Below are 71,360 nucleotides of genomic sequence, written 5' to 3'. Positions count from 1 at the left end.
AGAACGAGGGTCAGTGAAAGGCGTTAAGAATTCACCGATTTCCACGCTTTCAGTCTCACTTTTCTCTGAAAAGATTGACCAAAACTGATGAGTGAGAGAGAAGCTTTCAGACAATATTTAGTTCAGTAATTGCCAAATGGCTGTTATTTTCTTTTGGCTTTGGTGGTCATTCTTTTGGCTCTGCGTTACATAATGTATAAGCCTTCACTAAATGCCGTGCACCTTTGCCCATCCATTACCCTTTTTATGGTTATTACTGAAAATACCTTTTTGCCCGCTCGTTTTTGCCAAAGTGACATCATCTTTCTAGGTTGGAAGTTTATGTAATTAAAGTGACAATTATAGCCTTCCTTTTTATTTTCTTGTCCTCACTTAAGACTTTTGGATGTGGACTTATCGCTGGGACGCCAAAAAGGGGAATATTTGTCGTGGGACTCTTCAAGTAAAAGTTTTGCCTTGAATTTTCTGTTGGCCAAAGGATTATTTCCCATCAAATTTAGTCGCTTTCTTAAACGCACGCGAGATTTAAAAATTTTGAAATTTTATTAAAAAAGATAAAAATAAAATTATTATTTTATTAATAATATTTAAAAAATATAAAATTAATTATATTTTTCTCTATAAATTTTAAAAACTAATAATTTTACTTCTATATAAAAATTTTTAATTTTAAAAAGTCATATTTTCTCTCATCAAACTTAAAGTTTTTCTCTTTCATTCATTCGGCCATCATCTCTGGCATCGACAACCTTCTCTCTTCCTCTTAAAACATAGATTGGTTCACAATAGGACACGACAATCTCCCTTTTCCAGATCTCTTTATAGAGATGAAGAGATCGATCTTTTCGCTTCGACAAAATAATCTAGAGAGAGGAGGTATTGATCAACATTTTAAAGTAAACAAGGGAGATTGTAGATGTTGAAAATGGTCATTTGAGGCAAAAAAACCTTAGATTTGGGGGAAGGGAAATATAATTTTTTAAAATTAAAAAACTTTAAATAGAGAAAAAAAGTTATTAATTTTTTAAAACTTAAAAAGAAAAATATAATAAATTTTATATTTTTTTAATATTATTAATAAAATAATAATTTTATTTCTATTTTTAATAAAAAAATTAAATACCAATTAATTAATTAGTAGGACTTTAGATTTTTTTAATTTTGTAAATATATATTTGTGAACACAACTAAATCTAGGTGGGAAATGGTGTTTTGGCCTTATCTGTTTGCTGATTTTATTTTCAGAAATAATTAATTAAATTTGTTTACCATTTGACTGAATATTAATATGTTTTGCATTTATTCAATTCTTGGAGTACACTAATCAACCGCTCTTAAATAGGTATGCAATCAGGACTTTTAAGTAATTTGTAATGAATTATTTTAAAATATTTTATGATTTTTTTCTAATTAGAGAAATATCCTTTTATAAAAACGTTTTCAAATTTTAACGAATTTAATTTTGAATTATTCGTTAGTGTTCCATCTTTACTAGGTTAGATAACATTTTTCTCACCCAAAGTTTATCTTTTAACATTTTCCCACCCGTGAAAGTTTTTAGATAAAAAAATTTACATTCATTGCAAAATTTCGAATGCTACTTTTAGTAGTAAAAGGTATTTGTGTGAATACATATTATAGAGTTAATATCGCTTCCTCCCGTCAAATATTAACAAATGACCTAATTTGAGATATAATTATTTAAATTTTTATATTCAATAAAAAAAAGAAAATACCCAATGCTCATAACAACGATAGCTAAGTGTGAACTCGGTTATATTGCACATGAGATTATATGATCCAATTGAATTTTATAATTACAAGTGAAATTTTAGTTAAATCATATTATATTTTACGAGTGGGGAGATTTCCACTCCTAAATATATTTATGATATGAGATTTCTTATGCCATATGTTGGAAAATTGCGTCCGAATTTAACCATAATTGTGATTCGAATCTGATTGGATTAATAAATGGATCCAATAAATTTGAGTATGGCCTATTAATAGCAGTGGTTGATTATGGTTTTGCCCTTTGAAAGCAAAAAAACAAAAATCATTGGAATTATTATATAATTAGTGATAACAAATTAACCAATCTAAAAATTTAATAATGAAAGTTATAAAAATATCAAAACTCAAATTAATTAATGCGGATAAGACGTAGCATTTAATTCCTAGACATGCAAAGAAGCAACACCCACCATGTGATATGTAATATTTAATTGGCCAAAAGACATATTCCCACCTACATGTCATTGCAAACTTTGCTTGTATTCATTAAGTAATGAAAAGGCCAAACGACTATTTCCCACCCAAGGTATGCTGTAATAATAAGTTTTCATTATTTAATTATAGAAACATCAAATATCCATCCATGATCAGTTAAAAATAACAATGATAAGGGTAAAATCGTTATTTTCTCTATAATATTAAAAAATAAACTAAAATATAATCTATTTTTACCCCTTTAAACTTTGAAAACTAAAATTTTCCCTCAGCCTAAGTTTTAAAAAATAACAGTTTCACCTTAAGGTTTGGTTTTGAAATCTCCAGCGACATCTCCGGCTCCATTGCCGACTCTCCCTCCCTCCCGAGACATCCTCTCCTTCCAGCGATCTCTTTTCTCCTATTTGGAGGGTCGATCGGTGTCGGAGACGCCTTGAGAGACGAAGAACTTCATCGGGGTTCTTCGTCTTCCTAGACGAAGACGAAGCCATCGTCTTTGTCTGGGAAGATGATCATCTTCCCAGAAGAAGACCTCTTGGAAGACGAAGAACTTCGTCTTCCCCGACGAAGTTCTTCGTCTCCTAAGGCATCTTCGACGTCGATCAGCCCTCCAAATGGGAGAAAATAGATCGCTAGAAGGAAAGGATGCTTCGGGAGGGAGAGGTCATCAGCAATGGAGCCGGAGAGGTCGTCGGAGATTTCAAAACTAAACCCTAGGGTGAAACTGTCATTTTTTAAAACTTAGACTGAGGGAAAATTTTGGTTTTTAAAGTTTAGGGGGGCAAAAAGAGATAAAATTTTTAGGCGTTAGGGTTCTGTTAAATTTAACTGATCATGGGTGGGTATTTTGTGTTTCTATAATTAAAGGGTGGAAACTTGTCATTACAACATACCTTAGGTGGGAAATAGTCATTTGGCCTAATGAAAATTCAAACTCTTATTTATAGAGTTTAAAATTAACAAAACAGTTAATTTTCAAAATAAAATTATCATTTAATCAGTAAAATATTAAAAAATAATAAAATATTATTCATTTTCCTCCTATATTTAAAATGCTAACAATTCTCTTTAAAAAAAATTTTAAAAAATAATATTTTCTCCTTATAGTTATTTATTTTCTCCTTCCCTTTCTCTGCTGTTATCACTAGTCGAATTCTCTCTCTCTCCCCTTTTTTCCTTTTTTCAGCTTTTCTCTCCCTTTTCTTCCCCTTTATGACACTGAAAATCAAAGATCTTCAGATGAAGACAATGCTTCGTCTCTTGCTTCATCTAGAGATGAAGTATCGTCTTCATCTGAAGATCTTCAACTTTCAACCAAGGTTGATCCAAAGATCTCCCACCCAAGGTTTGTTTTTGTCTAGAGATCTCCCACCTAAGGTTTGTCTAGAGATCTCCAAATTTCGACATTGGAAAAGGGAAGAAGCCAAAAAAAAAGGAAGAAAAGAGAAGGAGAGAGAATCTAGCCAATGATGACATTGGAGGATAAGAGGGAGAAAAAAAACTATTGAAAAATTGTGATTTTTAAAGGTTTAATTTTAAGAAAAAAATTATTAGTTTTTTAAATTTAAGAAGAATTATATAATGTTTTATTATTTTTAATATATTACTAGTTAATAACTATTTTACTCTTAAAACTAATTATCTCTATTAATTTTAATACTCAATAGATGAGACTTTGAATTTTCAATACTTAACGGATACTAATTTACGATTGCAACAAACCTTGGGTGGGTATATGTTTTTTAGCTTATTTAATTATTTTTTTCAAGTAAAATATTATTTTTATCTACTCAGATTGATTTTATATTGAGTCCATTATTAATTATAAACATAATAATTATAATTTAAATTTAAATGTCCATAAAATTTCATTCTCCCATATTCAGTTGCACTTTCATGTTAAAAAATGAAAAGGGTAATTATGTAATTTGGTGAGTCGTCCTGCGGAGTCAAGGGATGACGTGTGATCACTAGAATTAAACCAAGAAGTCCACTAAACCAGCCCAACCATGGGTTTTTCTTGTACAGAAATATTAAAGTTAAGTACCGTTTCCAACCTAAAGTTTGATACACTACCTTTTCGCCTTTTAAGTTTGAAAAGATCATTTTCCATCCATCAGTCAAGGGATGTTTATTTTAGGCCAAACGACTATTTCCCACCCAAGGTTTAGCGTTTTCTCAAATGTCCCCCCTTTAACTATAGAAACACCAAACACCCACCCATGACCGGTTAGATTTAACAAAACTCTAATTGTGATAACGGTAAAATCGTCATTTTCTCTAGAATATTAAAAATAAACTAAAATAGAATATATTTTGCCCCCCTAAACTTTAAAAACTAAAATTCTCCCCCAGCCTAAGTTTTAAAAAATCACAGTTTCACCCTCCCGAAGCATTGCCGACGGTCTCCGGCTCTATTGTCGACGGTCTCCGGCTCCATTGCCGACGGTCTCCGGCTTCATTGCCGACGGTCTCTCCCTCCCGAAGCATCCTCACCTTCCGGAGATCTCTTTCCTCCCATTTGGACTTCCAATCGGAGTCGGAGAAGCTGTGGAAGATGAAGAACTTCGTCGGGTTTTCGTCTTCCCAGACGAAGACAAGACGACGAGACGACTCGTCATCCTCTGGAAAGACGAGTCGTCTTCATTTGGGAAGACAATCGTCTTCCCAGACGACGAAGACAAGATCGATCAATCTCGTCTTCATCATCTGGGAAGACGATTTTGTTGACTTGAGGAGTCATTATGCTCTTATTTTGATGATAACAAACTAATATGTCCCTAAACATATTGACTAATGATTTTACTTGAGTGTGAGCTTAGATTGCAAGAATTTATCTAATGCATTTGAAGGAGTTTCAAGATAGAAATGAAAGAGAAGAGTCAATTGAAGAATTATTGAAGATTTGAAGAAAAACTCAAGTGTTAGGTAGATATATTTGTAGTTTAGAGCATTCGTTTTGATTAGAATATTTATTTGCATGAGATAGCTCACTTGAAAACTTATTTTCATATCTTTCACATTTTAGGTTAAAATGTCGTTTTTCAAACTTATTGGTTTAAGCCAATTCTTTCACCAAAGTTTATTAATTCTTTTAAAATGATGAAGTTTTGTGAACTACATTTTCATATCTTAAAGTTGGTTTTGGAAGAATTTTCAAAAATGGGTTAAATTGTCACTTTTCAAAGTTTTAGGGGTCAAATGCGATTTTTGAAAATTCAGGGGTAAAATATAATAAAATTCGGTCGACCAAATTTGACCGACCGAATCAGCTTCCGAATTGTCCAGAAGCCATGATTTTTGGCTTCAGAAATTCGGTCAACCGAATTTTGGTTTAAATTTTTCCAACGGCTAGTGCCACGTAAGCTCCACGGAAGTGCCACGTCACATTCGGTTGACCGAATTCCATCCGGTCGATCGAATTGTGCGTTTTCTGGAAAATTAAAACGGCTATCTTTGTACACAACGGTAACTTTCCTTATTTTCCCCTATATAAACCTAATGAATTTCGTTCGAAAAGAACTTTTTGCCACCAAAAACTTTCATATATTTGAGAGCAAATTAGTTTTGAGCTATTGACTTGCAAATTCTTCTCTCTAATCAAAACCCTTGCTCATACACTTTGTAATTTCATTTGCTTTGGATTGTACTAAGCTTTAACTTTCATATACACTGTTGAGAGAGGTCATATTTCAATTTCATACTAAAATTCGTGCTATAAAAGAGTGAGGTTCACTCTTGGAGAGATTAGAAAATTTTTTGTGAGAGAAATTGGGTATTAACATTTGTGAAGGTTAATAGCACCTTGGAAGCTATTTTGATTGTGAAGAAAAGCTTGGTTGAGGTTTTGGTCAACCAATAATTAGTGGAATACTCCAAGGGAGAAAGCTTGGAGGAGTGGATGTAGGCCGGGTTTAGCCGAACCACTATACATCGCGTGTTTGATTTTCTTTTCCCTTAAACTCATACTTTATGTTATGTTATTTTGATTGTGTTGGTTATTTGAAATATTTTTAGTTATTCTCATACATTGGATTAAAAATAGGTAACATTATTTGATTTAAATAAATTGCTTTAATTCTCAAATTTGGTAAAGATAGTTTTAAAGTTGTCTAATTCACCCCCCTCTTAGGCCATTCGATCCTACAGATTTCTCTTCCCAGACGGCTTCTCTCTATATCGGATGCGTTGAGGTCGAGTTGAGAGGGGTCGTCGGTGGAAGAGAAACCGTTGGGAGGGGAAGACGGCCGGTGATGGCGTCGGAGAAAGCGACGGAGAAGGGTTTGGAAATTGGAAGGGTTTGGAAATAAACCCTAGGGGGGAAAATGCAATCTTTTTAAACTTAGCTTAGGGAAAAAATATTAGTTTTTAAACTTTTAGGGGGGAAAATGAGATTAAATTTTTAGGCGTTAGGGTTCTGTTAAATCTAACCGATCATGGGTGGGTGTTTGGTGTTTCCATAGTTAAAGGGGGGACATTTGAGAAAACGCTAAACCTTGGGTGGGAAATAGTCGTTTGGCCTTTATTTTATTTTATCCAGATATTATAGGATATAAATTCATTTTTAATACTTACTATAGGCAAATGAATATTTTTTCTTTACCCTGTTTCATAACACTTTATATTTATAGTTTTAATAGTTTGTAATGCGTATTTACAAATTTAATTTATTACATTTTATTTAGTTTTTGTGATGTAATTATCATTTTTTAAACTAAAAAAAAAAACAAATTAAAAATATGAATTTTTTAAAAACACCTTGAATTTTTTTAAAACTCCAAAGAACCTTTAAAAAAATACCTAACACTTTAACGGTTTCAATAATTATAATTCATCACAAATATATGTTTATACATTATTGACATTTTTATCTATACTTATTCTAATAAACAGTACAAATAAACCATTAAGCTAAATGACAATTTGCCCACAAAATTTATTTAATAATTTTTGTGCCTTTATTTTATATTAATTTTGTAAAAAAGAAATTAAGTGATTTTTTAACAAAATCATCAAACAAGTGGGAAAATGACATTTTCAAGTTTAAAGAACAAGAATTAGTCATTTTCTGAAACATTGGGGGGGTTGCGATCAGTGAGATAATTGTACTTAAAAATTTGTTATGAAAGTGATTTGTGATAATTTAAAGTTAATTTGGTTTTTAACAAATATTTAAGCCCAAATGAAGAATTAGCGGTTTTAATCATGACTTATACAATTATCTCAGGAGAGCATGACTTAAAGGGTGATACATGTGTATATATGAGCTCAAACCCGTAACGCGTGACAAATATTTGCTCCAATTTCATCTCAAATATTTGTTAAGGCATTAAACATCCGTGTTTGAAATTTATGTTTAAATCATGTAATTAGTGCTTGCACGAAGATGAATTTAAATCGAACTAGATCAAATAGTGTTTAAGTTGAGCTCAATTAATTATTTTAAGAAAAAACTCGTTGATAAATAAGATCTCTCCTCAAATTTCGGGTATAAATGACTAATTTGAGATTGTTTCAAAAAAATGTTTTAAACCTTTTATTTTTTAAAATATTATTATAAATTTTATATCTTTTATATATATATATATATATATATATATATATATATATGATTATTTATATATTTTAAGTAAATAATAAAATTTTAGATGCGCAAGATATAAGTAATTTGACTTAGATAGTGAACATTATTTTATTAATAATAATTTGACCAAAAATTGAAGATACTCAACGGAAAGGCCACGTAGGTCATTAATACTTTCTTTCATGTATTTTTTTTTCGGGAAATTGAAATTTTTAGCACTATTTTATTCCGTATATATAAAATTGCCACTTATCCTAAAGCTTTCACAAATATACCACAATAGTACTCACCTTTCCCAAAATACCCCTCTTTAATTTTTTATACACAAATTCTCTCTCTTCTTCTCTGCAACTTTTTTCTCTCTTCTTCCTCTTCTTTCAAAGTGATCAAAGAACCACTCTCTCTTCTTCCTCATCTTCAAAAACAAAAGCAGTAAATCACTTTGAAGAATTCTTCAGATTAAGAATTCTTCAAAGTAAGGATTTAAAAAAAAAAAGATTAACCCACAAAAAAATCAGCTACATCAATTTTATATCTTGGAAGAAATGACCATAAAAAAAATCATTTAGTAGAATTTAACTGGAAAAAAAATTAACATTTAAGGATTAAAACTGAAAAAAAAAATTTGAGATAAACCGAAAAAAAAAACAAACATAGGCGTGAAATTCTGGAAATTATTCCTGTGCTGTACATATAAGGAATATATTATAATATTATATAATATAATATTATAATAATATATATTATATTATATTATTATATATAATAATATATATAATATAATATTTTATTATAATATTATAATAATATTAAAATATATTATATTATTAATAATTATATCTTTTATATATATATAAAATGGTTGGCGAAATCGCCAACCCTTGGCGTCGCCAAGGGTTGGCGATTCTGCCAACCATTTATACTAATATATTATATATATTATTATATTAATATATTAATTTTTTATATTATTATATAATATATTATAATATTATTATATTATAATATATATAAAGGGTTGTGACCCCAACCCTTTATATTAATATATATAATATATTATATAAATAATATATTATATATATATTATATTAATTTTATATATTATTATAATATATTATATAATATTATAATATAATTATAATTTATATTAATATATAATATTATAATATAATTATAATATTCTAATTAAAAATATAATATAAATAGTATATTAATATAATAATATATATTATATATAATATTAATATTAAAATTAATATTATAATATTAAAAATAAAAAAAAGGTAGTACGCCAACCCTTGGCGCCAAAAGGGTTGGTGTCCTTTTTTTAATTTATTTTAATAATAATATAATATAATATAAAAAAAATATTTATATTATAATATATAAAATATATTATATTATAATAATATAATAATATATTATATATTATATATTAATATTATAATATATTATAATATATAAAATATATTATAATATTATAATAATATAATATATAATATAATTATATTATATTATTATAGTATAAAGGGTTGGCGTGGTCACCATGCCAACCCTTTGCCTTTTAATATCTGTGAGGGTTGGCGTCGCCAACCCTCTACTTGCTTTATTTTTTTTTTAAGTTAAAAAAACAATTGGCCAAACAATTATATTAAAATATATTATATATTATATTATTATAACAATATATTATATTATTAATAATTATATAATAAAATATATATAATATTATAATTTAATAAAATAATTATATAATATTAAAATAATAGATTATATTATTAATAATATAATATTATTATAAATATTATATATTATGTAATATATTATAATTATATAATTATATATTACATTTAATATATTATAATATATAATTATATTATATTATATTTTATATAATATATATTAATATAATATATATTAATATAATATATAATTTTGTTACCAAGGGTTGGCGATACCGCCAACCCTTGGTTTATATATTATAGCACCCTTGGTTTATATATTATATATATATTATATTATAATATAATACTGTAGTCTTTTCATTGATATGGGTCTCATCTCTTTATAAAATACAAAATACAAGCATTGAAATACGCACCCTTTTATGAAATAAAATAAAATATATTATATATTATATAAAATGACAAATAATATATACATATATTATATTATATAATATTTTTCTGGGAAATTCTGAGAATTATTACGCCAACCTTATATGTATATATATTGTTAGATTATATTATTATATTAATATTATTAAATAATATTATATATAATATATAAAAAATGTATTATATATATTATTAAATATATTATAATATATATTTTATATATTATATATAACAGTAAAGGTTGGCGGATTCCGCAAACCCTTATTAAGTATTATAATATATATATATATATATATATATATATATATATATATATATATATATATATATATATATATATATATATATATATATATATATATATATATATATATATATATATATATATATATATATATATATATATATATATATATATATATATATTATATTATTATAATATATATTATATTATATAATATATAATTTATATAAAATTATATAATATAATATTATATATTATTTATATAATATTATATTTGTATATATATATATAATATTATAATAAATAATATATATATATTATATATTATATATTATATATTATATATAATATTAAATATATAATATATAATATATAATTACCAAAGGTTGGCGGCCAACCTTTGGTATTATATATATATAATATTTTATTATAAATATTATATATAATAAAATATATATAATTATATATTATATATATAATATATATTATTATATTATTATATATTATAATATATAATATTATAATATATTATTATTATTATTATATATTATATATAATATTTATATAATATAATATATGTATATATTATTGTCAGAAATCTACCGAATAAGGTTTGCCAATTAGTTTTTTTTTTCAGTTTTTTTTTTGACAACCTTTTTTCACTTTTTTTTCAGTTTTTTTTTTAGTAAAGAATTGTTAATCTGAAATCTATTTCCCTTTTCAGTTTTTTTCTTTCTTCTTTTATTTTTGAAACATTTATTCTATTTTCTACATGATTATTTTATCACTTGAAAGATAAGAAAGATGAGAGAAAAAAGTTGCAGAGAAAGAGAAAGAGAGAATATATGCTTGAAAGATTAAAGAGGGGTATTTTGGGAAATGTGAGTACTGTTGTGGTATATTTGTGAAAGCTTTAGGATAGGTGGCAATTTTGTATACACGGAATAAAATAGTGCTAAAAATTTCAATTTCCCTTTTTTTCCTGAGTTTTGTAATAAACCCAAACTATTATAGGGTAATTAAGATTTGAAAATTGAAATCCCGAATCCAACCTTATCGAGTTAGTTTGAGTTTGATGAGTTTCTCTCAAACCAATTTGAACTTAGTTCAATTTCAAAGAAAACTAATTTCAGTTTGGTTATAATATCAAATTAAGTTCAAATTAAACTTAGTTTAATAATGTAATTAGGCCAAAATCTATCAAAGACACCAAACTTTGTTGGACAACACTTATTGTTCAGAAATCTAGATGACAAAGTATCGTCCTTAGACAACAAAGCGTCGTCATTGGATGACGCTAGCCTTCTAGATTTGAACGACACTTGTCATCTAAAGGTTATCCTACGAAAGACAACATTTTCATCTGTTGTAGGATTGCTATTTGCTAGAGAACGTAATCAAATTTTAGGTTTGGTATTCTAGGGAAAAAATAAAATTTTCAAAACTTGAACATAATAGAAGTTGTTAGTTTTTCAAACTAAGAGAAAAAAATGAACTATAATTTTAATTATTTTAATATTATTAATAAAATAATAATTTTATATTTTAACCCAGAAAATTAGTGGGTATGTCCTAACAGATTAAAACTTGTATAACTAATTGGATTTTTCATCTGTCGCGAATATATATTTATCATGTCACCAAAACTTGGGTGGAAAATAGTGCTTTGGCCTTTCAAATATGCTTTCTAAAAAGTATTTTCTTTTATGGATTTGAAATTAAATCCTAATTTGAAGAATTTAAATGAGTTTCACCCTTCGATGTTTTAACATGATTTTTGATAAAAGAAATTGTTAGTAGGCCTTCAGGGTTTCGATAAAGATGCATGTTTGTTCAGAGCTACATGCTGATGGGCTAAACCCGGAAGAAAAAGAAATCAAGAAGACCTTTTTCAAAATAAAAATAAAATTTAGAAGGATCGCATGATGCATGGTGAGCTTTCAAATAAACCAGTGTAAGACCTTCCAATAGATTGCGAATTTTATCATTCCGTCTTAACCGTGTTTAAAGGTCCACAGTCAATACTGAAAGGTCTTCGAAGGTTATTCTGGAGATATGGGCTAAAGCGACGTCAACCAGAAGCTGAGTAATTTCAACTTTAAAGCATTCGAACCTAGTGTTGCTGGCAGTCTTAAAGAGTAAATTACACTAGCCTGAGCTGGAAAAGCCTGCATTCGACTAAAGATAAAAGAATCTACATGTTGGATTGATTGTTTATGGTGCAGCTCTGGAGGAATGGGCCGAGACACGACTACTATTAAACCAAGAAATCACCAAAGTGGGTCAATTGTAATATATGTCATTTTGGGCATCAAATTGACCAGGATTTTGGTCTAAGACAAATTTGCCCAGAAAGAAGGTTTCTTTCTAGTGTCTGGTTGAAGTTTTGTATAATGGCTAGGGAGCTCCACAGGTCCACACACAGGCAGGAAAAAAAAAAAATGCGAAACATGGCGTGCAAATGAGCATTAATCGATTTCCACTACAAATTTTGGTGTGTTCCACATTGGAAATACACTAAACATTGATATTTTCCAACCAATACCAACCTTATATTTTTCCCAAAATGCACTTCGTTCTCATGCTATCGCCCACCTAACTGCCAACTTAATTTAATTAAGCTAGCTTTCTCATTTCGGACTGACATAGACTGATTAATGACAGCTTTGCCTGAAAACAGGAAAATAAGTTCTTGTAAATTGAATTGCATTAAATTCTGGTTCATCACCAATTATCAGTCCATCTTTTTCTTAGTAAATGGTGAGGAAATCATTTTAATCTGTGTTTCAAGGATTCAGATTGCCAAATGAATGAGATATCATCAATATATAACAAGAATATGTTAAATTCAGATTAGGATTATGATCAATATATGCTAAAGCCGGAACGTAAGAATCAGCATTATTTGCGCCACTCAATTACCTGTTTCAGCCACTGTTTTTCTATTTCTTCTAAAATCCCAATACTTTACAAATTCCGCAGTCTTTCCAACCTTTAGCGCTTATCAGTCTCTTCTTCTTCAACTTCAATCCTCCTTTTCATCAAATTTCTGCCAACATTGGTGTCTCTCAACGAATTGATTGTGGAAGAAGACGAAGCTTTAGCGTGCGTTATGGAGCGCAAGTTAGATGATGCATCACAGGGATAATGAAATCTGGTGGTGAGCCTCTTTGATCCGCCGAGAGATGGCACTGCCAGTAGATGTCGCTCAATCAGATGACTAAGTGAGACCAGCTCATATGAATCATATAAAGGGCTACCACAATCCCAGATAGCCACTGAGGCTTTTTCTGCACCTTCAGTTTCTCTGCTTTCTGCTATTTCTTTCATCCGGGTTCCCGAATTCATAGTCATTTCTTCTCCGGCTTCGTCAGGATTTGGTTAATGAATAATGTGTCTTCACTGCAGACACGACAAACACCACATTTATTCTGTTTCCAATTTACCGAGATTCTCCTCATGACTATGCCACATGTTTCCGGAAGTAATAAGTTGGCCAACTTAACTGGGCAGTCCCAGATTTGCCAGGAGTTTAAAACCTGAAATTCCCAGTTTGGCCACAAGAAGAGTGTCTTTTTGACCGAGGGCAAATAATTGTGCTGCCATGTTCAGCGAAGAAAATGACAGATCCATTCATCAAGTATTACTTTACAACAATCCGCATCCGATTAATTAGGACCACCACTAAAACACCATTTGCGTTTTAAATGCGTATTTAATTAATTAATCTAGATCTTTACTGACACCTAAAAGAGGAAGCTCCATGCATTCCAAAGTTATTTTCAAATTAAAAGACACCATTTAAATATCCCAAGATTATTAAATAATTGTTCATCGGCTCCACCAACTACTACCATGACGACTAAATTGAGCAGCTTTTAATGGTGGCATTTTTTCTCTAGATAGACTGATCCTCTAGAATATCATTAGTCTTGCTTGGCTTCACATATTTTGTAGTAAAGAAATTACATTCAAGAACTTTTTTATTTTATTTTATTTTTTTTAAGAAAAGATTCCAATGAAACAAGAAAGCTTTAGCCTCCACTCACACCCAACAAGGAAGAAAGTGGTATAAATTGACTCCCTCTTCACTTACAAGAAGTGCTTGAATAGACAATGAGCACGACAGCTAGTTTCTTGAACATGTGACGTCAGACTTGTTTTCCGACACAACTCAGGCGGGTCATAAGCCCACTTGTTTAAGACAAATTGTCGTTTGTCTCCAACGAAGAGATGGAGAATCAAGGCACTTTAAGTAGCTTCAGCGACTTGCCAATAAAAAGTCTTCAAAAGCAATAAACTATAACTTTTTTCTGACTTTATATACAAGAGGTATATACTAGCAAAAGATTCCAATGAAACAAGAAAACTATGACAGATTTGCATTATTCTAGTGGAAAAAGCATAATACAATTGAAGTTTCATTTTTCATACATTCATTCACCCAAAAGCAGTACTAAAAAAGTTCTTAGCAACATTGTTAGCTAAGATTTGCAACACCACATTGTTGGCAGTTCCTACACACCTTGGGGTTTTAAACTGATTAAGAGCAGAGCCTAACGCGACGTAGTGATCGAGGATTTTGTGGAAGGTCCCCCTTTGAACAACTCGGAGCTCAAGAGGACCAATGGCATTAACCTTGCGTGAACTAACATAGCCTGCATCGATAAAAGATCGATCCAAACAATTGCAGCATTCTTGCAAGATTTCCGCACTTGCGTCACCACTAATTTCCCAGAATATCACATAGTGACCAGGATCTGTTGATACATCAACATGGCTGGTGAAGTCAACCACTTCAAGTTTTTCTTCAGCTAAAAGTTTGGCTGCCGTTTCTACAGAGAGCTGCAAGTCTGTTTCAGTGTTCTTGTCTATGTTTATGGTGAGTAACAGGTTACTCCTGCAAATAAATTTCAGTTCCGGGGTTGAATTGTGAAAGCCCATAACCTTGACCACATCTCCTAGTCGATAACGGTACAAACCTGCAGTTTATAGATACAAATAGAATTCCAGATTCAACACAATGGCATAGTACAACTTCACAAAGGGAACTACAAATAAAAGTCACCCAACAGTTCACATAAAATTATGAAACACCACTGCAGAATATATAAAGCAGACCAGGTTAACACCTAGATTTGAAAATTCTGAAATTACTGCCACCTGCAGATCCATCAGTTGCCAACAATTAAAGAAAAAATCCATTTTAGAAATCCCTATGATTTTATGATAATATTTTAGGTCTGCCCTTTTGAACACATATGACCTAAGCCGGTTCTGTTTCATATGGCCCAACTGAAACTTTCATGCTTGAAAGACAACTTTAAAAGAAACTACAAAATATTATTCAACTAGTCCTTGTTTTCTTCATAAGGAGTATTGCATTGTAAAATATACAGATCATACAAATTATTCATTTGTTTGTTCAAATCCAATCTCAAATGCTTTTCTAAGTAACCCACTAAAATGTGAAAATCAAGAAACAACTGTGTCATGAAGACTATACTACACAAGGAATTACAGAAAAACTAGTCAAACAGGTAATGTACAACCTTAAAAATGTGTGTGTGTGTGTGTATCTATAATGTAGTAGTAAGCACATTTAACAAATCAAATTTGTCTCCTTCAAAAGATTGCTTCTGTACTTACGTATAAATTGTCACAAAATACAGATAAGGCAATTTTATGTTCAAACCAATAATAGAGCGAGTTTGATGTCAGAATACACATGTATCTTCTTGAGAAGAGAAATTGTGTTTCCTATTGCAGTTATTTACATGGGGTGCATTGAGGACCTAACAAGGCATTAACACCTAGAAAAAGCTATATTTAAGTACAGATTCATCAAATAATCTAATATGTCTGTGTTTAAACTGTAGTTTATACAATAAGAGATGCATGTCTCACAGTCAGTTCAGCTATGTCAACTAGCATATATATAATCTCATTCATGGCACAGCATGATATCAAAATAGTATGCAAAAATGCAAGACAGGACGGAAATGAGTAGTAATTCATCAGATAGAAGCTCTAATATGATTCATATAATCTCTGAGCATTAATATCAAGGTTGTGTTTTCAAGATGCTTATTAAATGACTGCCAGTGAAGTCAAGCATGATATAATGCATGATGGTCCAGGGAAATAACACATAATGAACAACACCATAAACTGTTAATTGCATAAGTTTTAAGAACAATTCTATTTATAAATCACTGAATTTAAAGAAAGAAAGTATCTTTGTCAACAATTTCTTTACCTGCAAAAGTTGTGACAATTATTTCATACTCTTCCCCAACCTTAACTTCAGTCAAGCCCAGTGGCTTGCGCTCCAGGTAGAGTACCTGATCCTCCACATTCTGTTTGAGAGGGAGGAATTCAAAATATCCTATATTAGGGAGCACAGCATAAGTAGCCAACTCAGGTGGCAAACTTGGATTGACATTTGCTCCAATCCAACCTTCAGAAGAACCATAATCAGCACTGATAAGATGCAGCTCCCCCGCATAATGTCTCAACTTTTTCAGATATGGCTCCATTGACCCAGTTAATATCCCATAGACGTACTTTGCATTAGGAAATAGTGTTGGTATTAATCCATACCAATTACTCAATCCAGAGCATCTTTTATGAATCGAATCAGCCAATTCAGGATTTGGCTTCAGTATTTCGGACATAGCTGCTCGGATTGAAGGGACAGTGACTCGACTTGAGAGGACACCTTCCTGTATGTCAGCACATAGCTCTTCCCAAACTTGTTCAAATGTCCGGAAAGCGTGGACAATACTGTGGGCAAAGGTTGAGAACACAAGTTGAATTTCCTCGCAAGAGATTAGGCCACATAGGAGATGGCAATACAACGACTGTTGGTAATCAGGACCAAATATTACTTCGTCAGGGCTGCAACACTGGGAAAGCATTGCCTTCATCCCACTTTTGAACTGTGAATTGCGGTAGACATTTGTAGTAGCAGTTCCTGCATTTAGCCCCCCTTTTGTTATGAACTGCCTGCTGCCATATATAAACTGTAAGGCTTTCCCATTTCCAATAGGAAACTCTCTGCAGGTCATAAAGTATATTCATTAATCCAGGATAAAATTTCAAACTTAAAAACAAGAGACAGGCAGAGCTTTTCACGTTTAACAAACCATGGGTGACTAACCCCAAATTAATAGTAGTTCATCAAAGTACAATCCATCTCTAGCAAACAACTAAAACAATTTTGCAGCACCATGGAAAATATTAAGATAAGCAATATTTAGAAAAGTACTTGTTTCTAAAGGCAAAAGAAGTCCGATATATCTGCATGGTGGTTTGCATCAACTCATCATTGAAGGGTACAAATTTAGGCTTTCCTTGAGTCGTTCCAGAGCTGCAATAACACAAAATTCCCCAGAACATGACTCATTAGTAAAACCAAACTATAATTTAACTCATGAAACAATAACAAATTTATTGAAACTATGTACCTTAGCGACATAATTGTTATGGCCTTGCCAGTGAGGATATGTGAGGTATCACCATCAGCGATTCGCCGAATATAAGGTTCCAGGTCTGAATGAGAAACAAGTGGAACACAAGCCTTAAAACTTTCAGGGTCTGTTCTTCCATTGAGACCGAGATTTTGCAAGTACTCAGCCGATCCATTTTCTTCCAAAATCCTTTTCAAAGTCTCCCTCTGAATTTTCTCAGCATCCTTGGTGACTGTTTCAAATTCCTCTATCACTTGATCTACATCAATAGTTTCCGTCTTCTCCAACATCCTCACAATCAATTTTTCTGCAACCAAATCATAATATACACAAAAATAGAACATAAAAGTCAGTAACATATTACTAAAAAAATAAACAATTGTCACAACAACTGAACCTCAACCAATGAAAAAAAAATTAATAAATACCGAAAAGAACAAATAATGAGCTCATAATTGAAAAGGTCAAATTCATCTACTGTGCTCTTTTATATTGCTTGTAAGCATATGACCAACCATCAAAAGACGTCCGTACATAATTAAATTACAAAACTTCTTTATTTTTTGCCGAAACAAAAATTATAAAATTGAAATCAGTGAAACGGAAGGTTCAGAATAGAGAATGAAAGAGACTAAAAAATTAGAAAGCTGATGAGGTAGAGAATTACAGAAGTGAGTTGAACAGAAAATCAATCAAACCAGAGAGCTAAACACCGAGTCCAATATCCTCAAAAAACCGAAGACGATAAAGAAGCTTAGATTTGAAGTTGTAGTCTTTCTTTGAAGACAGTCAACTTGGTTGACTATCAGTAATTTCGAGGAAAAAGATTCCTTCGTATGGAAGAAAAAATAGAATTTGAGACAACTTTGAAATAAACGATTTACCGACCAGTTCTACAACAAAACAAGTACAGCTTTGAAGCTCCAATTCAAGAAATCTCATGATTTTGTAAGAATATATTTTTTAATATCAATTTAAAAATAAAGAAAGAAAGGAAGAAACTGATAGGTAACTAAAAGTCAACAGGCACATATACATATACAGAACACAACCAAACTGGTAAAACGACCGCAGCTTCGGAGATTAACCTGCAAAACGAAGCCGTTTTACAGAGGAACAAATTGTGAGTAAAAGACTGATAGAAGACAACAGTACCTGAGACGCAGTGTGTGAAGAGAAGAGGAAGAGAAACTGAAATCAGAACGAGGCTCAGTGAAAGGCGTTAAGAAGTCACCGATTTCCACGCTTTCACTCTCACTTTTCTCTGAAAAAATTGACCAAAACTGGGGAGAGAGAGAGAGAGAAGCTATCAAGCAATATTTAGTTCAGTAATTGCCGAATGGCTGTTACTTTCTTTTTGGCTTTGGTGGTGATCCTTTTGGCTCTCCCTATGATATATAAGCCTTGCTAAATGCCGTCCACCTTTTGCCATCCATTTACCATTTTTATTTTTATTATTGAAAATACCTTTTTGCCCATTCGTTTTTGCCAAAATGACATCATCTTTCTAGGTTGGAAGTTTATGTAATTAAGGTGACAATTATAGCCAACCTTTTTATTTTATTGTCCTTACTTAAGACTTTTGGATGTGGATTTATCGCTGGGATGCCAAAAGGGAAATATTTGTCGTGGGGCCGTTCAAGTAAAAGTTCTGCCTTGAATTTTCTTTTGGCCAAAGGATTATTTCCCATCAAATTTAGTTGCTTTCTCAAACAAACGTTTACAAGGCTTAAAATCATTAAAAAATAAACTATAAATTCATCATTTTATTAATAATATTAAAAATATATATATATAATTAATTATTTTTTTATAAATTTTAAAAATTAATAATTTTATATTTACTTAAAGTTTTTTAACTTTAAAAACTTTTATTTCTCCACTTTCAAAATTAAAGTTTTTTTTTTTCATTTATCTGATCATCATTACTAACATCGACGATCTTTTCTCTTCATTCTAAAATATCGGTCAATGTATGATTGAATATGATAACCTTCTCTCTCCAGATCTGTTTATTGAAATGAAGAGACCAATCTCTTCGTCTCAACAAAGCAATCTAGAGAGAGGAGATGTCAACTAAAATTTTAAAGTGGAGAGGGGAGATTGTCAATGTCGAAGATGGTGGTTGGAGGAGAGAAAAAAAAACCCTAGATTTGGGAGAGGGTGAAATATAATTTTTCAAAGTTAGAAAACTTTAAACAAGAGATGAAATTATTAATTTTTAAAATTTAGAGAGAAAAATATAATAAGTTTGATATATTTTAATATTATTAATAAAATAATAATTTTACTCTTATCTCTAATAAAAAATTTCAACTTTAACTAATCAATTACTAAAACGTTAAATTTTTCAAATTTTATGAATGTATCTTTGAGAAAACAATTAAATTTTTCAAATTTTATAGATGTATCTCCAAAAACACAACTAGATTTAGGTGGGAAATAGTCCTTTGGCCTTTTCTATCTATAGATTTTATTTTCAGAAATAATTAATTAAATTTCTTTAATATTTGACTAAATATGAACATCTTATGCATTTATTCAATTCTTGTATAACGCTAATCAACAATTCTTAAGTTGGCATGCAACCAGGACTTTTAAGTGATTTGCAATAATTAAAAAACTATTTTAAAATATTTTATGATTTTTTTCTAATTAGGGAAATATCCTATTATAAAAATATTTTCAAATTTTAACGAATTTGATTTTGAATTATTTGCTAGTATTCCATCTTCATCAAGTGAGCTAACATTTTTCTCACCTAAAGTTTGTCTTTTGACATTTTCCCACCCGTGAAAGTTTCTAGATAAAAATATTTACTTTCATTGCAAAATTTGGAAGTAAAAGGTTTTTGTACGAATACATATTATAGAGTCAATATCGCTTGCTTTCGTAAAATATTAACAAACGACCTAATTTGAGATATAATTACTTAAATCTCTATATTCATTAAAAAAAGAAAATACCCTATGCTCATAATAGCAATAGCTAAGTGTGAACTTGGCTATATTGCACTTGGGATTATACGATCTGACTGAATTTTATAATTTCAAGTAAAATTTTAGACCAATCGTATTATTTTTTGTGAGTGCGGAGATTTCCACTCCTAAATATATAAAGTTTTTTTAATTTAATTTTTGCAATTAAAGTGATGTTAACTTTTTTGTTGTTGCCGGAAAAAAGAATCTTGGTGCATTATGATATGAGACTTCTTATGCCATATGTTGGAAAATTGCGTCCGAATTTCACCATAATTGTGATTCGAATCTGATTGGATTAATAAAATTCAAAGCAATAAATGGATCCCATCAATTTGAGTATGGCCTATTAATGGCAGTGGTTGAATATGGTTTTGCCCTCTGAAAGCAAAAAAAATATATATATATTATTATTATATAATTAATTATAACAATTTACCCATATATTCTTATCAACCTAAAAATTTAATAATAAGAGTTATAGAAGTATCAAAACTCAAATTAATTAATGCGGATAGGACGTAGCATTTAATTCCTAGACATGCAAAGAGGCGACACCCACCATGTGATATGTAATATTTAATTGGCCAACAAAAGACATATTCACACACAAGGTTTATTACAAACTCCGGCTTGTATTTATTAACTATTACAAATTTAAATTTTTATTTATAAAGTTTAAAATTAACTAAACAGTTAATTTTAAAAATAAAATTATTATTAATTAATAATATATTTAAAATAATAAAATATTATTAATTTCTCTTTTAAATCTAAAAAACTAATAATTTTTATTTTTTCTTTTCTGTATTAAAAAAATGTTAAAAAATAATATTTTTTTCTATAATTTCTTTTTCTTCTCCTTCTCCTTTTTTGATATCGTCATTGGTCGAATTCTCCCTCCCTCCCTTTTTCTTTCTCTATTTTGACTTCTCTCTCCATTTTTTCCCCGTTTCCAATGTTAAAAATCAAAGATCTCTAGATGAATATGACATTTCACCTCTTGCTTCATCCAGATGTCTTCGACTTTTGACTAAGGTTGATCCAATGATCTCCCACCCAAGGTTTGTTTTTGTCCAGAGATCTCCCACCCAAGGTTCATTAAGAGATCTCTAATTTTCAATGTCAGAGAAAGGAAGAAAAGGTAGAAAGAAGCTGAAAAAAGAGGAAGAAAAGGGAAGGGACAAAAAAAAAACCTTATTAAAAAATATGATTTTTTAAAATTTAATTTTATAGGAAAAATTATTAATTTTATAAACCTATAAAAAATTTGATAATATTTTATTATTTTTAATATATTATTAATTAAATGACTATTTGACCTTTGATACTAATTATTTCTGTTAATTTTAACACTCAATAGGTGAGAGTTTGAATTTTTAATACTTCCTAGATAATAATTGGATTTGCAACAAACCTTGGGTGGGAACATATCTTTTAGCTTATTTAATTTTTTTTCCAAGTAAAATATTATTATTGATTTTATGTTGAGTTCATTATTAATTATAAACATAATAATTATAATTTAAATTTAAATGCCCATAAAATTTCACTCTCCCATACTCAGTTGCACTTTCCTGTTAAAAAATGAAAAGGGTAATTATGTAATTTCGTGGGTCGTCCTGCGGAGTCAAGGGATGACGTGTGACCACTAGAATTAAACTAAGAAGTCCACTAAACCAGCCCAACCATTGGTTTTTCTTGTACAGTAATATTAAGTTAGGTACGTTTCCAACCTAAAGTTTGATAAAAGAACAATTTTCACCCTTTAAGTTTGAAAAGATCATTTTCCATCCATCAGTCAAAGGATATTTATTTTATTCTATCCCGATATTATAATAATAGTGCAATTAATAATTACTTTGTTTTTTAGGTTTAAAATATTATAATAACACCACTGTCAATATGACTGTAAATATTATTATAGGATGTACATTCATTTTTTAAACTTACTATAAGCAAATGTATATTTTTTTCCATCTTGTTTCATAACACTTTATATTTATAGTCTTAATAGTTTGTAATACGTATTTAAAATTTAATTTATTACATTTTGTTTAGTTTTTGTGATGTAATTATTATTTTTTAAATTATAAAGGGGATATCAAAAAAATGAATTTTTTAAAAACACCTTGAATTTTTTTAAAATTCCAAATAACCTTTAAAACAATCACTAACACTTTAATGGTTTCAACAATTATAATTCACCATAAATGTACAATTATACATTATTGGTATTTCTATCTATACTTGTTTTAATGAACATTACAAATAAACTATTAAGCTAAATAACAATTAGCCCCGGAAATTAAATTTTTGTGCTTTTTATTTTATATTAATTTTGTAAAAAATAAATTAAGTGATTTTTTTAACAAAATCATCAAACAAGTGGGAAAATGACATTTTTAAGTTTAAAGGACGAGATTCAATCATTTTATGAAACCTTGGGGGGTTGCAACCAGCGAGTTAATTGTACTTAAAATATTTGTTATGAAAGTGATTTGTGATAATTTAAAGTTAATTTGGTTTTTAACAAATATTTAAGGCCAAATGAAGAATTAGTGGTTTTAATCATGAGTTATCCAATTATCTCAAGAGAGCATGATTTAAAGAGTGATACATGTGTATATATGAGCTCAAACACGTAATTTGTGACAAATGTTTGCTCCAATTTCATTCAAATATAATTTCATCTCAAATATTTGTTAAGGCATTAAACATGCATGCTTGAAATTTATGTTTAAATCATGTAATTAGTGCTTGCACGAAGATGAATTTAAATCGAACTGGATCAAATAGTGTTTGACTTGAGTTCAATTAATTATTTTAAGAAAAAAACTTGTTGATAAGTACGATCTCTCCTCAAGTTTTGGACATAAATAACTAACTTGAGTTTGTTTAAAAAAAAAATTTTAACCTTTTATTTTTTTAAATATTATTTTAAAATTTATATCTTTTATATATATATATATATATATAATTATTTATATATTTTAAGTAAATAATAAGATTTTAAGTGTGTAAGATATAAATAATTTGACTTAGATAGCAAACTTAATTTATTAATAAGAATTTGACTAAAAATCAAAGATACTAAATAGAAAGGTCATATAAGTCATTAATGCTTTCATGTACCTTTTTGCTAAGTTTTGTAATAAACCCAAGCCATTATAGAGTAATTAAGATTTGAAAATTGAAATCTCGAATCCAACCTTATCGAGTATTAGAGGTGTATAGTTTGAGTTTGATAAGTTTTTTTAAAACCAATTTAAGCTTAGTTCAACTTAAAAGAAACAAATTTAAGTTCATTTATAATATTGAATTAAGTTCAAATTAAACTCAATTTAATATTATAATCAACTTAAAAATCTATCAAAGATTCAAAATGATATTATTTTGATTGATTCAAATTGAATTCTTCTAAACTTACAAGTGTGATCAGTCAAATACCATCTAAACTCAAGTTCAACAATACAAAAAATTTTAGACTTAAATTTAAATTTAAACTTCATTAAACTAAATTACTGTTAAATCTTGCACTAACTTAGCTTGAATCTTTGATTAATTGTCAGTTAGGGTAAAGAAAGTTCTTCGCTGGCCGTATACTCTTGGATTTTTAGCTTTGAGGGCGGATTGTACAGTCAACTAAGCATAATGTTGTACGGTGGACACACTTGGTAGCAATTATGCGGAGGATAATTTATTTTTTATCCCCTCCAAGTAAAGGGCAGGTTCCTCTCGAAAAGGAACCTTTTGTGCGGGGCTGTATTATTCTCAGTAAAGTGAAAATTCCCGGCCACTGAATAAGTAGTTCATTAATTTCAAGCAACCTGGCATCTCTATTCAACTTATCGCACACCTTTGCAATTTCATTTTGCGTATATTCTCCTCCACCTACTGAAGCAGCAAATCACAGCATCTTCATTCACCGGATTGAAGAATCTTTACTTTAATCAAAATGTCCGTTCTTGAAATTGAATCGATTATAATAAACAAATAAAACTCTTAATCAAGTGACTATTTAATACATGTCCATTGCATCAATTATTATCCCATTTGCCGGGGCCAGTTGTACGTTATGTTTCTATTTTCATGCAGATTATTAATTTCTTGAGCTGAAATATTTGTCCCTCTATGCTGTAGGTCTGTGCCCACCCATTTGAATTGTGCAATGACGTACTCGGCCAGCTCCCTTTCAAATGTTATTAAAATCTTTCTGGTGTGACAGCAGATTGAAGACCACCAAGGTCACCATCCCAATCCGACTAAATTAAAATGCCTGATCATTTAACTGTAATCAAAACGTTTTAAATATTTTTAATAGGCCAGAGGACTTATTCCGACCCATGGGTTACTTTTTTTTCTAAATTTTATTTATTAATTTTTAAAAATTTATTGATCAACTATTAAAGTTAATCAAACCTATTAGTTTTAAAATTTTATTTTTTTCACTTTAAATTCTAAACAAATAACAATTTTTTCTTACTTAAAAATCTAAAAAGTTATATTTCCCCTTGTTAAAGTTTTCAATTTCCTCCCATTTTCTTTAGTGACTAACGTTGGCTAAGACCCTTGTCAGTCCATTCTCTACTTGCCATTGTTGACCCTAACCAAAGAAAGACCGAAAAACAATGAACCAGCGGATGACTGAACGCCATTGATGGACGAATTGATTGTGATTTCACCAAATTTGACAACAATTTGATCAGATTTAGAGGTGGGAATAGCTACTAAATCCGGTGAAATCACAACTGATTCGTCTGTTAATGCCCTTCGTAGATGCGTTCGGTCGTCTATCGATTCACCATTTTTTATCTTTCTTCGGTCAGGGTAGTCAATGATACGTAGAGGATGGGCTGACAAGGTTCTTGGCTGGCTCCAATTGTCGGAGAAGAAGGGAGGAAATTGAAAACCTTAATAGGGGAAAAATATAACTTTTTAAACTTTTAGATAGAAAAAATTGTTAGTTTTTTAGAGTTTAGAGTGAAAAAAATATAAAATTTTAGTTTTTTTAAAATTATTAATTAAATAATAATTTTATCCTTAAAACTATTAACGTTAACCACTGATAAGTAAATATTTAGATTTTTGAAAATTAATGAATAAAAATTTGAATAAAAGAGTAAAGGTTAGGTGGGTGTGTATCCTTTGGCTTTTTAAATAATATAACCCATGTCTGTTATATAATATATAATCAATTATATTAGAAAAAAAATTCCCATTTTCTATTTATTTTATTTTTTCGCATTAGTTCTTAATGGGTGGACATGGTTGGAGGGTTTTCAGATAAGAAACCTTATCTTGTTTCTGTAATTTTATATATCCATCGTTCTCAGCAGAAAATGCTACAGTAATACCAGATGCCTGTATTGTCCCAATCTACGTATCCTCATGTACTCGTTGGAGATCAATAAGGCAGCTAAAAGCAGTGGCAATTATTTGTCGCATTAGATTTTTTTCCGACACCATAATTTATACCAAAAAAAAAAAAAAAAAAGCCATGTTTCGGTGGGTTTCCATCGACCTGACGACACTGAATTTCTTACACAGCCTTAAAGGGCATTGATTGATTGAAAATGTCAATTGTTATTAATTGAGGCCAAATAAATATTTCCCACGAAGTTTTACTGAAACCCTAGATCCTCAATTTTTAAATTTAAAAAACAATTTCCACGTTTATCTAATAAATCTTAGGATGAACTGACTTCCATAGCAAAGGAGATAAATCTTGTGGAAGCCAACCACACATAGAAAAGTCAATTATTTGAATTAGAAAATATAAAGTTATATAAATTTTATATTAATATATTATAAAAATTATGTTTCATATATTATATTTGAGATCTTACTAAATAATTATTATAATGTTAATATTATCATCTATGTTGCATGATTTATGATTGAAAGATGTGATAATGATTCAAATTTATATTTATTTTAATAAAAATAATTAAAAAAGAAAATTAACTATAATTGAGATGATTCTCAACTTAGATGGCACCTAATCAATATGATTATGGATTAACGTCGCATTAATTGGCTCGATTTTAATAAAAAATTACATTGATAAGTACGGCTCGTGGAATGAGAAACAGTCGATTGGCTTTAAAATAAATTACATTGAGATAAGGCCGGCCGACGTCTGAATAATGCCAAGTGCTCAAGTGTGAAGACCGTACCCTCGCTGTAAAGAAACAAAGAAAGTGGTAACTGCACGTCTACTCTAGTGGGGATCACGTGAGAGGTGGGGGGGAAGGCATGCAATTGCATAGATAATGGACCAGTAGTTTTTTAATACACGTGATGCACGCACGCTAATTATTGTCTCTATAATTTTTCCCCCTATGATTTACAAATCATCAGGTCACTACCATCGGCGCCGACAAACATGGCCGATTCTCTCAAAAGACTCCAATTCAACATTTTCACTTGCAAGTTTATATCAACATAGGCATTCACGTTTGATTTATTTTTGGTTAAAGCAAGGCTGATAGAGAGTGGACACTAAAGCTTAACTCTTTTTTCTAGTAAATTTCCAACAAGGGTTTAAGATGATAAAGACTTTGACATAAGAAAGATTCAAGGTATCTGTCTTCAAACCAGAGCCTTGGAAATTAATTGGAAAACTTTATTAAAATTTCAGTCGAAGACAACTACCCCACGTGGCTGAGAACATGTTTGGACGTAGGTTGCACATGGTTCAGAATGATACAGTGACAGGAATGGTGTCGGCATTATCGTTTGGATATATTTATTGCTCTTATTAATACAGACACTTTTTCAACGCTCAATGGTGAGAGAGTCTGAGACACTATGTTTCGTCATTCATCCGTCTGAGAAAGCAAGACTGGTCTGGTCTGCGTGGTAGTTGTGAATATGCATGGAGATGATCGTTGAACTGTGGAGATTTCTTAGAAGATAAACAAATTGAATTTAATTGTATGCGAATATGCTAATAAGAGTGGTCTGCATCACAGCACACCGCTAGTAGGTAGTACGTCCAAGAGGCAGCCTGGTGCGGCGCCCTTACTGCCTTTGCCCTGTTTTTGACTTGTTGGCTGGAAAACCGGAAAACCCTAAAATCACCGTGAATTGTTTTATTTCCAGAGGCTTTGACAATTCTCTTATACAGAAAAGTCATCCTCACTAAGGCAAACCAATAAGAAATTTTACAACAAAATTGAGAGAGATAGGGTTAATTTAGTAATTTTGAAAATAAGGTCTGTATTAGACTTAGTCTCTGGCCCAAATTTTCTTTCTCTTTCTTTCTGGTTTCCACCCCCTTATTTGGGTTTGGTTTATATCATCATTGTCTTTCTTGACTTAATAATCCATCGGTAAAATTATATATATCTAATTTAAATATATAAATATATATAATTAATATATATTATTAAATAATTTTAAATTAAAATAAATTAATATATAATTATATAATAAATAAATAAGTAGACACATAATATATTATTATGTGATTAATTATTATTTTATTTTTAAATCAAAATTATTTAATCACTTATTGATACATATGTAATATATATTAATATATATACTCACTCAAAATAGATTTACATAATTTTATTTAAAAATATATCACTTGAATAAATAATTGTGCTCTTAGCTGCTACAAATTAAATCAACATTTAGATGGATCAATCCTAAAGATAGTTTGAGTGTCATTTTGTCACACTTAATCCTAACTGATTTTATCTCCATGTTGGACTTAATTTAAGTTGAATTTGATTGAAACTTTAGTTGATAATCTTATTTAAATTCAATTTAAATTTATTTTTAATAATACTCTTATCATATTGATAATAATATTTATTTTATTAATAATATTATTTATATTATCAATAATTTTTTATGATATTTTTGATAAATTTTAAATTAATTATTATGGTATTGAACTAAACTTGTACCAATTCATACCGAGAAATAATTTTGTCTGAAAACTGGCCTTGTCACAATTAGAAAACATTGACCCTCTCCTCCGGGTACGCTAATGCATGCATGCCCGAGATGTGATTAAGATGGGAAACCTTACGATTAAAGCATCTGGGTAAATATCCTTTCAGTTGAATAGACATATAACAGATCATGTACAACTGCCTGCTAGAACAAATCAAAGGCCATAAGCCAATGTCGAGTTACCCGCCAGCCCGCCCTAATTCTATTTATTCGATTTGAGGGACTTTTCAAGCCTCGTACATGTTTCCACTGTTCAACCTATTTCTTGTCGAATGTCAATGACTACGTTCAGTGTTTTGATAATTCAATTTGTTATCAATATTATATTGTTGCTTCTCTTTATTTAATAGTTCGACAAATTTTAGGTAATCTAAGCTTTTATTGTCTGAATAGCCGCAGTTGGATTCAAACTGAAGGGTTAGTCATGGTTGAAAATATCAAATTTCTTAGGCCAAACGACTATTTCCCACCCAAGGTATGCTGTAATGACAAGTTTCCCCCCTTTAACTATGGAAATACCAAACACCCACCCATGGCCAGTTAAAAGTAACGGGGTTAAGGGTAAAATTGTCATTTTCTCTATAATATTAAAAAATAAACTAAAATATAATTTCCTTTTGCCCCCCTAAAGTTTGAAAACAAAAATTTCCCCCCAGCCTAAGTTTAAGAAAATGGCAGTTTCACCCTAGGGTTTGGTTTTGAAATCTCCGGCGACCTCTCCGGCTCCGTTGCCGACGGCTTCTCCCTCCCGAAGAATCCTCTCCTTCCGGTGATCGGTTTCCTCCCATTTGGAGGCCCGATCGTCGTCGGAAAAGCGGTGGGAGACGAAGAACTTCGTCGGGGAAGACGAAGTTCTTCGTCTTCCCAGACGAAGACGAAGCCGTCGTCTTCGTCTGGGAAGACGATCGTCTTCCCAGAAGAAGACGGTTGTCTTCCCTGGGAAGCCGATCGTCTTCCCAGACGAAGACGACGGCTTCGTCTTCGTCTGGGAAGACGAAGAACTTCGTCTTCCCCGACGAAGTTCTTCGTCTCCCACCGCTTTTCCGACGACGATCGGGCCTCCAAATGGGAGGAAACCGATCACCGGAAGGAGAGAATTCTTCGGGAGGGAGAAGCCGTCGGCAACGGAGCCGGAGAGGTCGCCGGAGATTTCAAAACCAAACCCTAGGGTGAAACTGCCATTTTCTTAAACTTAGGCTGGGGGGAAATTTTTGTTTTCAAACTTTAGGGAGGCAAAAGGAGATAAAATTTTCAGGCGTTAGGGTTTTGTTAAATTTAACTGGCCATGGGTGGGTGTTTGGTATTTCCATAGTTAAAGGGGGAAAACTTGTCATTACAGCATACCTTGGGTGGGAAATAGTCGTTTGGCCAATTTCTTATCCTACTTTGCTTTTTAAGGTCAATTTGATTCCATCTGCTGCATCCATGTTGATTTTAAATCAATGAAGATATGATTGTGCTATTAGTGTCATGTCATTTATGATTTTTTGTGTGATTTTAGAGTCAAACAATGAACATACATGCACTTAGATCGATAACTTTTGCTAATGTCTTCTAGATAAATCATGATAAAAACAGTATAACACTGTTTACACACGATACGAGCTGACTTTTATCGGGGCTCGACTTACTTGAATCCACCTTTGTGTATGCGCGTGTTGATATTACTTTTCAATTATGCCTATAGCCCTGGCCCATTTATGTCAATGTGTGGGCCAGGCTTTCAGCTTGGGCTTTTTAGCTAACCTAACATGAGCTCCAATTATAGGATTCAGTTGACGTGCTGGACTGCTGCCGCTGGCGGGAAGGAAACCAGTTTTATTCGTAAGCCATAAAATCATGGATGACACCGTTAGAAAGGCCATTTAGGTTTCTGTTACCGCAAACGCACAAAAGCCGCAGGAAAAGTTTCCATTTGTGTGCAGTTTGCTAAATTTCAGGCTCCCATGTACCCCTAAGCTTTATGAAAATGTCAGGTCACTATAACATTTTTAATCACTTTACCCCCGGATGTTCCAAAAACTATCCAACATCAGATAATTGTATGAGGGTAGAGTTGTCTTTTTGGTCCCGACTTTTAGATTTCTCTTGTCCCCCTCCTTTTTCTTCCCCTTCTCTTGCTCTCCCCTCTCCTTTCCCTCTCACGTCTATTCTTCACCACCCACCTCTGCCGCCACTACAGCCCCACCATTGCCATCTCTCTCTAGTTTCTCTCTTCCAAACCTTATTAAAGAACACAGTCTAAAGCACAAAAATACGTTTAATAAGAGTAATTAATATTTGATAAAGAAAATTAAAACATCAAAAATATGATTTCCCTGCTTTCATTTCGTTTGGAAACATAGCTCAGTTTTTTGCAATAATTTTCTTTTTGAGCTTCCTGATTTTCTAGGTTCATGGATAGTGTTAAAAGTGGAAGACATTGTTTTGGGTGATTTTGAAAATGCGTGAAGTTTGCGAGAGTTGGGTACATCAACAGTGGGGTTAATGTTACCTTTTTCCTTACCCATTAATTGATTTGTACGCAGCAAAATGATTATTTTCTGATTTATCGGTTGATTTTGTGCTTTAGATCTTGTGTGTGTTTTTTTTTTAAGATTTAGAAGACAGAAACCTGTAGAGATTGCAATGGTGGGGTGGTAGTGGCTGCGTAAGGTCAGAGGAAAAGATAATGAGGAGACAGAAAGATTTTAAGGGGAGGAAAAGAAAGGAGAAAGGAGGGAAAAAGAATATTTTATAAGAATTTTAGAGGTGTTTAAGTAGTTTTCTGTTCTTGGAAGAAAATGTGAGAAAACTTTGAGGGATACTAACAACTTTGACGATAACTTCAATGGCTTCAAAATTTGCCTGTCACAAGTTCGCTTAAATTAAAGACGATCTCAGTTTATTTATAGTTTCACATAATTAATCATAATCACGCGCTTGTGGTGGATCGAAAGTTAGATGGACCCTATCAACTCTTTCTCCCAAGCCTCTCGGCGCTCTCGCCACCAGTAAAATACTTCTCACGCTCCACGTTTATGATAAACAAAGCGAGTGCCAGTTTATGGCTACACTCGCGAATAAGGTACTCGAAGTCTTTGTAGTGTATGACGCCGTCGGATCCTTACACGCACGTACACAGAAACAGAGCTCACAGTTGAGATTTCACTTTCAGTTCTCAAAAGCCGTCACCAACACTACTCACTCGCACCCGCGAAGAGAGAGATGACAAGGTTTGCTGCCTAATAATCGTCGGAGATCCGACGTGTTAGATCATTTTAATATCTGAGACTTTTATCTCAGAGAACACTAGTGCGCGCTGCCTAGGGTTTGGTGTCATTGATGGCTTCTAAGGATGTAAAGGCCAGCAAATCGGCGGTGTCGACGATTGTGAATCTAGCGGAGGAGGCGAAGCTTGCAAGAGAAGGCGTTAAAGCTCCAAGCTATGCGATTCTAAGTATCTGCAAATCTCTTGTCGCTGGAGGAGTCGCTGGCGGAGTGTTAGTGCTTTATTTTTTCACTTGCTAGTTTAGTGGTTTTCTTTTTTTTTTTAGTAGTTTGGAATGTGAAAATTTATGCAGTGAAAATTAACTGAGAACTTAATCTGGTGAATTCTTTGTTGTTTTATTTTGCATGAGTGTTATGAATTCATTGCCGCTCTGTTATTTTCTTGGACAAAATTATTTTGGGAACGTTACCTCCTCAATCCCATGAATTTGATCCCAGTAATTTTTGTACAACCACGGAGATATAATTTATTAAACTAGGTATTGCAGACAACTTATCTTAAAATTATTTTCATTTAAATCATAATTTAATTGCTTCCTGAAAATAGATAATATTGAATTTGTGCACAAAAAATTCCCTTGATCATAAATTTTCAGCCTTTAAACTTACCACAATCTGTTTTGTTACAATGAGAGCTTCAATCTAAACTTCATATTTAGATTAGTGTACAATGTTGCACTTTGATCAAGAAAGGGGCATTAATTTTACTCCCAACAAAGCTGTGCTCTTCTACTCATTAGAAGTACAGTTGTTAATCCAATAGGGTGGTTTACTCATACAAACACAATATAGGTTTCATCTCCTCAAAAGCAGAATGCAGAAGCATGACTAGGTTATGCATCTTTTATTGTTTATATTTGCTATAGTATTAACATGTTGTATTTCTACCAAACTGAGTCTTGGGATGTTAATGCAGATCCCGCACAGCTGTTGCACCATTGGAACGTTTGAAAATATTACTACAGGTTAGTTTTTTCAATTTTCACCTGATGTTTATGATTTCACTCTTAAACATACTCATATCAAATGCATTGTTTGATGCAGGTTCAGAATCCCCATAGTATAAAATACAATGGAACAGTTCAAGGGTTGAAATATATATGGAGAACTGAGGGATTTCGCGGATTGTTCAAAGGCAATGGTACTAATTGTGCCCGAATTATTCCAAACTCAGCTGTCAAGTTCTTCAGCTACGAGCAAGCTTCTAAGTGAGATTCTTTATAATTCTTGCTGCATTTCAAAATGTCACTGAAAGGGTAAACATGTTGGAATTAACTGAACTACAATTTTTGGGCTATCTCTTTGTTGACCAACTGTCAGGCTTAAGTTGTGTATCATTATGACTTATCAAAAGAAAAGTAAAAATGAAAAAGGCAGAAAAAGCATAAGTTAGTGTTTAGTAATGTTTGTTGAGGTAATGTGCTTGTAGTCTCTTTACAGTGCTAAGCTTGCATTAATTTATAGAGGCTTGGAGTAAATTATTTGATGATTCCAACTGATGTACACATGCTTTGCTGAACTGCAACTTTAACAAATTTATAGGACAATATTATTTTAAAATGTGGACCAAATTAGATTCAACCATGTAATCAAGCATTATAATCTCTTTTTTTCTTATATTCAGCTTTGCTGAGGAAAAGATATCTAATACCTCTTACAAGCATTTTAATATGGAGCTTATCACATAGTTGAGGGAACCTTTTGTCCCTCATGTCTCTTACCACATTTATTCTTCTATATTTGATGATAACCTTTTCAAAATGGTTTTCTATTACCATTTTGTTGATTGGTTTTTCCTTTTGCTGATTGGCCCTCTCTATTTTAAACAGGGGAATACTGCAATTGTATCAACAGCGTACTGGGAATGGTAATGCCAACTTTTGTTGGACATTTTTGTCTTCACAGACGAATACTCCTTCGTGCATTGCAAGACATTATGAGGCAGAACATCATAACTCGATTATTGCCGTGGGACAATATTTGCAAAATACTAAGCATATCTTCATGTTTACACACAAGTGGGAGTAGTAGGGATATGAGTTTTATATAAGTTCTTTTTCCTTTTTATTTTTTGCAGAAGATGCTCAACTCACTCCTCTATTACGCCTTGGAGCTGGTGCATGTGCTGGAATAATTGCCATGTCTGCTACTTATCCAATGGATATGGTACGAGGAAGATTAACTGTACAGGTACCATCTTTTAACCATTTGTTTAAATTGCAAAGTATTCTCCAATAAAGTTTTGTGAGGTACTTATTTTTTTGGTTTTATTTTCTTTGAATTCTCCAGTGAAGAAGGGATTTTTTTATTCCCGCTTTTTGCCCCGAATCTCTTCTTTTTGGAAGAACTTACTAGCACCTCTTGCATATAAAAAGACTTAAAGTTTACTTTTATGTAATTATTAGGACCTTCCCTATGTGATTAATACGTGAATTTTAAAGGTTTTCATGATTCATTCTTTTTCTGTTTTCTCCTATTTGTATAATGTTTCCAGACAGACAAGTCTCCTTATCAATACAGGGGAATGTTTCATGCTCTGTCTACTGTGTTACGTGAAGAAGGTCCACGGGCTTTGTACAAGGGTTGGCTTCCTTCTGTAATTGGTGTTGTAAGAATTATTATTCCTATTTTTCATAACTGGAGTTGAGAAGTCTTTCAAGACTTCTCCTTTCTTTGTTGTATATGGGTCTTATACTGTTATTCATCTTTTCAGATTCCCTATGTGGGTCTCAACTTTGCTGTGTATGAGTCTCTAAAGGATTGGTTAATCAAAGCTAAGCCTTTTGGACTAATTCAAGATTCTGAGCTGAATGTAGTGACAAGGCTTGCGTGTGGGGCAGTGGCTGGAACTGTTGGCCAAACAGTTGCTTACCCTCTTGATGTCATTCGTCGAAGAATGCAGATGGTGGGATGGAAGGAAGCTTCCTCAGTTGTCACTGGTGATGGGAGGAGCAAGGCCACTCTAGAATATAATGGCATGATTGATGCATTCCGGAAAACTGTTCGGCATGAGGGGTTTGGTGCATTATACAAGGGTTTGGTTCCTAATTCTGTGAAGGTCAGTCTAATATCATCACTAATTTTCTATTTTGAAGTCAAGTTAGTCTACCACATTTGAGAAGGAGTTGCATTAGTCTGAAAGGCTAGATGGCATCCATTGTTATTTCTATAATGGCATTGTTAAGTGGACGTAGCAGAAGAAAAATCTTAGATTCAATGCTTAAAAATCTTCACCCTAATTTAAAATGCTTCTGTTCCTAGAATATTTCTATGATTAGCAGGTTAAGTATCAAGGTTTATCATGCATTCTTCATGAAAATTTGGGTTGGTGGGTGGTTTTTTGATACGTCTGATTGTCATTTGTTCTTCTTCACCAAGTAAAATTTTGAAAGAGATTTCCATTTGAATCCACATTGTGACTTCCCAACTTTTCAATTTTGGCTGGAGTAATCTGACATATAAAGCACATTTAGATTTGTGCACTTAGCAGGACAACTGCTGGCTTTGTGTTAAGCTTTCAGATTGGAAAGTGTAATGGTTAATTACTAATGCATTGACTGGAGTTGTAAGTTTGTTATGTTGACTTGACTTACAAAATATTTTTCTGCCTAGTGAGCTTGTAATAGTATTATCATAAACTAGCACTTGTGGTGAACTAGCACTGCCTCTCTACACCTTCACTACAACTGTTTCCTGGCAGACTTATTGTGATTTATGTTAGAAGTTACTGAACTTCTTCTGAGAAGCAAAGCTTGTTGGTAAGTCAATAATATGTTTGACTTGATAGACATGATTTCATGTTGGTGCCATATTTTGTTGTTCAGGTTGTTCCATCAATTGCCATTGCATTTGTGACGTACGAGGTTGTGAAGGACGTCTTAGGAGTCGAGATTAGAATATCAGACTGAAGTATGTGCAACTGTGAAATTTGTTCCCTAAGTGTGCTATTTTTGTAGGCAAGGGGATATAGAAAAGGTAAAGTAGGGATAATGTCTTGATGTCGTCATCTAAGAATGACTTTCGATAAATGTTGGAGCCTGTGTTGATAAATTGCTTTTATTTCCTATCTATGTCTCCCTATGAACATTTTGTATCACTCAGCTTCCCATTTTTATCCTCTGTCAATAAGTAATGGTGAAGGAACATGCGAAGATATGCATTTGCCTACAGCTCAATAACAATTCAGAGGTCAATATGCTTACCTTTGTGACTGTTTTCAGTGATCTCTCTTCTTTGAATGATTGAATGTGAATGCGCCTGATTTGACGCAATATTTAGCATCCCTTTGTTTATCGAGTATAAACCATTTCCAATTTGAAGAGAGTTAACCAATTGCTTCTGGTTTTGGATGATTTTGCGCCTTGCTCTACAAATTCTTTATTTAAGCACGTTTGATTTAACAGCAATAGAATATGTAGTAAAATGGATGTGATATCGATATAGAAAATGTTACCTGAACAAGTCCTTGATGGCCTGAAATCCTGGATGGAAAGAATTTGTTCTGCCTTAAAATATATTGCTTTTAAAAAATGTTATTAGTAAGTCTAATTATTTATGATGGTTTTTGATAGGCCAGAAGATTTATTCTCATGCAAGGTTTACTCCATTTGAAAATTTAAATATTCATTTATTAATTATTAAAATTAATAAAATTTATTAAATTTAAAGGTATAATTGTTATTTTATTAATAAATATTAAATAAAATAAAATTTTATCTTATTTATTTACTTCGGTTTTAAAAGTTCATAATTTTTCTTTGTTTAAGTTTTGAAAAGTTATATTTTTTTTTCCTTAGGATTTCAATTTTTTCTTTCATTCTCTAGTTGAGATTGTCTTTAGTTCGTTCTTCTTTCTCTACTGCTAACGACGAAGGTTGGTTATAGACGAAGAAGTCTCAATGCACAATGAATCGTCGAATCAAAGTTGAAAAAGATTTGTCTTTGTTTTTTCTAATCGGCTCCAAAGGACGAGAAATAAAATGTGCTTCTATTGATTTAACTTCAAACGAAAAGAAAGAAGATGTGTTTTTGTTGAATTGACATATATCATGTGTTTTTATTGTGCAAACGTCTTTTTAGATTTGAAGCACATGATGATTCATCGTGTGCGGGGGCATCTTCATCCATCATCAGTGATAGACGGAGAAGGATGGGCTGATTAGTCAATATTCAATCATTAGAAAAAAAAAAAAGATTAAAACCTTAGATTGAAAAATATAATTTCTTTCAACTTAAATTAAAAAATAAAAAAATTAGATAAAAATATTTTTTTAATATTTATTGATGAAATGATAATTATATTCTTAGATTTAACAAATTTTTAACTTTAATGGTTAACAGTTAAATATTTAAATTTTTAGAATTTGATGGGCGAAAACATAACAATGAACTAATCCTGGGTGGGAACAAGTCTTTTGGCCTGTCTGACAAGCATAATGGTGGTTCGATAATGCCCAATGACTCCCTTTCGTGTCTCATTTAAGGTCACTCAACGGCCCACCACTTGGCCACTTAGCTAATTAGAAATATGTATCGTTTTCGAACTATCCAAAATTTTAGATAATATATGCCACCTCTTTTAAACATATTTACAAAATGCCCTCATGCAGAAGATCACCGATCATCCCCCTCTTTCATTTGGATTAACTATTGTCACGTGCTACCTTGTCCACCACGCAAAATTCCCTTAGATCAAACGACTGAGATTTGTTGTCACCGACAATCAGAACAAAGGTGTTACATAAAGTCGCTATTCGTATCTCAAATACGTAGGATGTTGGGTCCATTTTGTTCATCACATCCCTCGCATGATCACTACGTGGCATGTCCCTTTGTCATTGATAAAAAACATCACACTACTGGGTTAGAATTTTCAATTTTTGATTTAGAAAAAATAAGAATCTCAAATCGAAACTATTATAGATCGGCTCATAATCAATTCAAAATCAACATTAAATCATCGGTTATAGTTTATGACCCCAATTTGAAATTGATATTGAACCGTTTTGATTCATGAGCCTGATTTATTTTTTAATTAATAATTATAATAATTTAAAATTAAAAAATAAAAAAAGTTTGAATTTAATTTTTCAATTAAACTTTCTATATATTCTTTTGGGGTTTAGAAGAATCAAAATTTACGTAGTTTTTTTATCTTTACGTACTCGATAGCCGACAATATCCCCTTACTTTATCATTCACCTCTGCTTTTTTGACTATCAGTTTCCATTATCGAACTATCCATAGTTAAATCAAAAGGTTTTTCATGGAAGTCCACTTTTATATCTTGTTGGTCTAATTCGACTTTTGTCTAATTCTCTACGCATACTTAGATTTCAATAGATTTGGGAGACAAATTTGATCCTCTCTCATCCAATATATTGCCCCATTGACTAAAAGTTTATTTTACTGTGACAGTTAATGTTGGTGCTATTAAAACTTGTTTAACAATAGTTGTTAATGTTGGAAAGGGTGATGCATGTTGACTTTATTATTCTAAAACTATAAAGTCTTTATCAATATTGCTATCATCAAATTCAAAAATAGTGGTTAGATAAATTTTAAGCTTTAAGGTGGACCTTGATGTTTCTCTTGATCTTTTTGCCACTTTGCATCATAATATAATTATCATAATTAATATTTTAGGTTGGTGATGAGACAATAAGTGGTACAAAGGAAATAATCTATTGCTCATTTTTTCAAAATTTTCACACATCACAAATTGAGATTTTTATATATGCCATTCCCTCTATTTTGGGGATGCCATTTATTTGTATTTAACCTCTATTTTGCCCAAATTTTTTTGGATGCTTTGGCTCCAAATACCTTTTAAATGTCTCATATCCACCTCATTGCTTGAATTTATAAATCTCTTTATAATAATTGCAAACAATTTCAAAATTATCATATTCTTTTTATATTTTCTTAAAATGAGTTTAGAAAATATCGGAAGTAAAAATTTGTTGTGGTTGTTATTCTATCTTTACTTGTTGTTATTATTACTCTACTTCTACATATTGACTTTCACTTTTTATGTTGAAAAATCTTCTACAAATTTATTTTTATTTATATTTGATATTTATGAATATTGACTAAATTTTCTATTACGTAAAAAAATTTCACTATTTGTTATTTTTTTGATAATAAATAAAATAAATTATATAATTAATTATAATAGATAATAAATAAAATTAATTATAAAGATAAATTGTATGATAGAAAGACAATAATAATTAAATTATAAAAATTAAAATTGAAATTGATAAAAATAAATAGAGAATTTAATTGAATTTGATAGAATTTGATTAAAAGATTGAGAAAGTATTTATAAGTAAAATTTTATATAAAAAATTTAAAAAAATTAACAAGCCTAATGGTCATATATTTTGTAAAAACTGCAGAACAGCCTTCGCAAAATTTGTAAGAGACCGTTACAGTACTCTACAAATTTATAGTTTTTTAATTAAAAAAATAAAAAAAATTTAAACATGTTTATTTAAAATTAATAATTTTCTAAATTAAAATATTAAATCGTCAGTTTATAAATTTGTGAACCAACGGTTTAACTATTGATTTATGAACCGATCATAAATTAACAGTTCGATGATTAAAAAAAATTGAAACGAACTATCAGAATCTGATTTTAGTTTTAATTCTGATAGTTTCAACTATGATTTTACGCAAATTGAATTTAGTTCGGTTCATGGGTCAAACCGCCCGTGGCCAGGACTAGGTACACAAACCATCACTATTTTTTTCTTTGACTGTACAATCGCCCGACACCGCCTCTTCTCGAAAACTGTGGTCAGCGAATGGCATCTTCGGTAATTAAAGTTATAAACAGTGTCGTCAGTTTTAACCATGTTGAATTGAAATATATTTTGGCTGCTTGTATTTTTATTTTTTGAAAACAGATCTTGTGGTGGTGAAGGGTCTGAGGGTGAGCTGAGTACAGCAATGTCAATTACCAATGGTTTACTTACGGATAATATCATTAAAGAAGTGAATTAAAAAATAATATTGGCCAGACCAAGAGCGTAAAGTTGCAAAGCAAAAATATCTAAAGATACTCGATATGACGCTTTCAATTTGTCACTAATATTGATACTGTTTGGTTGTTGTGGAATGTGGAGAAGATATTTTTTTAACAATTCTGGCAATTCTGAGGTCTCTATTTTTTTTTTCCTCTTTAAATTTGTTTTTGTCCAATTATAATTGTTCTTGTTGTGACATTCTAACTCTCTGCTAGTTCTTTCCATGGTAATCATTTTGATTTTCAATTTAATTAATATATATTTACTTCTGCTTATATAGGAGGAGTTCTATCATAAGTTTCCTTTTATTTTCTTGTCTGTGTTTTCTTTATTAATTTGAGATTTATTTCTGTTTTTCAGTCGCTTTTTTAGATTCATGCATTATCATCAGATTTCCATTGATTTCATTTGCCTGCTTGTTGAGCATGTGATTTTTAGCTAGCTGTTCTGCTTTTCTCTTTATTTTTAATTTGAACTTAGCGCACTTGGATAAAGAATCTTTAGGTGATCTTTATTTTGACATTATTTAATTGCCTTTTTTATTTCTTCTTCTTTTGTGGGAGCGTGTTCGTATTTTGGGGATATTACCAAATTTATGATCATACTGTTATATGAATTTATTCATATTTCATGTGAACATGCGGCAATTATGTTAGAAGATTGGTTTTTGATGACTTTTAATTTAATTTTTGCGTCACTCGGCAGACCGTCTGTGCAGCAAGTTAAACAAGTTGGTTGAATGTGGTTTGTTTGGATAACATGGAGCAAGTAGGGGAGGAATTGTCTGCAAATGATATACATGGGAATGCTCAACTTAAAAGAACAGAACATAATCTCTCCTTAAAATTAGAGGGTCATAATATATTAGAATCACCGATTATTTGTTCATCTGTGACTGTGAGGGAAGGTTGGCCAGAGAGTTCAATCCATAATTTTACCAATACCATAGAGCCTTCTTTGGCTGGATCTCAGCCACCTTGCATTAGCCCTCGTTCTATGAATGAAAGGCTTGCAGTGGTTGAAGAGTTGACAGTGAGAAATTATATGACAGAGAACTCAGCTATAGTTAGTAGTCCATACAGTTCAAGGCAGGGCCAGTGGCTGCAACCACATCTTTTAGCAAGTGGGTCTGGATATAAGGGTTTGCATGGAGATTCTACTTCCCGAGAAAAAGATCGAATATTGTTAAGAGTCAGAGAGCAGTTTATGAAGATGCCTTTTGATATACGAAGTCCTAAGTATTTGTTAAGAAAGCAAATTGATACAGTGCCAGCGGAAGTTTCTCCATATATAAGGGCAAGAGACAACATGATTGTCTCAAGCAATACAGCACCATTTGGGAATACTAAATTGAAAACCTTATCTACAGATACACCTGGCTTTTTGCAGTTGCATGTGAAAAAATATTTGAAGGGAAAGGGGGTTATTAACAGAAATCCAGACGCTCTAAGAGACCTTGGCAGTGCAGTTGTGAGGCAGAATGATGAAAAACTTGGTTGTCTATCTTCAAAGGTTGCTTCTGATTCATTATTTAATTTTTCTGCCAATTTTGACAAAATTTATTCCCATGGGGTTAATAGATTTAGTCATGAATCTTTACATGGTGGAATCTGTTTGAGACAGTGGCTGAAATTGAGGAGTCAGAATGGAGAGAAGGTTGAAAGTCTGCATATATTTAGGCAGATTGTGGAGTTAGTGGATTCTGCACACTCTCAAGGCATTGCCTTGCAAGACTTACGACCATCCTATTTCTATTTAAGTCCATCAAATAGGGTTATATACACTGGTTCATCTGCAAAGGGTGAACTGAATTACGTTGTGAATCAGGATTTGCGAAAGAAGAGGCCACTGGAACAAGACATGCAAGTACATTGTAATTTAGGTGTGAAGCAGCAAAAGATCAGTGATGACGTGAAGTCTCTTTCACACCAAGCCCATTTCTTCTCCAGTAGTAATTTTAGGACTAAGAAACAGGACGAGACCAATTCTCATGTAAATGATCCACAGAGTTCTGAATATGTTGAAGTCCATCGTCAAAATGTTCTCACCTACCCAAGTACATCATCTAAAACAGATCAGCAGTCTTTTCCTGCAATTATTGATCTGGAAGAGAAGTGGTATATTAGTTCAGAGGGGCTCAATGATGCAGGTTGCACATTTTTTGCTAATATCTATGGCCTTGGGGTTCTTCTTTTTGAGGTGAGTAGACATATTGTTGAATCGTTTATTCAAATATTTGTATTTTGAGATTAATCCCCTGGTCTCATTTCTTGATATGTTATCTGTTCTTTTTTACTTGTTTAAATCCATGTCACACCCACACACATATATATGCTTGCTTTGCTGAGATGAAAGATGAAAACCTCAATATTTCTCAAGTCATCTATGCCTCAATTCCCAATAAGTTGGAGAATTAAACTTTGGAAACCAGAATGATCTTGAGATTGGTTTTAATCAGTCACATGTGGAATCTTTTAACATGTATTTTCTTTTTCCATGTTCTTGTTCTAGAGTTTTATCCATTCTATCTTGTTTAGAAACACAAATTGTTTTGTTCTTTATATTCCAGTCTGAGGAATACAGTCTTCTTTTCTCAAACATGGTTCTTATGCACTTTTCAACCGCCACTGAATGGGTATCAATGACTTTCACTTCACTCAGTTCACATTTAGATTTACAGTTCTTTGCAATAATTCTTTGTTGTTTCTTTTACTTCATATACTTCACGATATTAGGATGAAAAGCCTACCTTCCAAACTAATTTGAGCAATTTCTGACAGTTGCTGTGCTATTTTGAATCATTGGAGGAGCATTCAGCTGCGATGTTGGATTTGCACCATCGTATTCTCCCATCAAATTTTCTGAAAGAAAATCCAAAGGAAGCTGGCTTTTGTCTTTGGCTTCTTCATCCTGAACCTTTATCTCGTCCAACAACTAGGTATGCTATATCTATAATTCATATATCTTTAAAATGTGTACTATATAAACTTTTATTAATATCATTGCTATTAAACAAAGTTTAATCTCAATGCTTGTAATTTGTAAAGAAGATTAGCATATATGGCATCTATTTGCAAGAATGTAATGATTAGTGTGCACTATGGAAACATTACTGTTTCACAGACTTTAGTTTCAGGTCCCGCCAAGAATCTTCAAGGATTGTTTAAAAAAGCATAAAATGGTAGGAAAGGATATAACGTATGCGAAATTTTTGTTGTTGTAGCTGGACGAATGGCTTATTCATAGATGAATACACATATATTCATCACATGCTAATCCATATACCAGTATGTTCTGATATGAGGTGGCTTTCCATATTATAATTAAAATTTCTATCATATGACAAGAATAATTGCATGTGCATCACTTTTCTATGTGGGTTCCAACATGTCACATTGCAGCATGACTTGAAGGTATCTGTCTTTATTCATTAAATATGTCTATTTGCTATACATTCCATAACATTTTTCCTGGTTTGCAACAGAGAAATTCTACAGTCTGACTTAATATGCATATCACAAGAGTTGCATTCCTTTGATGATATGTTAATATCTGCTGCTGCTGCTGAAGCTGAATCAGAGCTGTTGCTTCATTTTCTGGTTTCATTGAAAGAACAAAAGCAGAAGTGCGCTTCCGAATTAGTTGAAGATATAGGGTGTTTGGAGGAAGATATTAAAGAGGTTGAGGGAAAGCACTTGCAAAAGATATCCTCTGTGTTTAATCGGACACACAAGGAATGTTTTGATGCCAGAGAACAGGGTTTGTGTTTCAAAGATTCTATAACTTCAGCTGCAGTTTCTCAGTCATTTTCTGTTTCAAGTAGGAATGAGGCAAGTTTAATGAGAAATATTAATCAGCTTGAGGATGCCTACTTTTCTATGAGATCCCAAATTCGGCTCACAGAAACTGACACTACTGCTCGGTATTTTGATAAAGACTTGCTTACAAGTAGAGATAGGTGGTCCGAGTTGCAAAAAGTGAATGAGTCAAACATGGCTCAGAAATCTGATGATCACCTTGGGGCATTTTTCGAAGGTTTATGCAAGTTCACCCGCTATAGTAAGTTTAAAGTGTGTGGGACATTAAGAAATGGGGATCTTCTGAATTCTGCTAATGTGATTTGTTCTTTAAATTTTGACCGCGATGAGGAGTACATTGCTGCAGCTGGGGTTTCAAAAAGAATCAAGATTTTTGAGTTTAATTCACTTCTGAGTGGTTCTATTGATATCCATTATCCAGCGGTTGAGCTGTCAAACAGATCTATGCTTAGCTGTGTTTGCTGGAACAATTACATTAAGAACTATTTGGCTTCAACCGATTATGATGGTGTAGTTCAGGTGTGTATTCACTGCTTACTGAAAGTTGCACATATAATCCACTATCATGTTGTATTTTATTTTAGGTATGCCAAAAAATCCATTGGTAGGTAAGTTTGTCTTGCCAGCTGCAACTGTTATAGAGTAATATTATAGCAGCTGTTCTAATGTAGTAATTTCTTCTTACAAAATCCACATTTATTATTGATGTATTTTATTGGTATCTTGAATTTGTTCTATGGTAGCATGTTCGTAGCATTGCAAATAATTGTTCACAAATTCTATATCAGGGTAGAGATGCACATTTTTTAATTCGTTTTCAATGATATGTAGTAGCCTAAATTTTTTCATTTAGTGAATTTTTACTCAAAATATTTTTATGATTGCTACTATTGTTGATATCATGTGCAACAAAAGTTATGTTGTCTTTTTTTTTTTGGGCCTTCAAGTCAATGTTTATTGGAGGCAATTAAATTATTTTTTTTCCTCTTGTCCATGTTGTTCACTATTGTACTTAATATTGTATGCATGGGTGTACTCCAGATGTGGGATGCAAGCACTGGTCAAGGATTCTCTCAATATGCAGAGCACCAGAAGAGGGCTTGGTCTGTTGACTTTTCCCAAGTTGCCCCTACAAGATTTGCTAGTGGAAGTGATGACTGTTCTGTGAAATTGTGGAGCATTAACGAGGCATGCTATCCCTTGTATCATCTAATTTATAGCCTAAATTCCAGGATACCGTTGTTTTATATTTTAGAGTAACAAATGTGAGAGTTGTAATAATCTCTTTTTGTTCTGTCTTTCTCTACTTTCCTTTGAGGGTTCATATTCTGAAGGCTTAATGAGAAGAAGGTGAAAAAAATATTATGAAAGTAACTGAAACATAAAGGATAAAATTTTTCATGCTAAGAGTATGTATTTTATCGCAACATATGAGTTTTTCTTCTCATCCATTTATGGTGGCTGTAGCTTACCATTTAAAAGCTCCAAATCTCCTGGCTGGTGCTTGCAGGCACATGCTAGTCTAAGTCAGGATTGACTATATTGTTAATTTCATTTATTGAGACTTTGCATATCTTTGTCTGTTTCTTTAATTATGACTGCATATCCTTGTCATTTCCCTCACTTCACACACCTTACTCTCATATTTGACATTTGTTGTTTTGCTTAGAAGTTCCATTGTTTCTCCTTGGAAGTTTAATTTATGAATTATGGAAAGAAATATGAAATTGACTTCCTACTGCTTGTGCAGAAAAAATCTGTCGGCACCATCCAGAACCCTGCCAATGTTTGCTGTGTTCAGTTCTCTTCTTTCTCTCCTCATTTGTTGGTTTTTGGATCTGCTGATTTTAAGCTCCACTGCTATGATATTCGAAATACAAGGATCCCTTGGTGCACTCTAACTGGCCATGAGAAAGCTGTTAGCTATGTGAAAATTTTAGATTCAGATACCTTGGTTTCTGCATCAACAGATAACACCCTAAAGCTCTGGGATCTTAGAAAAAGCAGCCCATCTGGGCTGTCCACTGATGCTTGCTGCTTAACTTTCAGCGGCCATACTAATGAGAAGGTTAGTTACTTACGATTTAATAAAATTTTTTATCATGTAGCAAGTTCAGTAGTTCTATTTGTACAAATTTGTAAAATCCTTAATTTTTCTGCTTGCTCAGAATTTTGTGGGTTTATCTGTTTTGGATGGATACATAGCATGTGGATCAGAAACTAATGAGGTAATCTTTTTTAAATGTAACGTGAGTGTCACTTTGAAATTGATCTATTTTTTATGAACAGCTTGGTTGCGCATATAATATGCGTGCTGTGAAGCTGGGGCTCAGTTTATTTCTTTTTGTTTCACATATTTTACCAGAATTACACCCTTTTACATAGCTTCTAACAATTTTTGTTGCTATGTTTCTTAGGTTTATAGTTATTATAGATCTCTGCCAATGCCAATCACATCTCATAAATTTGGATCCACTGATCCTATTTCCGGACATGAGACTGGTGATTATAATGGACAGTTTGTTTCAAGTGTTTGCTGGAGACAGAAGTCAAACATGGTTGTTGCAGCTAACTCAAGTGGATGTATAAAAATATTGCAGCTGGTGCCATAAAAGCTGTTTTCTTCTGATGACCAAGAATTCGGCTATACTCTTTTAATCACAAGTAGTTGCCTCACATCTTGGCATTAAAACTGGTCAAAACTGGGAGCTTATACATTCAGAAGTCTGAAGAGGAGTTAATGCTTTGGATTGGCTTGCACAAGATTGTAGTATAGTATTTCAGCCTTCAAGCTGTTTCACTTAGAAATTAGTGTTTGTAGCTAGCTGTTCCTGCAAGGTGTTCTTCTCTCTAAAACACCATTATGAGACCTTTCTACTCATCCAAACTGAATGGAAGTTAGCTACGAGGAACATCACTTTTGAAAAATGAAGCTATGTAGTTGGATCACCTCGACAAACAGGAGGTCCAATAATTGAAGATCTTGTTACCTTTGATTCATTGCCTAGGCTCTATCAGAAAACTTGACCATGGATTGATTATGAAGGTGGACTGAAATTGCATGCAATATCAAGAATTGTTCATGAGCACATGTCCTGCAAAAGAAAGTAGTTTGTCAGGAGATTGATGCAGATCATTCTCTGTTGCAATGGTAAAGGACATTGAGCTAGAAGCTCAATAGTGCAGGTTTAGCTTTCTGAGGGTGAACATTTCATGGAGAAAACAGCTGAAGTAGACCATCTCAATATCTCCTCTGCCAACACCATGCTTTAGCTGGGCAAAATATCTAGGTAATGGACTATGAAATTTATTTTTTTAAAACTAAATACAGAAAAGAAAAATAAATTCTTGAACTTAAATTTTTAAGTGATTGCTCCTCAAAATTGTGCTTTCTCTTGGCGGGGGGGTATGCAGTCTTTTCAATTATCAAGGGAGTAAATTCATTTTTTCCCAGAGGGAACTTTTCTTGAAATTGATGAAAATTTGTAATTACTTGTATAATCAAGTTGGTTTTTGCTCTATATAACTCCTTTCTGCTACTGATAATGCAGAGTTCCCCTATGATATGTTACCTAGCTTCTTAATAAGGTGACCTGTTGATCTTGTTTATGCTGCTTCTGTAGTGCCACTGATAGTAAGTTAGGTTTGTAGACCCCAATAAAATGGAGTTTATAGAATATATGTCATTGCATATCTCCTTTAGCTGATCTTGAAAAGAAAATTTCTTCCACTGATTTGTTTAATGTTTTTTATGCTTTGAATTCTTTTCTTTAACAATATATAACTGAAAATTTTGAATGAAACAGAGAATGGAAAGGTTGTTTTGCAGAAATTACTTGGTATACAGGTTCAAAGATGTTGGTATTAATAATGGACTCAAAATACCATAAATGCGATGATATTTATCCATGAATCAGATTAGGAGATATATTATGCATAATTTTAAACCACAATATAGGGTGTTTGAGTAACTAACTCACATGTTTGGAGGCTACTTCATCATTGATGGAAATAGGTGAAAATATCGCACCCTCATCCAAGATAGGATAGTATCGAAGTGATCCACATGAGGCACACAAGTGCAAAAGGCAATGGAGAGCACTAGGAGTATGCTAGAATCCCTTAAGAGAGATGAAAATGTGTTTGAGAGCTATGAAGTTGATAAAAGTTTATACATTTTACAACATAGTATGTTTATATACAGATTTGTGTGCAGATCTGTTGCAGACGTGTTGCAGTTGAAATAGCTATATGACATGCATTGATTCTCTTATTACAATTCACCATGTTATACATAATACAAAATAACACTTACTCTAACCGTGACCTCAACAGAGTGGAGTTTCTAGTATATATGTCATTGCATAGCCCCTTCAGCTGATCTTGAAAAGAAATTTACTTCTGCTAATTTGATAAATGATTTTCATGCTTTGAATTCTTTTCTTTGACAATATATAGCTGAAATTTTTTAATGATACAGAAAAGAGAATGGTTGTTCAGCATAAACAACCAGGTTTACAGGTTCAAAGATTCATTAGGGCAGCGAAAATATTCCTGCTGTACCAAACTGGCTGCCACAAGAATTCGACCCAACAAAGTGCCCACTCCAGATATGGTTTGGCTAGAAGAATGCTAATAACTGATTCGCATATCCGCTTGAAATATCCTGAGACTACAGTTTCTAGGAGAGCTCAGAATCTGACATATGACCAGAACGTAATCGTGGCAGCGTTAGACTCCTCACCATTAGCTGACTCTCGGAATTCATTCTTAAAGGGCGTGCACGAGGAGTCAATTGTGGAGGTCTCGCTAATCGATCTTTCTTCGATGTCTCTGTGAAACCAAATCCACAGAATTTATTATGCTATCTCTAATTATTTCAAAAAAAGAAGGAAATGGATGACAGATGATTAAGAAGGTTGGAGCTAACCTGGTTTATTCCCTCTCACTTCTGAATATCTTCTTGACAATGGGAGTTTCTTGTTCATAGCTTCAGGCAAAGGTAAGAACTTCCTTTCTGTTAGATGTGGAAATGGTTCTTCAATTGTAATCACATTTTCATCACCACTAATCGAAGCTTTATCACTTCCTGATTCTGATGTATCTCTAGGAGTTGCGAATGCTTTATCTTTTTCCTCAACTTTATATGCAAACATCTGAAATGGAATTTCTGTTATTGGTAAAGGATTGTGTGTTTCCCAAGAAGGGAATTTGCTGCTCAAAAGTCTCATCTCAAGCTCAAAGTAATCGACTAGTGGCATTGGTGGGAATTGTTGGCTATTGTAATCTGGGTTCGTCACAAGGAACCGTTTTATGTAACGAAGAATCCTACAAATAGAAGAGAAGGTGGGTCTCTGGCTTGGCTCAGCTTGCCAGCATCTCCTAGTCAGGTTTGTGACATATTTTGGCGAGTGGAATGGGAACAAAGGCCTCTCTCCTGCTCTGATGTTTCGGCTCATTTTGTCTCCTTGTAAATGGGCATCTTCAAATGGATATTTCCCAGTCAGAAGCTCAAAGGACACCATTGAAAAACTGTAAACATCAGATTTTTCTGTGTACTTTAGATTCCCAGTACTTCCTGTTTGTTCTTGTTCTTCTAGAACTTCCGGAGCATACCATATGAATGGTAGTGGTCCATTCTGAGTTGAAGAACTTTTCGTTGTGAATTTTTTCACGGAAGTTAGGCCAAATCCTGAAACCTTGCAATGCAGGTACCCATCTGAGCTGCTGCCTCTAGATTTAACAAGAATGTTGGAAGGATTTAAATCACCATGGTATATTTTTTTAGAGTGGAGGTACTCCATTCCTCTAGCAATTTGAAGCATAAGATCAACAGCAACAGGAAGAGAAAATGGAATTCTTCTTCTTGGGCCACATATCTCTCTGATATAGCTCTGAATGTCTCTAGTCATCAGTTCCTTAACCAAGTAACATTCTTTCTTCTCCTCATCAGTAAACCCACAGAGGAAGTGCGAGATATTTGGGTGTGAAAGAGATAACAGGGACGAAATCTCAGGAGCTAGGGCTGCAATGTCCCCAAAAAAGTGTCTTAAGGCAAAACTTTCACCCAACCATAGGATCTCCTTGTATTGGCTCCCACCCCCTAACCGCCGCCTCACCTGGTAGTCCCTGGATTTAACTAGGATTTTACATGGTAAAAGTTTCCCAGGCTCTGATCCATCTATGTTTTTTAAAAGAAGGTCTAAGAGCTGACGCCCCTGCTTTGTAGTATTACCTGAAATTTTCTTTTCCTGGATTTTGCTGAGAAGGATCCACCTATCTTCTTTCCAAACTCTGTCAATCCTATTACAAAAATCTGGAGTAATAAGGTACTGCTTTGCGAATTTCCATTGGAATAGTTTTGGGTCTTCCCATTCTTTTCTGTATTTGTTGGAGAGTAGATATCTTTTCTTTTGCATTTCATCATGATCCCATCCGGAGATTTCACCTGCAAGTTCAATTGCTTCAATTACAATTGGAATGCAGCCAAGTAAGTTGTGGATGTAGAACTCAATGCAATCTGTGTTCTGATAGAGAATAATAGCTTGAGCCCACCAATCCTTAATTTCCAGGCACTGTTTGATATAAATTTCTGCTTCTCTGAATATCCTTCGTAACTCTTTCAAGGGATGTTCCAAAACTTTCCATTTCAAGTGCCTCTCTTCAAATCTCAGGTTCTGTCTCATCTCTTCCGCTATTGAATCATAAGCAAAACTGAATATATCTACCAACAAACAGCATTGCCTCTGATTGATTTGAATATTGTCTTTAAAAACCATTAGAGCCTTTAAACTTCCCAGCACCTCTCCGATCTGCCCAAATTGCTCCATTCCAGATCAAACTCCGTTCAAATGGGAAATAGAATTGGAAGAAAAAAAGTTACTTGTTTCCAATGTAGTTCTTCTGTTATTCAGGAATCAGCATAAATCAAATCGGTGTCCTTTCAAACCAAGAAAGGCCAGAGATATCAAACGATTCTAGGTTTCAGAAATGTCCCACCTAAGTATACAAATTGCCTATCACCTCTGAAAATTCTCTAGAATCTCCGTCACCATGGTGACTGGGGATTGAATTCGTCGTTTGCTTTAGAAAAATATACATTATTCATAAGATAATTGAACGTAAAGGTGAACGATTCAAATATTGGGAAATTTTTTAGAAAAAATTTTGTTACGAAAATGGTCTGATTGTTCAGAGATTCAAAAACTGGGAATTTTGTCGCGATTTTTTTTTTCTTGTTCAGAAAATGTCTGAATCTGAATCAGGTTTCGTGCGGTTCTATGTAAAAGGGTTGCCGCCAGTTTCGAAGTTCCAGATTAATTATAATCATGTTATATCTAAATAATAAATTATAATTACACGCAATTTCACTTAATTTTTATTCTTAATGTTAATTGAAATAAATAAATTAAAATTCGATGGAAGAAACGTCGTCGTTTCATGCTGATTAGTGGCTGTAGATTAAAACTGAAATGGCAAATGCATTAACAGTACTTCGAATTCGTAGGAATGGCCAATGAAGCCATTTATGAGCAATTGATAAGCTATGAATATTTCTAAAATTTCAGCTCATTTCCACAAATTGAAATACGAGGACTTCTTTTCAATTAATTTCTAGACCCAAAAGGCTGACAGAGCAATTGCTCAGTGGCAACATTCAAGCTCAAAGTACAGCGACACCATCAACAACTTCCAGATGCTACTTCACTACCCTGGATAGATGCACCATTGCTGAGTACCAGACCATGGCCGAATGGCAGCTTGATCATTCGCTTCAACAGTATGGCCTCCCAATCTGTCAAAATGTTCTAGACAAGAGGAAGCTTAACATGACAAGAAAGGCTCAAGTTTAAGGGGAATTGCAGTGCACACTCAATTTTTACATTAAATGTATCAACTTCTAACTATGAAAAGAGTTTGCATGAGATTATAATACAAAAAAGGCCAAAGGACTATTCCCACCCAAGTTTAGGTGTAATTTTAAAATCATATTCATGAGATTTAAAAAATCCAAACTCTCACCGATAACATAATTGTCGTTAAAATTCTTTGTTAAAGACAAGGGTAAAATCGTTATTTTTATTAATAATATTTAAAAATATAAAATTCATTATCTTTTTTCTCGTAACTTTTAAAAACTAACATCTCTTCTACCTATAGTTTTCTAACTTTGAAAAGCCATATTTTTCCTTAAAATTTTTTTTCACCTCTCCTGCTACCATGTCCATTTCCAACGACCTGTCTTCTCCACCCTAAACCGTTGGTCGTTGTATATAAACAAATCTGAAACAGATCTCTTCGTCGGAGATGAAGAGATTTGATGAGATTTGGGCGAAGAGATTTTAGATCTCTTTGTCGACGAAGAGATTTAAAACCCAGATCTCTTTGTCGAGGAAGAGATATGGAATCCCTTCGTTGACGAAGAGACTTTGTCATCGTTCTTTTTAAATTGTAGGAGAAAGTGGTCGGAGGGAAAGAAAAAAATTTTAAAGTTTTGAAAGAAAAAATATAACTTCTTAAAGTTAAAAAACTTTAAGGGGTGAAATTTAGTTTTTAAAACTTAAGAGAAAAAAATATAATAAATTTATATTTTTTTAATATTATTAGTAAAATAACAATTTTATTGCTACTTTTAACAAAAAAATTTAATCCTAATTGATCAAAAGATAAGACTTCAGATTTTTTAAAACCCATAAATGTGATTTTGAGATCGCAGCTAAGTTTTGGCTTACAAAAAATTACATTAATTATTTAGAGCAATACTATGTGTACCTATTTTGGGTACACAAATGTATACACACTCATATGTGTCATCATATGATTGGTTATTGTTTTATTCTTAATTTAAAATCATCCAATCACATGATGACATATATAAATATGTACACATTTGTATACCCAAAATAGGTACACATAGTTTTATTGAATTATTTAGGGGTTAGATGATGCAGTAAAGGGAGTAACGTTAACCTTTAAAACACTTGGGCCTATAAAATGGGCCAAAAACGGCCTCAAAATTTTTTCAATATATTGCAAGCCCCGCCAAGGCCCAGTTAGCTCAGAGTTAAAGAAAATGAAAAGGCCAAAGGACTATATCCCACCCAAACTATGATGAAGTCTTAAAATTTCTCCTGTTAACTTTTGAAAAACCCATTTACGATGAATTCCCAAACATGCGCCCTCAGTTTAACGGCCCGTGGGTAAATGGGTGGGAAATAGTCCATTGGCCTAAATGAAAATGCGAAACAGAGGGCGCATGTTAGCATGTACCGGCAAGCTACTGTTAAAGTCAGCAGGCACAAACAAGCTGATGGTGAGCTCTCACAGTATAAAAAGGATTATTCATCTTCACCATAATTTCCGGGATTCACTACTCCACTTATTTTCCTTTTTCCGTCTCTTATTTTCTTTTCAAAAACCCTCTGTGCCACAGCGGACTCATTTCTTTTCAACATTTATCCCGAACCCTAGTATCCGTTTGAAGAAGAAACATAATGCCTAGAGAAATTATCACTCTTCAAGTGGGACAATGCGGGAACCAGATCGGGATGGAATTCTGGAAACAACTATGCCTCGAGCACGGCATCAGCAAAGAAGGCATTCTTGAGGACTTTGCTACTCAGGTCTTTCACTTTCTTTTCAATCAATTTCTGCATTTCTTTCAACATTTTTATAGGATTTTGAAGATTTATGATCTGTTGTTCGTTTTTTCCTTTCATATCAGCAAGTTTTGTTTGATTGTAGCGTCACCATCTGACGAAATTTTCTTTTGGTGAATTGCTTTGTTTAGTGATACCATGTGAAACTGTGATTATACTTGTTCTGGCTAGGGTTTTACTAGAATTTTAGTGACTACTGAGACTGTTGTAGTTGTCCTAATGAACGTGTTATAAATTTCCTTCTAAAAGTTTATCTTAAGGGTAATGTTTTAGGTTTCTGTTATGAATGACTACTTTGATTCTTTTTTTTTTTTTTTTTTTTGGGTGAGTTCGAAGCATGTCTTAGTGGTTAGGAAAGGATTTTGAAATTCATAGAATAGGATAACATATGAAAGGAATACGAGTGGTACTCAACTCCTAGTTTTTGGGATCAATATGTAATTCATTCTGATGTTATGTTCTTGACAAAGTTGAGTGTTGGGTTTTCTTGAATACTACCATTGGAGTTATAGTGGTCAACTATAGCTAATACATTGTCAGTATTTACTGCTTGTACTTTAATTTTGATGAATACAGGCTCTTATAATTATTTGATCATTATGGGTGCTCCAGGGAGGTGACAGGAAAGATGTCTTTTTCTATCAAGCTGATGATCAACATTACATACCTCGAGCCTTACTAATAGATTTGGAACCCAGAGTGATAAATGGAATTCAAAACAGTGAATATAGAAATCTATACAATCATGAGAACATATTTGTTTCTGATCATGGTGGGGGTGCTGGAAATAATTGGGCCAGTGGATATCATCAGGTTTACTACTCAAAATTCCCATACCTTATTAACTCAAGTTTTATTTTTGACATTGTGTTGCATCTTCCATTACTCTTTATTTAGACTTCTACTTTAACATTGTTTACTCAAAATTAATCTGATTCCAGTTGTAAATTATTTCAAAACCTTTTTTTCTGGTTTTACATTAACATAAATCGGGGCATATAACTCTTTTGTATGTGCTTCGATAAGGGAAGTTTTTAAAATTTTCATGGAAGTTATCTTAGCTTACTTCGTGGGTAGATTTGCTATCACTTATTGATAATTATCGGAAGTTGTCAGGTACAATTGTCACGCTGTGTGCATGTTCACAGCCATAAATATCTTGTATTAAACAGTTATAAGTGGATAAACTAGTGGCTTCAAGCTGACCATCTATAATTCATTTTTGTACCCCATTTCATTCTAACATAGTGACCTACTTTAAAGAAGTATTACGAAGCTGACATTTTAGATTGTGATGATTTGGGTAAATTACACTCGATGCTTCATCCAATCAGACAAATCATTTCCATAATTAAGTGGGGAGTACATAATTTGTTCCTGGATAGCACATTAAGATTTTATCTTTTCTGCCAATTGTAGAAAGTGAGTAATACTTTATCTGAAATCTCTCGAAGTTTAAGGCAGTACTTAATCTGTTTGGGTTAAAAACTTTCTGGCCAGGGGAAAGGTGTTGAAGAGGATATTATGGACATGATTGATAGAGAAGCTGATGGAAGTGATAGTCTTGAGGGATTTGTTCTATGTCATTCAATTGCTGGAGGAACAGGCTCAGGTTTCTTTACTTCTCATCGCATTCTCCTGTATATTAAAATTATAAATTTCTGTTATCTTCGTGTGCATTTCTTAACCACTCAATTTCTGAGAATATTTTTTAAGCCAATAGATGAACTAACATGTTGTCAGTAAGCACATAAAGGTTAAAATGGATTGAACAATGGACTGCATGGGAATTGCTGTTTCTACATGATGACATTTGCACTCTTTTCATGTGTACTTCTTGAGTATCTATTATTATATGTTGAAGGTATGGGTTCATATCTGTTGGAGACACTAAATGATCGCTATAGCAAAAAACTGGTTCAGACATACAGTGTGTTTCCCAATCAGATGGAGACAAGTGATGTGGTGGTCCAGCCCTATAACTCACTTTTGACATTGAAGCGACTAACCCTAAATGCTGATTGTGTCGTTGTTCTTGACAACACTGCACTGAATAGAATTGCTGTGGACCGCCTACATCTACAAAACCCCACATTTGCTCAAACTAATTCTTTAGTTTCTACTGTAATGTCTGCAAGTACAACCACTTTGCGCTATCCAGGATACATGAACAATGATTTGGTTGGCCTTCTTGCCTCTTTAATTCCAACACCAAGATGCCATTTTCTTATGACAGGTTACACACCACTCACTGTGGAGCGCCAGGTAACTTTCAAACTTGCCGTTGTTCAGCTCTGTGTCTTCTCTACTGAATACTATATTCAAAATCTTATATTAGTGTTATGCGGAGTATAGAAAAAGTTTCAGTAAGCACTTATTTTTGCATTCAGAACTTGACTAGTGTCTCTGACTGGTTTTTTTATGCAATTTGAAGTTAACATTGTATGAGTTTACAAATTAGGAGCAGAAAACATGTCCTATGCATGTTTGTATTTTTATTTTATGAACTTTCATTCTGAATCCCAGCAGTCAATTATCCAGTGAGATCTAGTTGGAATATATTAAGAATTCCTCTAATGTAATTATAGGTTTGATTCATATCATATGCTTCATTTTTGGTGTCTCATATTCTTTAAGAAATTATTTTAGGCAATTTGCACTCTTATAATGGGAGGAGCTTCTGCTGCAATTCTTATGTGAGTGTATCTCTTCTTGGCAGGCTAATGTGATCCGTAAAACTACTGTTCTAGATGTTATGAGAAGACTTCTGCAGGTGAGAAGCTTTGCTTGCTGTTAATTCAATGAAGTACAGTTAGGCATTTGTCTGACTCTTCTCTTTCCAGACAAAAAATATTATGGTTTCTTCTTATGCTCGAACAAAAGAAGCCAGCCAGGCAAAGTACATTTCAATATTGAATATCATTCAAGGAGAGGTTGATCCTACTCAGGTAAAATATCTATGCAAATTTCATGAAATCGTACTAACTTTTGTAGAAATTGAGCTTTATGGCAGTTTAGGGTTTTAAAATAAAATGTGTACTCTTTGGAGGTTTTGGTTATATCTCTCTTGTATGTCATGCACCTAAAATAAAATATTGTTTGTGGTTGTTTACGAAGCCAACTACATCAGTGTTGTGACTTATTGTAAAGCAAATTATTTATATTGGTATTGATGCACTTCAATGAAACTTGCATTCACTGCTTACTTGTCACAATGCATTTAGATTACTGGAATTCAGTTTAGCTATGTTTATGGAAATTTATGTTAACCATCAGATCACTTTTGATCGGATGGCGTTGCCTACTCTTTTTTCCAGGTACATGAAAGTTTGCAGAGGATTCGTGAAAGAAAGCTTGTTAATTTTATCGAGTGGGGCCCTGCAAGTATTCAGGTTTTTCCCATTGACATAGCAATTTGTTCTTGTACTTAGGGGGCGTTTGGTTTGGGTAATGTTTTATTATCAAAATTGAAGAATTACCTTAGAGATAGATTACTTGGAAGATTACTGGATATAAATGATTACTATGTTTGATCAAATTTGGTAGTTATAAATAATTATTGTGTTTGGTTATAGATAATAAAAGAATATTAGTAAAGTATTTTATTTAAATGCCCTTAGGTATAATTATTCTAAAATATTTTTTATATTATTTGTTATATTAATTGAAAATAAGTTATTTTTGTTCTAAAAAATTAATAATTAAAAATATAATTATAATAAAATCAAGATTACTTTGGTAATCTTTTAATATCTGAAGTAAATGTGATAATCATATTAACACTTACATTTTTTGTCACATCATCATTAGTAATAGAAGATTACTGTAATATTATATTACTGATAAATTAAATAAGGTAATGTGAGTAATAAAAAATAAATTACCAAAGTAATTTTTATTAAGTGGGAACCAAACGACCTCTCAGTCTTTTCTTTGTTTCCCAATACTGGGTTTTATTTATCCTTTCTTATTTGGGTATCTTTTCTAGGTTGCTCTCTCACGGAAGTCTCCATATGTTCAAACTGCGCATCGGGTAGGACTTCTTATCTTATCACTAATGGTTATATATTTTATTTATTGGTATTACACCAAGGATATCAAATTTTTCTTATTGGAAATTTATATGTTGCATTTCTTAGGTTAGTGGTCTCATGCTAGCAAGCCATACTAGTATCAGGCATCTCTTCAGTAAATGTTTGAGTCAATATGAGAAGTTGAGAAAAAAGCAAGCCTTTCTTGACAACTATCGGAAGTTTCCGATGTTTGCTGTAAGTTGTCTTCCTTGTGACTGTTATTGTTGTACTATTTTATTTGGTAATTTGTGGATTCTGCAAGCATCACTAAGATTGCTGTTCCAACTTCAGTTACCCTTTCTGATCAGAATTTAATAAATTATGAGAATACATCTTTTATGATTTGAGAAATTATGTTTTACTATTCTCCATAACACCTTTTTTACTGTAGATTTATCATACATAAATTGCTTGAATATATTTGCATATCATTCTGATGAAGTAGAGAACATGGACAGGACAATGATCTTTCGGAATTTGATGAATCAAGAGATATAATTGAGAGCTTAGTTGACGAATATAAGGCTTGTGAGTCGCCAGATTACATCAAATGGGGAATGGAGGCAAGTGTAGTGTCGCTTGATATTTTACTTCTTTGCTTCATTTTGAACCTTGCTGATGACTCAATGATCTGTACAGGATCCTGACCACGTTCTAACAGGAGAAGGCAATGCTACCGGAACTGTTGATCCTAAATTAGCAGTGTGAACAAACCAAGGAAGGTACAACTGCATTTTCAATGAAAGTTCTGTGGGTTTATCATTATTTCTTTATTGGAGTAAAAGTAATTCTTTGATTTGAACTTGTAGGATCATCTAGATTGATTTGTTGTGTTTGTAAATAGTTGATCTAAACAGTCTTTGAAGATATAGTTGCATTCCAAGGGTCTTAGTTGGGGGAATTGTTTAGATGCTTGAGCAGTGAATTTCTTCTGGAATCAAGAACTATATTCAGAGTCAAGCTGTCCAGTGAATGGTGGGCTGAAAAACCAAAAAAGAATCAAAAGTTATCCTTGTTACAGAATCTGTAAATATGTGCATTAGTGGATATAGAGCTTAATTATAGAAATTAAGTATGGTAGACGCTGATTTTAGGATCTCAATTATAGGAATCAAATATTCTGTTTTCTAGTCTAGAATACCTAATGTGTATATATAAACGTATCTCTGTAATAGTAAAGATATGAATAAAAATATACTCTGAATTTCAGTTTCTACAATCCTCTTAACGATCTAGTTACAATGTTCTCTTTTATGGATTGCAATATGATGGTCAGATAACTAGTAAGTTGATCAATATCTGGCAATCCAAAATTTTCTATTAATGGCAATATTATTATATGGGATTCAGTTTTTTGCCTTCAAGTATATAAGTAGAAAGCTATACCCCTGCATCTTTTAGTGCTTCTAAATTTACCTATTTGGGTACATCAACACCACTAGAGTCCCTTTGTAGCCCTTCCCTTTGATTTATTTGAAGCTCTTAAACTGCCCGTGCTTGTGAATTCTCTCCTTGATGTAATATTCCAGAACCAATCAAAGTATAACATTAATTTTTTGTTTGCTGGAAACGACTTTTGGTTTCATATCTGTTAGGCTATTACCAAGCTTTTTCCTCTGTGGTTCACACTGTAGTTTTGTCATTTGATTTATTTGTGGAAGCTTCGTTTTACTTTGCAGTCAGAGAGTTGACTACCTTATGATTTCCTCTACAGGATGTAGGCTGGTTTGGAAAGCATGTGAAGGACTGTAATTGAATGTTGGGTGCAATTGTTTTTGAGTTATTCCGGTTTTAACATTGAATGATTTGGAATGCGACTGAGGTATTGGGTGTATGTTTCTAATGTTCTTGATTTTGATTTTTACAACTATAAGTACAGTCTTACTGTATCTATTAGGGTTCTTAGCCCTTACCAATGTCCATTTAAGTGCCCGGAAGCCAGGCACAGAACTGCAGTTAGAATTTCAGGTTTCTGGCATAGGCCTCTGAGGTATGAGGCAGGTGTTTTGGTTTTCTGTTTGTTCATCATTATTTTTCCAAACTATCTTTGCGGTGTGAGGTTTTCTGTTGAAATTTGTCGAGAGAAAATATCAAATGACCGCCCCATATGGTACATTGTTTCTTATGTTATATTGCCTCGCCCATGATTGCCTTGACTATGGCCCAACTTCAAGTCTACTAAGGTTTTTTTTTTTTTTCTAATATTAAATCATATTATTTATCCATAAATATATTAATAATGGCTATTAATTTGTGTATTAATAAAATCCCCATTGATGTTATGTGATGCCTTGAATTGTGGTGTATCCAAATTTTTTATTTTCTGAACATTTATGATCATAAATGAAGGAGTTTTGTGCTTTTTCTTTTTTTTTTCAATTCTTGACCTCTGGCCCGTTCGATGATGTCTTCCACATACAAAAAACAACATAACATGTGGCTGATTGATTGACTTGTTATTGATTATCTGTCTTGTATGCTATAAGGAACTGGGCCAACAGATTGCCGAAAATGGTGTCGGGTATGTTTTTGGAACAGAGTAACATTTCTTAGGCTTTGATTTGAATGTCCCCACCAATCCAACTTTATTATCATTGGACTAATTACTTATGCCACTGGAACATTCTTTTCGCTTTTGTTCAAAGAAAGAAGCTGGTGTACAGGCGATCAGGGATGGATTTTGAGTAAGTTGGCTTGAGCTTGAATTTTAGTTTGGTGAGTTTTAGCTCTGAGTTAAAGTATTTTGTATTGTCAAACACGAGTTTGAGTTTAGGGGTATTCAATTCGTAAAACTTATAATACTAAAAAAGTTTAATTTGGATTGTTTAAAACAATGACATGTTAATTAATATTTATCAAAATAATTTCATTTTGATTAATTTTTAGTTTGTTATAGTATAATTTGAGCTCAAGCTTGGCATTCTCCAAGTCAAGTTCAAGTTGGTTTGAGATGGGTTTTGACTATTTTAAATCAAGTTGAATTTGGATTGGTTTAAACTTGATTTTAGCTCGATTCAAATCCATATCTACAGGTATGCAAGTTGAATTAATAATTTATAACGCAGGCAGTTCCTAATTTCCTAAAATAGAAGAAATGCCAACTAATGAGAGATTCTGCTCCTTAAGCCACGTTTCTTGTGTGGACTTGGATAGGTTTGCTTCCTTTTATTTTCTTTGAATAGGTCGTCGTCACATAGGGCGACGAGATTCTTACTGAAGATAAATGATGATGCCAGGGAAATTTCAAATGTTTTGACATTGACATTGACAAACGTCCCTCATATCTTAAATTCTTTCGAATTTTAAATTATAAATTGATTCTCCTTCCATCGTAATTTGAAATCTGAATTTGAACGTTAATATAAAACGTCCAATTGAAAGGAAATTTGAATTTGAATGCAGTCATAGCCAAACCACCAATAGAGATTTTAGAAAATTAGCCGTTAAATCGGCTACAACGAAGGGCAGGTGGTGGTGGTGGGGTAGGAAGATGAATTTGGTTGGACCAATTTAGCTGACAATCAGTACACAGACAAATTTAGTAGCGTCACATGGCCTTGTAATCAATTTTATTCCCATAATGCCCTCAGTGGACAGCCGGTTATTTCTCTCATCGATCAATAAATCCTTCTTATAAATTCCAAAGAACTCGTTCTTCCTCACCTGGAAATCTCTCTCTGTATCTATCTGCTGTTATTCATCGTTCTCAGTCACGCACTGAGAAACAACCGTTAGATTGAAAGAGAGAGAGCAAAAAGCAAAAGCAATGGAAGTTATTATGGCAAGGGCCTTTTTCTGCTTCTTGGCTGTGTTGGCCATTGTTTTCGCCGTAATCTCGCCATCCGTCGACGCTCAATCCATCCCTCCTGCACCTAGCCCTACCAGCGACGGTACGCTCTAATATCTCCTTAGATCTGTCCTAATTATTTAATTTTATTGTTTCTACTTTCGGCTTTTCTTCTTTCCACAGATCTGGAGTTGTTTTTTCCTTCTGTTATCGCTACTGCATACACATGATTCTGCATCATAATGCTGATTCAATGTCGTTTTTAGTAATTTTTCAGCTGTCATTTCGCATATAAAGATTGAAAAACCTTAAGCGTAAACTAAATTATCCTCTAGTTTTTAAGGATTACTTTGGTTGTACAGGAACTTCTATCGACCAAGGAATTGCGTACGTGCTGATGCTGGTGGCTCTGATTCTTACTTACCTGATTCACCATTAGGCGCATCTTCCTACAGTTTCTCCTAGGAGGATACATGGACGATCAATGGTGGACAATTAGGGTAATTTAGATTTTTTTTTTTTTTTTGGTGATTGGCGTTGGTTGTGTATTTTCTTTTGGAAGCTATTGGTTTTGGTGGTTTGGGTTCTTTTCTTTTGCAATTCCAGTACTGCTTTGGCAATTTTTCTGTTCCAACGATATCTATTCGTATATTTATTGGAATCATTGATTTATTATTTAGATTTTGATCATAGAACCAGTGCCACAATGTGCATATATAATTGCCATTTAGTATTAATTCAAAAAAGGAAAATTGGAATTCGAGAAGGAAAATTATTCATGACATGTAAGAGCATAGTATACAAGAAAATCCAATCCGGGATCTTATGACATGATGATGTCCCGGAACTTAATGAAGTTAACTGTGCAAAGGAAAATGTGTTCTTTTCTTCAACAAAGAAGCTTTCTGTCTGTGAGCATTGAAGTCTGCTAGGTCCAGTCCTGGCATTTTACACTTTGAAGGCTATTTAAGGCATCCTCAACAACTTCATTGAAAAGAAACTACTATTCCAACAGACTCCTGTAAACGGGCCGAATAATCTGGAAAACAGCCCCTGAATAACCTTGAAAGAATCAAAATATGACGTACCTCCAGATTTCCATTAATGCTTGCCAAGCAGGATCCTTCTGCCGACAACAGAATAACTAAACTACTAAGATTCTATATGTATTTTCAAAAGACATACGATCAAGGTCAACAAATTAATTTATTACCATGATTCTATATGTATTCCCTACCGTACTGGAAACGTATTATCTCAACCATGTTTTTTATACTACTGATGCTCATGGTCTTGCAATTAAATTTAATCTTTTATTAAAAAATAAAGATTAATGCAAAAATAGAATGCCCATATAATTTATTATTATGATTGGTATGAATTAATATTATATTTGATTAAATTAACATATCTTATATTTCAAAAGAATTATTTTATTTAAATAATATTTAAAATTTTGTATTCAAACCACGAATTTAAACTGTAAATTAAAACTATTGAATTTGAGCTGATTCAAACTAACTCAAGTCATAAATTCAAGTCTCAAATTTGAGTCGAATTTAAATTGGACTGAGTTGAACACTCATTGGCTAAAGTTTGGTTTGAATTAAAAAACAAATCAAATCTTTCGACTCTAGTTTGGTTAAAATTTGAATCACATAAATTTGAATTAAGTTGAATCAAATTGAATGGGCTTTCGAAACAACGCTGGCATGAATCATATCCAGGCCTATAAGACCAGTCCTTAAGATAGGTAATTTACGTCAGCCAAGATTTCTAAAAGGCCATAATTGAACTTAATTGACTTGATCGTGCAATGCCCAGAAGACCCTAGCAGCCCCAGGATCTACAGAGTGGTTCTATCCGACAATTTAACAAAATCTTGTCAAACAGAAGCTAAATTCTGAAGAAGTAAATACAAACTCAAATAATAATCACAAAATAAAAGCAGCAGTTCCTTAACCACAAATTAGAAAATTCTCAACCAATTTCATAATTTATTCTATAAAATGCTGCATCAGCTGCAGGGAGACAATTCTCAACTACATAAGAATTGCAAAACTTAGTAGCATCGAGAAGGTAAGCTAAGCTATAATGGCAGAGACAATGGCGGCACCAGCTGCACAGAAAGCCCTCTCTGAAAAACTCAAATTGAAATAATTTTATACGGCTTTAGAAGGTTGTAATTGTGAAGGTTCTTCTTTTCCTTCTTTAAACAAAAATTTCTGATAAACTTAATTTCTTCTTTAAAACAAAAATTAATTAATTAAAACAAAACCTTCCTGATAATCAATTTTAAAAATCATGTTCTCCTTTTTTATTTATTTCCTATGGTTAATAGATTATTAAGTTCAAATAAATTTTTATTTTTGAGATCTTATAAAATAGGTATATGAATTATTTACCATTTACCTTATTTTTTTATATATTATATTGATATAATTAAGACTCCAACTGCATATTCGTTTTTTAAATTTATTTGGGTTTCTATTGTATATATTAAAATAGTAATATATGATATTTGTAATATTTGAAATAGTGAATTGATTTCAATTTCATTATTTAATATATTTATATTCTGTTTTAAAGGTATGAAGAGAAATTTTTTTTCACTAATACAGAGAGAATTTTATCCTATAAAGACGGGAGAGTATAGGAAAGAAAATTTTCTTTACAAGAAAGAAATGTATAATTTTTGTCATTTTTGTAATGGGGACGAGCCAAGGTCAAAGACTGATATCCCCTACAGGGATTAAAATCCGCTCCCCACTTTTTCCCATTGCCATCCCTAGATGGCGTATATAATACATTGATTTAGTCTTTCCCTTATTTTATAGTTTCTTATAATACTTTTTTTTTTTCGGTTTTGGGAGATTTTGGCAAATTATGGTTGTGGCTGGCATACGGGTAAAACTTTCCAAGTGAACTTTGTGTAGAAATTCACCTCTTTAGAAAACTGATTAATGGTGAGCTTGGAACATTCTGACCTCTAGCAATAATAGTAAAACTAAATCCCAGGAGTTTTTCTTTTTCTTTTTTCATTTTTAACAAATTTATAATAATAATGAGAAGTTATTACAAGAAATTATATGCTAGTAATTAATGTAGATTACGATATATCTGAATATATCAATCATTATTTATATGGACTAAAAATAATGGTAATTGAAAACTACAAACCTCAAAAGGAACGCTAGGCAAGAAGAGCATTGCGTGTTGTGAATTCTTCCATCAAATTGCAGAAAATGTCATAACAAGAAGGGAGATAAATCCCCACCTGACCAATATAAAAGAACAGCAGCCATAAGCAGAAATTCTTCCACAAAATGAAAACATTAAGTATAAATGATCCAAAAAGATTCTTGCATCAAATTGATGCATGGGGATCGAACACAAGAAGAAGGAATTTAAGATAGAAGAGAAGATATAAAGCAAGAAAGTTAGTGTTGGCACAGCCAATGCTAAGCTTGCATTGGTGCCTCTTCATAGCCTAGCAAATCTTTCCTGCACATAATTACCGCTTGTGAAGCCTATAATAGAATCTAACAGTACAGCTTTTGACCATCACAGCAGTAGATGAAAATGAGGTCCAAGTGTTATGAGTTCTATATTAATACTTGTACAGATACTGAAGAATGTATCCATATTTCATGAATATTCTACATTATTTATCTCAAGCCTATTTTTTCCCTCATAACAATTCACAGAATTATGTAATTCTAAGAAAAAAAAAAAGAAAAAAAGAATAGTTCAGATGTCAGATTACTTTCAAAACACGCAGTAAAACACAAGTTCTGGTAAGGAACTCCAGCAGCACGTGCTTGCAACCTTGTCTAAGACAACCCATTAGAAAATGTTATAATATCCTTTAACTCCATCATAAACCTCAAAGAATAAGTATATTTTCAACATCCGTCAATGAATCTCTTGTATCAATCAATCAATCTCTTCCTCTCCTCAAATGGGTTCTCTGCAAAATCACAGTATCGACCATGTTCTGAACAAACCCAGCTGAAACTGATCTGAGACTCTCATGTAAAGCCTGTGCTATCTCAATGACAGTCTTAATGCTCTTCTTGTCTACCTCTGTCATTGAAAATACAGTCCATCAATCAAAACCCACTTATAATATAATTTAGTTTATATTCTCGTATTTTTCTTTAGTGTTTAACATTACTGTACTTTTCCAGATTTCTCCAGCTTTTCTTTTTTTCGTGTTGGTGGAAAGATTCAGTCAATGCGGAATGAAAGTAGGCCTCTTAATTCTTTTATGGTCAGAATCTGGCGTGTATAGAAATAATTTTTGCATCTTTTTCTTGCTCTTCCCTTTTTATGTGGATTTGCTTTATAGAGAAATTTTGTTTGGAACTAGAAGCGTAGCTGTTGATACACCACAGTGGCTCACTGTCATCCCATTGATTAATACATGCATGTCATGATGCCTCATGGTCCAAACCATCAGGATTTTCACATGCTGTGTCATCATCTCTATATGTATCATGTATGTGTGACTGGTATAATTATAGCATACATACAATTCTAACTCAGAATGCCACCATGGCCCATTATGTGTCAGCAACATTATCATACACATCTTTCCAGAATGTTGGTCCCATGTGATTGCATCATAAAAACAATCCCATTAGAAACCATGCCCTGCGTGGTTAACAACTGATGATTGGACCAAATCTAGAAGAGCCATTCAAATCTTAAACATGAAAAGCCGGGCCAGGCCGACTGATTGATGTGCACGGTTTCTTTTTTTTCTCTTTTGGGTCCAGGAGTTCTCATATTGACCACAGACTCCAATTGCTAATCTAATCAATCGCATCGCTTCACTTGTTTCTTAATGAATGTACGCACAGTGATTTAGTTCTTTGAATCGGTATAAGACCTAGAAACAGTCATGATAAGTGGAGAATTCTACATTCTCAAAAAGTTCACATTGTGTAATGACCAATTCAGATAAGCTTAAGTTGTTGCTTAGATTTTAATTCATGCCTCTTTGCTTCACGCTTAGACTTCTTAAAGGGTCTTACAGGAGAATTAAGTAACTCAATTGATGAGCATTAATTTCCACCCAAAAGCTATTATGAACCTTGAGAAATAAACTTAAAAATTCGTTTTTGAGATATAAACTCCACCTCAAAAGGATCTCAATGTATTCACAAACAAAGCAGGAGTAGAATATTGGTCCCCAGCACAAAGGGGTGGATAACACAGGACCCAATGGTTCAGATTTCAGAAACAAAACTTCATTCATTTCCCTCACCCCATCATCAAACTATATATTAAAAAAATAAAGTAAAGAATTACATGAATTATGTACCCCACAAGAGATTGCTCTGCTCAAGGTCTCATCTCTTTGGATTTATTAAATATAAAGTAAAATCACTCTGATGAACTGGTACAATTTTTTTGTTCACATTAGCCTAAACTGGAGCTCACTTTCTCATGATTGCCATTCAGATTTGTTACAGGCCAACAAGATTCAGACTCAAGTTATATGTAATACCAATTATATTTATGTGGGCACCTTCATCATTATAAGGGTCACAAAGATATTAGCCAGACTTTTAATCCTGTGCTTATTTTGGAATAAATACCGCGTTATCTTTCCCGGGTGCACGGCAGAACAAAGGCGTTAGCCAAACAAACATGCACGGCATGTTGTCGGCTGTAGTCTGTAGAATATCATATTAGAAGAGCTGATGATGTGACAATTTCTGAGATTTTTGACTTTAACTATTCATTCAACTTCAACTTGACGTGCGCGTTAATTATAATTAATACGGGCCATGACAGGGTCAGAGAGGCTGCAGCTCAAGCAGACAAATTGTAGGCTAAGGTTACTGCAAATTACCCGAAGCTCCCAAACATGATAGTTTGTTTTCATTTTGCAGAAGGTTTTATTTACGTGGAAGGCCAGGCAAGACCAGACCAAATCCCAATGTCAGCTGTAGAATGGCCTTTGCATGGGACCATACATAGCAGAAAGAGATGAGTTTCAGGCTTTGCCATTGTTAAATATATATCCATCGCATTAAATTGTTATAAAAAGTGGACAGAAGAAGCTCTTTCAAAAGGGTTGCAAGTGGGTATCATATGAAAATCTTGTTTCAAATTTAACAAATTTTATATTTATATTGGGCCAATGGACTTTTTCCCACCCAAAGTATATAAAAGCCTGCATCCACTGCTAATTTAAGACCAAACTTTTTGTAAAATTTTGACCGTGTCTTCAGAAAAAGAAACATATCATGGCCGGAGATTGAAGCACCCCGGTATGCCTTGGATTATAGAAAAGCCAATGGATGGCTGTCCTAGCTAAGCCTACTCTTCTCCTCTTACCAAGATATGTTGAATTTCTCCAAGACTTTCAAAGTTCCACTACAACGTACTGGAGGACATTTCGTTTTAAGGATTCAAAATCATGTAGCTGTGGAAGACAGATCACAATTGTCCTTGTGGCTCCGTCAAGTGACATCATATAAATTGACACAAGGAAAGCTAAACAAAACAACATGGCCATACACCCCTTACATATATATATAAGGAAGGGTTGAGTTACAAAAATACAGAAAGAAAGAGTTTATAGCCAACTGTTGAACATGGCTTATATATACTTTTCCTGCTTGTGCTAGCAGCCTTTTAAGACTACTCCTTCTCACCATATCAGGAAAGCAATCCCACCCAGTTTTAGGTATCCAATTAGAGATTCAAATTATGTATTGCTTTAGTTTTATTTTAAAATCATGTCATACATTATGATACATTTTCGAAATATTTAATTAGATATTTAAAACTGGGTTTATATAAATTTATTGATCCCATGGAAACTGTTATGGCCTCCTAAACCCTAAACCCCATTCATTTTTTCTACCCTAGTGGTTCGGCCGGAGACCATTTGTATTGTACATCCATATTCATCTTACCAGTATAATATATTGAGCATTAAAACTTAAAATCTATCTGACTATTGGGTCATATTCATTGGTAGTTATCATGATTCATGCAGAATCATTAAATTCTTTTACTTCTGATAGTCAAAAGTTATTCTCCGACGAATACTCTATGCTATATTTATTGCATTATGTTATGTTTAAAAAAGTATATTTTACACGTAAAACACATGTTAATTGTAATTATTATGGAGGGCCACTTGAATAAACGCATCATTTCATGTATTTAGCAGACATTATTGAAGAAAAATAGTAACGGCCATAGAATTATCTTAAAGCTACGAGTTTTCATAGTTTCACACTGAAATAAAGCTAAGAATTTATACACATAAGCTTAGTGAAATACATGCAGCTTTACACTCATGGAGGAGGAGAGAAACAGACGAAAGAAATTGGTTTATGTACCCAACATTCCACTCGGAATTTACCAAAACATGAAGATGAACACGAGCTTGGAAAAAAAAACAAAAATCTCCATTAATGAGTGTCAATGCAATGGCAAAGTATGTTCCTGAAAGTAATTGTCAACGTCCCATATGCATGACCCGAAATCACCATCTAAACTTACTGAGATGTCATCCAAATTTTCTGTTAAAATTGGTACACTCATCTCATCGAAAAATATCCGAGGTGGTGTTTCAGAATCCCAGAACCCATCATCTAAGAAGAAACGATCTTGAACTTGTGTCCACTTAGTTTCAAGTTGACATTGTGTCCTTTGTTCAGCTTCTTCATTTTCATTTGACTGGAATATCAAAACAGAAGTTGGTGAATTCATTGTATGAGATTCTTTAACTGAATCATAGCCAGAAACCGTAACAACATTAATTTCTAACGGCGTCGTACAAGTATTTCTCTCGGGGGGCTTCATGAAATTCGTTTGAGCATCAGACCCTTTAAAAATAATAGCAGCTTTGTCATAAACAATAGCAGCTTCTTCTGCTGTATCAAAAGTCCCTAGCCACAGTCTTGTTTTCCGAGACGGGTCTCTGATCTCCGCCGCCCATCTTCCCCATGGCCTTTGTCTCACGCCTCTGTATCTGTTGCCGTTAGATCTACCACTCGCTTTTTGTTTGAGTTGTTCGATTCTAATCTCGTTAATGTGCTTTTTCACTCGAATAGGCGAAGAGCAACCTAAATCTTCATCTTCATCGCTTGATGAGTCAGTGGCGTCGCCATCAGTCACCAAAATGCGAACAACTTTTGTTTGAAATCCGGATGGCTTCACGAGCCTAGTGGTTATGGTGCGGTGTTCTGAGTATTTGGTACGAGGTGAAATGGCTTGATTCATTCTCCAAGATGGAGTAAAGAAGAGAGTGTGGAGAGGGAAAGACAAGCGGAAGAAGAGCTTCAGTTGCAGAGAAGAAGAGTCAAAAGGCCAAAAATTGCACTTTTATAGGAGGATCCTGAATGGCCTGACTTGTGCTTTTCTCCCTTGGTTTTTTCTAGGACGTTACTATTTTGAATTTTTAATTAGTGACTAATTATTTTTAAATTGGAGAATTAAGACGATAATAAAGCAATAATTGTTACCGCCTATCGACGCGCCGCGTTTTTTTATTCCCTTAAACCTGGTTGATCCTCCGATTTATTTACAGATTAGGACCTACGGAATGGATAGATATTGCTTCCACATGCCAGCGGGGAAAATGTATCACAGCTTTAAAAGCATTGGATACTTTCTTTCGGGTCCTGCATTTTGATAGTTGCCCGTTTGTCTGTTATACGAAATAAGTGACAGTCAAGGAGAATGAAATCTCTCTTGAATGCGTGAGTCACGTGATGGAGAGACCGCGTCTGTTACAAATGTCGGTGTAAAGAATTCGGTCAACACTGTCAGAAGACCATTAACATCGCCTGTATTTTAAGTGAATTTTGATCTGGAAAAAATTCAAATTTGTGGGTGACATATAAGGCCAAATAACTGTTTCCCATCAAAGCTGTGATGCAAAATCTAATTCCTCCTCCATTCATTATTAAAAATTTAAATATTTTTTTATCTATATTAAATTTTATTATTATTATAAAAAATAAAATTATTATTTAATAAAATATTTAAAAAATAAAAAATTTATCACATTCTCTCTTTTTAAATTTAAAACTCTAACAAATTTTTTATTCAAAGTTTAAAAAATCAACATTTTTTTTCAGAGTTTCGGTTCCCTATCCAGTGACAACTCCACCAGCAAATTGCCAAGCTTCCCACGTATTCTCTTCTCTAGCTGAAAACCCATGATTCCAAATGAACTTAAGCACGACAATGACAACCCACAAAGCGCAAGGATTATGAAGATCTAGAGATGCCAAACGAAGATTGAGAGACACTCAAGATTGGCATCTCAGTCAGAAGATAAATCTTCGTCACACTCTCGAGCGACGGCGCTTTATCGCACTCCTAAGCAACAAAACTTCTTCATGCTCCAAAGGGACGAAGCTTCGATTCTTTGGGCTATCGAGCATTGACACTTTGTCGCACTCTTAAGGACGATACTTCATCTCATTATCATGCAGTGGCATTGTTAGCTGGCGGAGTTGTTGCCAAAGAAGGAAAACAAAAATTATAAGGGAAAATGTTAATTTTTTAAACTTTGGATGAAAAAAAATATTAAATTTTTTAACTTAAGGAGAGAAATGTGATAAATTTTTGGTTTTTTAAAATATTTTATTAAATAATAATTTTATTTCTGATAATAATAATAAAATTTTATAAACATATGAATATTTAAATTTTTTATAATTAACAGATAAAAAAAAAAGTTTGTTTTACATCAAATCTTGAGTGGAAAATAGTCATTTGGCCAACATATAAATATCAAACTTTGTACTTTGATTGTAATGCCAGTAATTGTTCTTGCAAGAAGCATTTATATCTTGCATTCTTCTTATAATAAGTCGGAATAAATCTATCTGATTTAATTACTTAAAAAATATATTTATAAAATGGTTGACTTGACCTATAAAATTATATTAAAAACAAATTGTACTTGGACAATATTCCGTAATTCTTGGGGATAAACTCTGTACAGCATCCTTGAGAGCAAGGAAGAAAGAGGAAGAGATTGGTGGAAGTTTCATTCAACTATGGTTAGGTAGGAAACTGAAAAGAACTTCCTAGTAGTTCCAGTTCTTTTCTGCTTCATTTACTTCACGTGACCATTTATAT

The 71,360-nt window shown here is 32.7% G+C and overlaps 7 protein-coding genes across 12 annotated transcripts in view; 3 read left to right on the top strand and 4 right to left on the bottom strand.

Annotated features, from left to right (window-relative positions):
* The window catches only part of LOC123224207 (jasmonoyl--L-amino acid synthetase JAR6-like), a 4,469-nt gene extending 4,318 nt beyond the window's left edge, over positions 1-151 (bottom strand). For both annotated transcript variants that reach the window (XM_044647806.1, XM_044647804.1), the window contains exon 1: positions 1-151. This exon is cut by the window's left edge. The gene's annotated coding sequence lies outside the window, so the exon portion shown is untranslated.
* A 14,379-nt stretch (positions 152-14,530) lies between these two features.
* LOC123223803 (jasmonoyl--L-amino acid synthetase JAR4-like) lies at positions 14,531-19,027 on the bottom strand. 2 transcript variants are annotated; one of them, XM_044647180.1, is made up of 5 exons: positions 18,802-19,027; positions 17,644-17,953; positions 17,445-17,546; positions 16,434-17,233; positions 14,531-15,156 (listed from the first exon to the last, which is right to left on the bottom strand). In XM_044647180.1, exons 2-5 carry the CDS (start codon positions 17,934-17,936, stop codon positions 14,615-14,617), a joined length of 1,737 nt encoding a protein of 578 aa, XP_044503115.1. In that variant the 5' UTR covers positions 17,937-17,953; positions 18,802-19,027; the 3' UTR covers positions 14,531-14,614. The 2 variants fall into 2 exon arrangements, with proteins under 2 accessions (XP_044503115.1, XP_044503116.1); XM_044647181.1 differs by lacking the exon at positions 18,802-19,027 and adding an exon at positions 18,314-18,458.
* A 12,486-nt stretch (positions 19,028-31,513) lies between these two features.
* On the top strand, positions 31,514-36,084 carry LOC123223934 (mitochondrial adenine nucleotide transporter ADNT1). Its single transcript, XM_044647428.1, has 8 exons — positions 31,514-32,077; positions 32,782-32,830; positions 32,910-33,073; positions 33,695-33,732; positions 33,943-34,055; positions 34,360-34,473; positions 34,579-34,923; positions 35,690-36,084. Exons 1-8 carry the CDS (start codon positions 31,920-31,922, stop codon positions 35,771-35,773), a joined length of 1,065 nt encoding a protein of 354 aa, XP_044503363.1. The 5' UTR covers positions 31,514-31,919; the 3' UTR covers positions 35,774-36,084.
* A 4,054-nt stretch (positions 36,085-40,138) lies between these two features.
* On the top strand, positions 40,139-47,006 carry LOC123223201 (protein SUPPRESSOR OF PHYA-105 1-like). Of its 2 annotated transcripts, XM_044646297.1 has the most exons (7): positions 40,143-42,097; positions 42,679-42,836; positions 43,383-44,235; positions 44,758-44,904; positions 45,467-45,784; positions 45,885-45,944; positions 46,134-47,006. In XM_044646297.1, the coding sequence occupies exons 1-7, from the start codon at positions 40,658-40,660 to the stop codon at positions 46,326-46,328; spliced, it is 3,171 nt and encodes a 1,056-aa protein (XP_044502232.1). In that variant the 5' UTR covers positions 40,143-40,657; the 3' UTR covers positions 46,329-47,006. The 2 variants fall into 2 exon arrangements, with proteins under 2 accessions (XP_044502233.1, XP_044502232.1); XM_044646298.1 differs by lacking the exons at positions 45,885-45,944; positions 46,134-47,006 and having other exon boundaries at positions 40,139-42,097; positions 45,466-45,694.
* Positions 47,007-47,824: 818 nt separating this feature from the next.
* LOC123223202 lies at positions 47,825-51,012 on the bottom strand. The gene is made up of 2 exons (XM_044646299.1): positions 48,647-51,012; positions 47,825-48,549 (listed from the first exon to the last, which is right to left on the bottom strand). The coding sequence occupies exons 1-2, from the start codon at positions 50,544-50,546 to the stop codon at positions 48,398-48,400; spliced, it is 2,052 nt and encodes a 683-aa protein (XP_044502234.1). The 5' UTR covers positions 50,547-51,012; the 3' UTR covers positions 47,825-48,397.
* Positions 51,013-53,000: 1,988 nt separating this feature from the next.
* On the top strand, positions 53,001-61,914 carry LOC123223770 (tubulin gamma-1 chain-like). Of its 3 annotated transcripts, XR_006503859.1 has the most exons (13): positions 53,003-53,339; positions 53,988-54,188; positions 54,876-54,987; positions 55,240-55,640; positions 56,095-56,148; positions 56,219-56,323; positions 56,693-56,767; positions 57,364-57,408; positions 57,515-57,643; positions 57,907-58,011; positions 58,088-58,170; positions 59,163-61,338; positions 61,598-61,914. XR_006503859.1 is itself a non-coding variant. In XM_044647131.1 (12 exons), the coding sequence occupies exons 1-11, from the start codon at positions 53,211-53,213 to the stop codon at positions 58,154-58,156; spliced, it is 1,425 nt and encodes a 474-aa protein (XP_044503066.1). In that variant the 5' UTR covers positions 53,001-53,210; the 3' UTR covers positions 58,157-58,170; positions 58,293-58,667. The 3 variants fall into 3 exon arrangements, 2 of the variants coding, with proteins under 2 accessions (XP_044503066.1, XP_044503065.1); XM_044647131.1 differs by lacking the exons at positions 59,163-61,338; positions 61,598-61,914 and adding an exon at positions 58,293-58,667 and having other exon boundaries at positions 53,001-53,339; XM_044647130.1 differs by lacking the exons at positions 59,163-61,338; positions 61,598-61,914 and adding an exon at positions 58,258-58,667 and having other exon boundaries at positions 53,001-53,339.
* A 6,585-nt stretch (positions 61,915-68,499) lies between these two features.
* Positions 68,500-69,578, bottom strand: LOC123224329 (ethylene-responsive transcription factor CRF5-like). The gene has a single exon (XM_044647963.1). The coding sequence runs from the start codon at positions 69,486-69,488 to the stop codon at positions 68,685-68,687; it is 804 nt and encodes a 267-aa protein (XP_044503898.1). The 5' UTR covers positions 69,489-69,578; the 3' UTR covers positions 68,500-68,684.
* Positions 69,579-71,360: the final 1,782 nt, after the last annotated feature.

This window comes from Mangifera indica, chromosome 8 (assembly GCF_011075055.1).
Source record: "Mangifera indica cultivar Alphonso chromosome 8, CATAS_Mindica_2.1, whole genome shotgun sequence".
Lineage (NCBI taxonomy): Eukaryota > Viridiplantae > Streptophyta > Magnoliopsida > Sapindales > Anacardiaceae > Mangifera > Mangifera indica.
The sequence above is the reverse complement of the archived record's forward strand: the minus strand, read 5'-3'. Positions and strand labels throughout refer to the sequence as shown.

Coding starts and splice junctions, on each gene's coding strand:
- LOC123223202 (XM_044646299.1), bottom strand. CDS start 50,546: ATGGAGCAATTTGGGCAGATCGGAGAGGTGCTGGGAAGTTTAAAGGCT. Junction 48,550..48,646: donor AGTGAGAGGGAATAAACCAG/GTTAGCTCCAAC, acceptor TTGGTTTCACAG/AGACATCGAAGAAAGATCGA.
- LOC123223803 (XM_044647180.1), bottom strand. CDS start 17,936: ATGTTGGAGAAGACGGAAACTATTGATGTAGATCAAGTGATAGAGGAA. Junction 17,234..17,444: donor TCTTTTGCCTTTAGAAACAA/GTACTTTTCTAA, acceptor TATGACCTGCAG/AGAGTTTCCTATTGGAAATG. Junction 15,157..16,433: donor AATTGTCACAACTTTTGCAG/GTAAAGAAATTG, acceptor TATAAACTGCAG/GTTTGTACCGTTATCGACTA.
- LOC123223934 (XM_044647428.1), top strand. CDS start 31,920: ATGGCTTCTAAGGATGTAAAGGCCAGCAAATCGGCGGTGTCGACGATT. Junction 33,074..33,694: donor AGCTACGAGCAAGCTTCTAA/GTGAGATTCTTT, acceptor TATTTTAAACAG/GGGAATACTGCAATTGTATC. Junction 34,924..35,689: donor TGGTTCCTAATTCTGTGAAG/GTCAGTCTAATA, acceptor TTTGTTGTTCAG/GTTGTTCCATCAATTGCCAT.
- LOC123223201 (XM_044646297.1), top strand. CDS start 40,658: ATGGAGCAAGTAGGGGAGGAATTGTCTGCAAATGATATACATGGGAAT. Junction 42,837..43,382: donor TTATCTCGTCCAACAACTAG/GTATGCTATATC, acceptor GGTTTGCAACAG/AGAAATTCTACAGTCTGACT. Junction 44,236..44,757: donor ATTATGATGGTGTAGTTCAG/GTGTGTATTCAC, acceptor GGTGTACTCCAG/ATGTGGGATGCAAGCACTGG.
- LOC123223770 (XM_044647131.1), top strand. CDS start 53,211: ATGCCTAGAGAAATTATCACTCTTCAAGTGGGACAATGCGGGAACCAG. Junction 55,641..56,094: donor CACTCACTGTGGAGCGCCAG/GTAACTTTCAAA, acceptor TCTTCTTGGCAG/GCTAATGTGATCCGTAAAAC. Junction 57,644..57,906: donor GGAAGTTTCCGATGTTTGCT/GTAAGTTGTCTT, acceptor GAACATGGACAG/GACAATGATCTTTCGGAATT.
- LOC123224329 (XM_044647963.1), bottom strand. CDS start 69,488: ATGAATCAAGCCATTTCACCTCGTACCAAATACTCAGAACACCGCACC.